The sequence below is a fragment of the Salarias fasciatus genome, chromosome 14 (assembly GCF_902148845.1).
Source record: "Salarias fasciatus chromosome 14, fSalaFa1.1, whole genome shotgun sequence".
Classification (NCBI taxonomy): Eukaryota; Metazoa; Chordata; class Actinopteri; order Blenniiformes; family Blenniidae; genus Salarias; species Salarias fasciatus.
In genome coordinates this window covers 39,315,589-39,386,809 of record NC_043758.1, presented here as the reverse complement: position 1 = coordinate 39,386,809, position 71,221 = coordinate 39,315,589, and the positions used below count along the sequence as shown (strand labels likewise).

Here is a 71,221-nt window from a genome sequence, read left to right as displayed (position 1 = left end):
TGTGTTAAGCCTGGCTTTTCACAGACCATCTCCATGATCTCCGGTAGATGTTAATGAGCTTTCCCCTCTAATGTGGCTCAGTCGTCCAACTGGATAGCTTTCTAAGGACTGTTCAGGCCAGAGGCTCAAACACTGACGCCGACGTGCTTTAATACGCAGCCATCGTGTTTTTTGGTGCTTCCGTAGCGGTACGCAGACCTCGGCGGCTCTTCAGCGCTTGCATCTGGACATGTTCTGAATCATTTCCACGTGCGCAGAAGTAGTTTCAGGACGTCTTCTCTCCCGAGCTCTTCAAAAGCCACGGTGGTGCTGCTGTCTGCGGCAGAGTCTTTGGTTTTATCATCATGTGCCGCTGCAGTCAGGACACATTAGATCTTATTCTCCTGGCACAGCTAATCTTCTCTGGGATCTGTGAAAGGATGAAATGCGGGGGGAAAAATCATCACTGGTGGATTAAAATATCATTTCCCTGGAGATGACATTGCTATGTCATGCAGACGGCCACAGAGCCGTGGCACGGAGTGCCGCCGCCATGCTGCCATGGCGAGGAGTAAGACGAGCTGATCGCTCACCATAACTGACTCCCTGCTCAGCTCCAGCAGGCCAGCCTTCACATCCTCAGTGCTGGACGAGCCGCGGTGATAGCTGTGAAGGCCACCTGACTACCAATATGGCTCTCTTTACACAATATGGACAGTGTGATGACTGATTTCCTGAAGGAAAATCACTGAATGTCTCAGAATGAAGTTCATTCAATCAGCCCTCGTGTGTTTTAGAATTCTCCTCAACATGAGTCCAACTGAACGTGGTTCATCGAGAGTCTCCAAACACAGTAGTTTGATGGTTTTTGATAAGTGTTCACAGCAGATGTGCTCCATATGGTGTGTTTCAGTTCCAGTTTCTGACTTCCGTTATCATCCAGGTTTTAACAGTGATGGCAGAATGAGGTTGATGACTGAGTACAACAGGACAACAGGACTGTGTTGGGTTATATCAGGAAACGGTCACATGACAACACTTTATATGAGCAGCATAAACACCTTGTCCTCTGGTGAAGTGTCTCTTTCTCTCAGGAAACTCTCCAGCATCTGACCGGCAGAGTCCAAACCACACTCCTCCATCCAGCAGCTGACGAGAACCTCTAGAACCTCAGAGTAGAACCTTTAACGAGAACTTCTGAGTAGAACCACTGAGCAGAACCTGCAACTAGAACCTCTCGGAAGAGCCTCTGAGGAGAAGCTCATAAGATGATACAGTTAAAGTAGCTGGAGCTTATCAATAATCAGGACTTTCTGTGCATGCCTGCATGTGGGCTTGTGTGTGTGTGTGCGGCATGCATGCGAGTGAGAGAGAGAGAGCAGTAGAGAGAGGTAGACTGTGACGTGAGAGCACTAATCAGAGGCAGCTGGGTCCAGCAGTGAGATTAAGGTTAGAACACAGAAACAATCAGCTGGGATGAATATTTTATCTCTGTGGGTTATCCCCACCTCTCAGGGGATGGATGGATGGATGGATGGATGGATGGATGGATGGATGGATGAATCATAAAGGTCAGGTTTAAGATAAGGTGTGGGTTTGGGTTAAGGGTCAGGTTTGGGGTCAGGTATAGGTTTGGGGTTTGGGTTAGGGTTAGGGTTAGGGTTACACTAAACTAACCGAACCTCCATTTGTGTCGTGTGTGAAATATGTTTGTTTGTTGTATTTGCATCTACGATTCCGTCTGTGTGTTTGCATGGAAATCAGAGTGTGTTTGCTGGAATCTGTGTGTTTGTGCGAGAGTGTAAGAGGATTAGGGCCTGTTCACAGCCCAGGGTGCAGACTGCAGTCTTTCCCACTAGAGAGCTGATTGGCCGAGCAGGTATTAACTTGCTGCTGTGATGTTATATGAGTCTTTGTTGGATTTTGTGAGGCCAGGTCTCCAGAATCAGCAAAACTTTCCCTCATTTGTTCATTTGTTTACTCAGTGCCACAATCCTCCGTCTCCATCTGTTTAATGGTCAAACCAGGCAAACAGCGACTGTATTTAGGACAAAAAACAGTTCAGATCCAGAGCAGTCTGGTGCAATGGCTCCCTGGCCCAGAAAACTAAAGTGAAACAATAACAGAGATGAACAAAATTTTTATTTTTTTATTTAAAGGTGCCGTAGGCAGGATTACCTTTGCAGGATGGCGATTTGACCCATCCAAGATGGCGATTTGAAACCCGGCGTCGTGCCCACCTCGGGGTGCTGAGCGGGGTGGCAGTGTCACGGCCGCCTGCGCCGGCGGGTTGACTCACCTGTGACCTTTTCACGGCGGCCTGGGGTCAAAGCCTTTTTTTAAGAATTCCAGTAGAAACAGACGGTGTCCTCCGTGGAGTTTTGATGATGTCATGTCCGACGAGGCAGGTCAATATGCGGGCCTGAACTTCCTCATGCGCGTTCACGAGAAGCAGAGCTTTGAAGCGCCGCCCCTCGACCAATCAGGATAGAGCCTCAGGGCCTCTTCTGATTGGTCAAACATACCGGGAGCGGTCGAGATTCCTTTTCAGCTCAGAACAGAGACAGATGGAAACGCTGCGCCCTCACGGTAGAGCAGTTATGCTACACTCCTAAAGGATTATCAATGGATACTCTAACATTTAATCCAAAGAAAACACAGAAAAATTAGCACTGACGAGCAAAATCCTGCCTACAGCACCTTTAACAGGGAAATAGCACAACAAATGTGTTGCACCAACCAGATTTAGCTATTAGCTAATTTCCATCTGTAGTCCCTGGATAAAATAAAGCAGGGCCGTGGTGAACAGCGGCTGTGATGGACTCATCTTCCTGCAGCTTCCTGCTGCTTTCAGTCCAACACAACATGTCTGGAATTACCTGGAATTTTACCTGGAACCAAGAAATGGACAATATAAAATATAGAGGTTTCAGGCCTCAGGAGGGAGTCATGTCCTGTTCGCTCCACCTGCAGCCCTTTGCTCCACCCCCAGCTCTTTGCCCCACCTCCAGCCCTTTGCTCCACCCCCAGCTCTTTGCCCCACCTCCAGCCCTTTGCCCCACCCCCAGCTCGTCAGTTGAATTGTAATGCAGCGGTGGTGCTGCACCTTCAGAAAAAGACAAACACGTCACTACACTCACATGATGTTGGAATATTTCCTCCCCTCACTAAAACAGCTGTCAGCGGTTAGCAGAGGTGGGAGATTGGAGCCTGATCAAGTCATCTCCATGCCATGTTCCTGCCCTCACCATGTACCGCAGACAAGCTGAGGAGCAGGGTTGATTAGATTCACCTGGTGTGATACATGGTCAGAGCAAAAACAATGCATGCAGATGACTTGGTCAGGCTCCAGTCTCCCAGCTCTGGCGGTTAGTATTGGACCAGTCCTGGACCAGTACCAGTCCTAGTCTCTAGTCTAATCCATCTTTAATTTCATGCCTCATATTAATGGAGTTTTCAGATGTGTGCTTTGTGCAGTGTGACATTAGTCTGTTGACTGATCCGTCTCCGTGTCTCGGCTGGCCTCGCTCCAGCTGGGTATTCTCTGCACATCTCGCTGGACTAAAACCTCCCTGTAAATAACCATATTGCTTTACCTTGTGACATCGGCCTCGCAGGACCACGTCCCCAACACTGGAGCGCCGGGGGATTGTGTGGAGGGCGTGAGGTTAAGACGTGCTGAATAGCTGTAGGCGTCACACAATGAGGTGGATTAGGCAGCACTAGAAAGGGCCTTTAGGGCTTTACTGGGGTGTTCAGCGGCTTACAGCGCCTACAATAACTGCAACATGGAGGATCCAGCTGGGCCGGCCGAGGGTGGCGAAAAGGCCAGCTGGGTGGGCAAGTGGCTACCGCCCATCAGCTGATAGCAGCTGGAGGAAAGGCCTGAGCGCCTCTGACATGGAGGTGAAGCCCGGCGCTCCAGCATGCCGCTCTGCCCGCCTGCAGCCGCCGCCAAGGACAGACGAGCCAATGAGGACAGACGAGCCAATGAGGACAGACGAGCCAATGAGGAGCCGGGTTCTGCCAGACACAGCGCCCCACTGAGACCCCTTCAGTCCCCTGATCAGGGAGATGGAACGTCAAAGATGGCTCTTTAACTAATTCTGCTCTCATCATGAACACAGTGGCCGGCAGCAGAGGTGTGGAGTCTCCACAGTAAACCAACATTTCCACCATGTTCCACCAAATAGAACCAGTCTCACCATAGAACCCAATGGAACCACCAATAGACCAAGTTTCAAAAGGGAGATATGGAAGATATGGATCAGGGAGTTCACATAGAGTTTAATAAAAACTGTATTGTAAGTATAAGTTATAATGCCTAGAAACTTTGAGATGTTTTTAAATACATTTTCATTGCTTAGTTGTTTAAACTGTTTTAGTTAGTTTTGTTATTTCATTTTATTTTATTTAGTTTTGTGTATTTTGGTCATTTTTTACTTTTCTTGTAGTTTCAGCCATTTTTCCAATTTTCCCAACTGTCTTTCAGCAAATTTCAACTATTTGAGATTTTTCATCCTGCCTTATTGATTATTTACTTTACTTTACTTTACTTTACTTTACTTTACTTTACTTTACTTTACTTTACTTTACTTTGCAGGAGTGGAACTCAGAGTCTTCTTTTTGAAAACTTTGCCATGTGAACACGCGACTGTCCTGAAGCAGAAACATTTGGACTTTTAACTGAGAGGAGAGACAGTCATGTGTAACGGCAGTCTCTACTCTCCTGTGTTTGATTGTTTATTTCCATATAATTTTGTGGTGAAGCCCCAGAATGCCCAGGATGCATCAGGAGTGCAGCTTGAGTTTCTGCCTGAAAGACGATTGATTAAAGACCAAACAGAAGACGGAGGAAACGAAGTGTTTTTGTAAATTTCATTCCCAGATGTTTTTTTCTTGGGGAATCAGATAGTGCTTCAGGTATTTCCTGAAGTCCTCTTTATTTGTGCCGAGTCATCTATTTCCTGTTACACTCTTCACCTTCATCCAAGCAGGCAGATTAATCCAAACAAACATCTGAAGGAAGCATTTCACACGTTCACCACCAGTGTGAGTGAATGAACTCAGCTGAAGTTGTTGTCAGCTGCTTCAGTGAAGAGAGCGAGCTGTAAATCCGGCGTTATGTGCAGCCGCAGTCTTTGGCTCGTCGGGGATTAGCGGCCGCTCTGCCCCATGCGGCGCTGGGGCCGAGCGCCGGCGGCAGGCGGCCATAACGCCGCAGTGTGGCACATCGCATGTTAGCCAGGATAATAACAGTGCGGTTTGTATTAGGTTTCCTGAGCTAAAGTAAGAAGCTGCCACTTCCTGCAGACCCACCGTGACAGAGACGGCGTCCTCACAGGCGGCACAACATCTGCAGGATGTATCAAACACGCTGTGGTTTCCTCTCGCTGCGCTACCGACGTGAAACCACTCTCTGGCTCATCAGGGTCGCTGTTCATCTGGAGGTCACCGATCTGCAGCTCGTTTCTGACAGACGGCAGTTTGAAGTCGCCCCAAACAGCTGGAGGACTCTGCAGCTCGCCGTCCTCCGGCAGGGGAAGCTGGTCCACAGATCGCAGAAGGACCTCACCCTGAAGCCCACTTCAAGGCACAGAATCCCAAACCACACCCATCAGACCTGCATGTTTCTGCGCCGCCTGAGGGGGACGTTGCAGAAACTGAGGTGAAAAGTAGAAAGATGATCACATTTCCAACTGTTGCCTTGACTGTAGAGTCGCAATCATGATGTGAAGGTTGAGAGGAGGAGCCAGGTGGTGCATGGGAAGGAGAGCCGGGTCTTCCAGTGGTTCTTCCAGCGTCTCCCCGTCACCGTCGACGGGCCTCAGCTCTTCAGATGTGTGGTTCGGGTTTTGGTGTTTCGTCGGTGGTGTGAAGCCCTGACTGAGCAGCAGATCCAGGTTGTGACTGAGCGTGGCGTGTTGGACCGGACCTCGCCTGTGGCAGGTGTGTTTCCCATCAGCTGGTCCCCCCACGGCGAGCGCACCCCGTCCAGGAGCCTCTACCGTCTTTCTTCTCAAAGCCAGGTTGTCGTTTCAGCTCCTTGACGAGCGGCTCGCACAAACAGCCCGTTCCTCTTTGCCTCGGCGCCGGCGTGCAGCTGAAGGCCCGCTGACCGGAGATGTTTGATCCTGTCCGTCCGACAGGAACAGTAACCATGTGTGCCGGCATTACCGGGTCCTGCTCTCAATTTGTCTGTGACAGTCAGGCTGGGTTTGCAGGGCGTGGACCGGGGCGGCGGGGCGGCGGCCGCAGATTAACCCCGGCTCGCGCCTGACGGACGTCACAATACACTACATGCATCACGCTCCTAATGCCGCGCCGCCACCGGCACGCACGCCATCCCGTCCGCCCGTCACAGGACGTGTTTTACAGCGTGCAGCGGCGGTAATGAGTTCCTCCTGGAGGGATCCCGGCCCGTCGCCCGGAGACCGACGGAGGGTTCGGCGTCCCAGAATAACCGGTGTGCTGACAGCGCCGGGCGAGGCAGATATCTGCAGCCTCACGGCGGTCTGACCGGCAACTCATGGTGGACAGACAGGAGGGAAAGTCCACTGTGTGTGTGTGTGTGTGTGTGTGTGTGTGTGTGTGTGTGTGTGTGTGTGTGTGTGAGACTCTGTTTTTGCTGTATATTTACTGATTCTTGTTCTGAATGCTGTGAAGCACATCGTGTCGTGTCGTGTCCTGTCCTGTGTTGTCGTGTCGTGTCGTGTCGTGTCGTGTCGTGTCGTGTCGTGTCGTGTCGTGTCGTGTCGTGTCGTGTCGTGTCATGTCGTGTCGTGTCGTGTCGTGTCGTGTGGATCAGGAGGAGCGGCTGCAGAGCGCTGTGACCTGCTGTGGAGCCACATGGCTCCTCAGCTCCTCTGGAGCGGCTCGACAGCTTTCACTCTCTCACCAGAAGCATTTTGTCATGACTCTGTTCTCACAGCGAGGAGAAACGTGAGAACGTTCCGTGTTGTCCTGACTGTACCGGCCGGACGCCGCCGCTGCTCTGACGCCGCTGTTGTTTTTGTGTGTGTGTGCAGAGCTGCAGAGGGAGGGCAGCATCGAGACCCTCAGCAACAGCTCGGGCTCCACCAGCGGCAGCATCCCGCGCAACTTCGAGGGCTACCGCTCGCCGCTGCCCACCAACGAGAGCCAGCCGCTCAGCCTGTTCCCCACCAACTTCCCCTGAAGACCCACCTGGGCCCCGCACCGCCACGCCCCGCCCCTCCTGGCTCCGCCCCCTTCAGAGGACTGCCATGTGTTTGGTGTTTTCCTGCTTCTCGTAGAGCTGGCTGCAACAAACAGCACTGGGATTTTAATCTGGGGTTACATTTTATTGAGTCCTTTGAAATTTCACCATTTTGTAGCTGAAATCATTCCAGTGAGCTGATTATTGAGCTTCCTCCAGATGTTTCCCTCCAGCGAGTGACTGTAGCTTCTGACCAGCTTCACCCAGCAGACCGTTTCCCCACTCTGTGTGTGTGTGTGTGTGTGTGTGTGTGTGTGTGTGTGTGTGTGTGTGTGTGTGTGTGTGTGTGTGTGTGTGTGTGTGTGTGTGTGTGTGCTCTCACGTCCCCTCTCTAGAAGTTCCAAATGTTTCAGATTGAATCTGGTTGTTTTATTTCCATGTGTTGATCTGGAGTTATAATAATAATGCACTGGTTTGGACACTCAGACGCTTCACACTGCATTCTTCATTCTCTCCATGCTGGGTGGTGGTAAGCTACTGCTGTAGCCACAGCTGCCCTGCGGCAGACTGACGGAAGCGAGGCTGCCAATCGACGCCATCAGCCCCTCCGACCACCACCAACCATTCACTCTCACAACTTTCATACGAGGCAAGGTGGTGAAGCGTCTTGCCCAAGGACACAACGGCAGTTTTACGCCTGCGGGAGCGGGGATCAAACCGCCAACATTCTGGTTATAAGACAACCCACTCTATCATCTGAGCGACTGTCGCCCCGTTGAGTTCTCTCGCTCCGAGGAGTGTGTTGTGTGTCTGAGGTGTGTGTTCTGGATCCAGCTGTGTGTTGGAGGCTCATGTCAGCGTCACACTGCAGTTTAACTACATTAGCGTCTTTTGACCAAAACCGTTAGATGAAGTGTTTTCCCTGCCTGTGCTCAGCTTCCCTCTGAAAACCTGGAGTGTGTGAGGTGTGTGTGAGGTGTGTGTGAGGAGTGTGTGAACAGAGGAGCAGCTGAAGCTCTTCCTGCTGCATGCCACACTGATCCTGACTGTTTCTGATTCAAGACTGCATTTGTAAAAGGTTATTTCTCTTCTCTGCATTCAAAGCATAATAAAGTGGAGGTGGAGCTGTGTGTGTGTGTGTGTGTGTTTGTGTGTGCGTGCGTGCGCACATTTTTCTATCCTTGTGGGAACAAATGTCCCCACAAGGATAGGAAAACCTGGCATGATGTGCCTTGTGGGACCTTTTTCCGGTCCTAATGAGGTGAAACAGTGTTTTCTTGACCATGTTGTTGTTACTGAAAAAAGTAAAAGTGCAAAAACATTTTTTTAGGGTTCGGCTGTTTTATTCTGGGTTAGGGTTAGGGTTAGGGTCAGGGTTAGGAGTTAGACATGAATGGGAGTCAATGGAAGGTCCCCACAAGGATAGAAATACGAACCTGTGTGTGTGTGTGTGTGTGTGTGTGTGTGTGTGTGTGTGTGTGTGTGTGTGTGTGTGTGTGTGTGTGTGTGTGTGTGTGTGTGTGTGTGTGTGTGTGTGTGTCGGCGGTGACCGTCGGCACGCTGCCGCTGCTAATTAGCACCATATTCTTTAAGAGGCAGTAAAATGCTGTTAAAGGCCTTTTTATGGGCGGCTGAGGATCTTTGTTCTGAGCCTGACGTCGGTTTTTCACCTCCGCTCTGTCAGTCAGCCGGAGTTCTGCTGAGTTCTGCTCTCCTCACCCGCCACCAACAGCGACCTCGGAGCCCAGCCGGTGAGGTCAAAGGTTAACAGAGCGGCGGAGGCAGAGCCGTCCAAAAAACAGCCTGAGAAATAAAGTCCAACAGCAGCGAGGAGAGCAGGGCCGGGTGGGAGGAGGACGCTTTATTCAGCTCCGTCTTCAACACTCACACTCACACACACACACACACACACACACACACACACACACACACACACACACACACACACACACTCCTCGTGTTTCGACAGCCTCAGAATTTATTTTCCTGTTAAATTAATCACATGACGCGGTTTGATTCCAGTCGCTGATTTATTCAGCTTCATCATGAGAGCACAGAGCATCAGGCATCAGCCGTTTATCAATCAGCACGTCGGATTATCTCCACTGTCTTTAAAGAATCAAATAATAGCTTTAAAAACAGATTTTGAATTAACTGGTGAAGGATGAAGAAATTACAACAGCCTTGCTGTTTTTTTTAATTACTTTTCTGTTTTTTTCCAGATATTCATTTAATATTTTTAAACCCACAAAATTCTAAAGGACGATTTAATCTGATAGTCAATATTTTATTTTCAGTTTCATGAACTAAAATATATTTTAACATCCTTTTTTCCCTCTCATTACTTAAAACTTATGTTGTATTTGTTCATGGTGGCACAGAAAAAGTGAACCGGTTTGATTCCTGCTCCATCAGACATGATGAACCACGTGGAAATAAAGGCAAAGAATGGATTTATTGAGCTGAAGACGTCCAGATTGTCTCACATCAGACCAAACACAGGACGAGAAGAAGAAGAGTTACCAGCAGACGGGATCCCGCCACACCTCATCTCCCACAATGCACCTGCTGGATCACCTCTGATTGAAAATTGAAAAGAGAAGAGCTCTCCGTCAGTGATGAATGAAGATTCACAGCAGCAGATTCACTCTCGGGTCAAAACTCACTCCGTGTTTCAGCCTCGGCTCCGGGAGTCAGCAGGTTTCACCGAAACTCTGACAGGCTGCCTCAGTATGGAGCTGCTGGAACACACACACACACACACACACACACATTTTGTTTGACTTTTTTCAGAAAGTTATTCTTCTTAAAATGTGCTATTAAAATGTAAAAACAGCTGATTTTTATTAAATTGAATGTAAAACGCGGAGAAGCTTCAGAGGATGAAGATGAGCAGGAGGAGATGCTGCTGCGGGAGGAGGAGGAGGAGGAGGAGGAGGAGGTGGAGCTGGGCCGCGCGGGCCGTGCCGCTCCTCGTGCTGGTACACCGGAACCCCGGCGGGGTGAGACGGAGTGTTCAGGCCCTGAAACGAAATGAGAGTGAAGCAGCAGTGAAGCACGCGCCGGTCCCGGTGCTGCGGGAACAGGTGGTTCCGGTCCCCGCAGCGCGGCGGGCTGTGTCCTGATTACCGGCAGAGGAAGCCGTGAGCGCAGAGCTGCAGATACCTGCGGACCAGGTGTGAAGAGCGCGCACGTGCAGCGCTCGTCATCATCATCATCATCATCATCATCATCTGGGCTCCACCGTGAGCCTTTCTGCAATATTACGGTCAAATAATAAAATGCAGTCAATATTATTACAACGTGGGCGCGCGCGTGCGTGTCAGGCGTAATGAAACAAAACAAAAACGACTTCAGCAAATAAACTCAAATAAAGAGGAAAAATATGAAGTGGTTTTTTTTAATGTCTCGGGTCTAAAGGCAAAGGTATTTTGATTTATTTAATTTATTTTATTTTATTTTATTTTCAAAGTGAATAATTGTTTCTTATGTTTAATAATTTTCTCTGGGAGTTTCCCAGTGATCGCTGTTTTTATGGAGACTTTCATTCATTTAAATCGTTTATTTATTTGCTGCGAAAAGCACGTGCAGCTCTCAGCTCTGTTTTTAACATGTGAAGGATCGAACGGAAAAATGGAAGAATTATTCGTTCCGATCGGCCGTGTGTGCGCGCTCGTGCGGCTCTTTCTTCCATCTCTGCGTGTGTGCGCACACACACACGCAACAATATTTGTAACCTGCATGAAGAAGAAATTCATCGAGACTCAACGAGAAAAAGACAAAAAGCAATAAATATTACCTGAGAGGTGTTACAGATATCTGAACAGTGTGTGTGTGTGTGTGTGTGTGTGTGTGTGTGTGTGTGTGTGTGTGTGTGTGTGTGTGTAACAGTAAAAATTGTTGTGTTTTTTTGTTTAAAATAGTTTTTATATTTTGAATAATCTACTTTTAACCAGTTTTGTCCATATGAAGCAGGACGCAGTGCTGATGAAGGACTGCAGTTTGTTTTTCATTTTTCTAATTTTTATGTGTCGTTTTCTCATTTCTCTAGTTTTTCATTCGATCTGTGTTTTTCTGTTCTTCCCTGCAGGCCGTTTCCTCTGAATGAGATTAACGTTTCAAAGCGATTTTGATGAGGATGAATCAGAAATCTGAAGTGGTTCTCAAAGTGAGGGGCGGGCGTCCGATGGGGGGCGCCAGAGAGCAGCAGGGGGACTCTGAGGGTCAGGGGCCTTTTCCCTGTCTTCAATTACAAATCAAAAATAAATATAAATTCTTTTCTTCAGGACATATTCTTGAAACTGAAGGCTTGTGTTTTGGAGACGAGCTCCAGCTCTGAACTGTGTTCCTGGTTTTAAATGGGATCAGAATGAAAATCTCATACTGTTATCAAACTTTAGAGATTCGGGAATGAAAACTCTAATTCCTTCTCTGAGATTAAACTGGTCGCATTAAACGAGTCAAATTAAACCGTTCTGTCATTTAAATATTTAAACTTTTTCAACACACTGATGGGAGCCTCGTTCTTTTTCCAGCTCTGTAGAAATTAACAGACATATTGGGCAAATTCTTTCTCATCCAAATCACACAGATCGAACCGTTTCTGGCCAGATCGCTCTGTGGAACATAACACCGCGCTGCATTAGCAGAAATGAATGGACAGATAAATAATTAAATGATCTTCCTACACATGCCTGACTCCAGACTGGATGCAGTCATGAAAACTCAGTGTGATGAAACGTTTTGTCAGAATTTATCCTGAATCCATCACAGCAGTTAGTTTTTCATAAAGAGGTCAACAACAACAGCAACAGCAGCACTTTCTACAAGTTTGGCGCTAATAATGAATCATGTATTTAGTGTGTGTGTGTGTGTGTGTGTGTGTGTGTGTGTGTGTGTGTGTGTGTGTGTGTGTGTGTGTGTGTGTGTGTGTGTGTGTGTGTGTGTGTGTGTGTGTGTGTGTGTGTGTGACAGCTCTGTATCTCTCTCCACAGCGCCCTCCCATGGCCGTGCGCGCTCACAGACAGCGCGCTCCAGCTTGTACTTTCTGATTGAGTTTGTCATGAAGTCATGTCCATAAAAATGTTTGTTTTCACTGCGGAGCTGCGGCGCATCAGGTATTAGCCTGATCCCAACAGCCCTCCACTGCTCCCAATCATATGATAGTGCGCGCGCGTGTGTGTGTATGTGTGTGTGCGCGCGCGGGCGAAAGAGTTTTGGAGACACGGTGCTTTTCCAACAAGTGAGAAGTGATATGTTTCATCTAACAGTGAAGTGAGGAGAAGCAGGAGGAAGAGGAGAGGAGGAGGAGGAGGAGGAGGACGAGGAGGAGGAGGGGGAGGAGGAGGAGGAGGAGGAGGAGCAGGAGCAGGAGGAAGAGGAGGAGGAGGAGGAGGAGGAGCAGGAGCAGGAGGAAGAGGAGGAGGAGGAGGAGGAGGAGGAGGAGGAGGAGGAGAGGAGGAGGAGGGGGAGGAGGAGGAGGAGGAGGGGGAGGAGGAGGAGGACCAGGAGGAGGAGGAGGAGGAGGAGGAGGAGGAGGAGGAGGAGGGGGAGGAGGAGGAGGACCAGGAGGAGGAGGAGGAGGAGGGGGAGGAGGAGAGGAGGAGGAGGAGGAGGAGGAGGAGAGGAGGAGGAGGAGGAGGAGGAGGAGGAGGAGAGGAGGAGGAGGAGGGGGAGGAGGAGGACCAGGAGGAGGAGGAGGAGGAGGAGGAGGAGGAGAGGAGGAGGAGCAGCAGCAGCAGCAGACGGAGCAGGGCCGCTGGTCGCCGGGTTTCCATGTGACAGGGGGAAATATGAGGGACTTTGACAGGTCTTAAACGGTCTGGCGCCAAGGCCTCAGTCTAGCCGCTATATATAGCCGGAGAGATGATGCAGGGAGATGGGAGGAGAAGATGGAGAGATGAAAGGAAGAAAGGAACAATGTCGAAGGGGAGAAGAGAGAAAATAATAATCCTCGGTTCTGGGGGAATATGGCGCAAAAAAACTGCCCCCATGTTGTAATTAGAGCGTCTTCAGCCGGGATCGCTGACACGGGCACGGAGGCGCGCTTTACGCACATCTCCACTTCTTCAACTGCGCTGTGTTGTATTGAGCAGACAGATCAAGGGCAAGGAAAGACTTTACTCAACTTCCTACTGTGTGGAAACCGTCCTGCAAGCAATAGCTGACTTTACATATGAGCCCAGCGCGAGAGGTAACGGGCCTCAGTCAAATCTCCACCGATCACAGACGGATAAGAGTCTTTTCTGGGTCGGGTGTTCATTACATTTATCAGTGTCGTAAAGTGAAACAATTCGAGTCCAGAATTAGAGGATTTGCTTCTGTTTCCAAATGTTTTTGAGAGTTGCTTTGTGCGTTTCCGCTCCGTGCGTTGATTGCTCCCCATCTGACACACACATGCCCAAAAAACAATTCTAAGAAGGCTTTTTACTGTCTGCTGTCATTAATCTCAAACTCTGAGGATATGTTAATCCAGCAGCTCGCCGTGCCCTTCTATGGAGCAGTCCTCCCTCCTCTTAATGACTTTTAAATCGCGAGTAATGGAGATTTCTGTGGAGTCGAAGGCACAGAACAAATAAATGGTGACTAATTTGTACAAGCATTGTTGATACAATTATCCAGTTGAGTATTCCGGCAGGAAAACCGTTATCCACCTCCATATGCTGCTAATCTGTCTGAGTTTTCTCCGCGGCGCAGCTCCGTGCGATGAGGAGTGTCAGGATGCCGCAGAGCGTTACCTTTGCGCCAGCCTGCTGTGCACGCGGGGTGACAATCCTTCATCATTTCACCTCCTCGCGCCAGAATGAGTATTTCCTCCCTGTCACAGCAGCCGAGGCTCCGGGCGCATTTCATCTCAGCTGAGCAGGAAAACGATCATTTAGTAAACTACAAATACCAACAGCTCCATTTTAGCTCCAAAAATACAAGCACGTCTCAGAATTGTTCTTTTTTTTAATGCAAAGTATTTTTATCCTATAAAATCTGTCAGAACAACTTCAAATAACTTCAAAAAGGGAGGGGTGCCAAAACTAAAGCCCCTGCTGGGTGGATTAAATGGCAGGGTTCGTCTCCTTGGTCATTTTTACACTTGGTGTGCCGCTGCTGTGCCCCGGGCCGTAAGTTTGACAGCCCGGTGTGTTCCCTGGCCTTGCAGAAGCCAGGGCTGGACTGAGACTCGCTCCGTTCAGCCGGAGCTTCGTCCGTCGGCCCGGCGAGTCTTTACGCGCGGCTGTATCAGTGAACCGAGCAACAAGTGCGTGAGGCTGAAGACGAGCCACCACTCCACGGCCTCCACGCACAGCGCGCGCTGCATAAAGTTTCTGGAATCATATTTGGAGATATGGAGAGATTTAATTTGAAGCGTCTTGCCTGTTTCTCATGGTTTGGTCAATTTACAGCTGCTCTGAACGCGAAGCGCGTGTCTTTATAAGAGCTAATAATAAAGCTTCATGCTCGTATTTATGATTTAAGACATTTTTCCTCCCAGTGGGATTTCTGAGCAGCTCTCTGCTGCTTTTGGTTCATACAGAAGACAGAGGTTGATCACTTTTTGTTTCAGTTCTGTGGCCCACATCACGATAACTTCCTGCCCTCCGAGAGCAGCTGTTTGTAGAAAAGAAAAAAAAAGAAGGAAAGAAGAAGAAAAAAGGTCCAGTCTGACACCAAGTCATGACCGAGGCAGAGCGGAGCGGTGCCGCAGATGAGCTGCAGAGCGGCGCGCACATGCAGGACTTCAGGGGAAATGCAAAGAGACAAGAGGCTGCTCTTATTGTGGCGCATCAGACGACTGGCGCCGAGCGGCTCGCCAGAAAACTCCGAGTCCCGGTTAATCAGGAGCCGCGGAGCGGCGGGGGGCCGCGGTGTCCCACCTCTCACTCAAATACAACCTGCCGGCCTGAACTCAGCCATCTCGTCACCGAAACACAAAAAAAAGAAAAGAAAAGAAAAATAAATTTAAAAAAAAAACAGCGCAGAACTACATTTAGAAATTAAATATAAAGTTTAAAGAGAGAAGTTTATGTCGAAGTGAGAACTCACCGATTCCTTTCTTTCTCTGAGTTTCCCTGAGATTTGACTCATCATGATCATTATTCATCCTGTGCGCTCTGTGCGCTCCAGCCTGCGTAACGCCGCCGCCGCTGCCGCCGCCGCCGCCGTCAGCCGGGTCAGGGAGACGCGCAGAGACGCAGAGACGCGGCTCCCGCCTGGGAAAGCCGGCTCAGTTTGAGGCTGGAGTCGCTCTAAACACGGCTAACATGCAGTGGATAGAGTGAGGCAAATCCAGCCTAAGCGTCAAAAACAGCCCGATGGAATCATGACAGAGTCTGTTATTACAGAGATGGAGCGAGAGAGCAGCAGCGCTTTGAAAATAAATCTCTCCGGAATGCAGAGCACGAGCTGCGAGGCGCTGGCTTTACGGCTGTGAGTTGCTCTGGGAAGACAGTGGTGAATATGCAGGAGTGGAGCTGCTCCTCTGGATAAAGGTGAGTGTTGAGACAGTGAGTCTGTGCACAGGTTCGCTTCTCCGGAGGCGACATTGTAAAAAACGCAAGCCGAGAGAGGTGATGCCTCCACCGGCCAAGAACTGAGGGCTGACCCGGTGTTTGGCTTGGAAATGGGGGTGGGATTTCCCGATCTTTCCTGTCATTGGTTAATATTTTATTCTGTTGACATGTTTTCTTACTGCTAATGCTTCCGACACCTTCTTGTCCCCCCTCCTCTCGCAGAGTCTGGCCGGAGCTGTCAGAACCACGCCTATAGGGGCCCACAATTGGTCCAGAAAGCGTAAAATCAGCAATCAAAGGGGCTTGGTTCATTAGTGCTGGGGATGGAGGCAGGAAGGACATGTGAGATAGTCACAGATCTGCAGTGAGCGAGGCCACATCTCTCCAGTCAGCGTGGGATGAGTGGAGCAGAGGAACGGCTTCTTTCTCCGTGAGGCGCACAGCGACGCAGCCGGGCTCTGCCTCACCGCGGCGCCGCTCCGACTCACGGACTCTTCTGGGATCCAGAGGAAAAAAACACGTCGAGGGCAGCAACTCTGGGCTATTTTCTTCACGCCGACGGCAGGCTGAGCGCCGCGCTCCTTTCCGCCGCTTCACGACAGATCCAGCGGCCGCGACGCGCGGACCGACGCTGGCGCTCGGTCGGGGAGATTTACCACCGAAAACATCCATTATTTCACTTCGTTTTTTGTGGATGCACCGATGAGAGATCCAGTTTTCACAGGGACTGCAATGGCTTATCACCCTTTCCACGCACACCGGCCGACCGACTTCCCCATGTCCGCCTTCCTCGCGGCCGCGCAGCCGTCCTTCTTCCCGGCGCTCAGCCTCCCTCCCGGGGCGCTCACCAAGCCCATCCCGGACCACGGCCTGGCCGGGGCGGCGGAGGCAGGGCTGCACCCGGCCCTCAGCCACCATCAGGCGGCTCATCTCCGCGGCATGAAGAGCCTGGAGCCCGAGGAGGAGGTGGACGACGACCCCAAAGTTACACTGGAAGCCAAGGATCTTTGGGACCAGTTCCATAAACTCGGGACGGAGATGGTTATTACCAAGTCCGGACGGTAAGAGCGGCTCCGGCTCCAGACTCGTTTCAGGGATTCAGCCACAATTCCCGCTTTCACAGAGATTTTCCTTGAAATTAATCATTTAGAGCAGAAAAATATTTATTTCCCTTTTTGAATTGCAGCTTGTTCTTCAGGCCTTTTATTAAATCAGTTTTTAGCCTTTTTCGACAGTGATTACAAAAGTGTGCAAAAAATTCTAAAACTAAACAGGAAAAATATTCAACATAGTAAAAAAAAAATAGTTTATCTCCTGATTTTCAGGAATTGCTTTTTTTAATTCAATTTTCATACGGCCCGAATTTATTTAAACATTTGAAGAGAAATGCAGGTTTTTTTTTTTTATTATTTATTAAATGAGAATATTTGCATTAAACTCGCAGAATGAGCACAGCTGATGATTGGGATATTTCCTCTTCAGCTTTATTCAGGTTTTATCTGCTGAAGCTGTTTTGAGGAGGCAGCGCTTTAAACAGCCTGTCACTTCAAAAAGCAGCAAAGAGGAGCTGCACTCATAAATATACTGGGAAAGACTGGGACAACACACACACACTCTCACACACACGGAAAACACAGATGCGCACGTCGTCTTGAACGTTTGAAGAATATTTTACCACAATTGTAATATTTCCACATGTCGGAGCTCCTACAAAGCCCCTTTTGTCAGATTAGTTTTTGTAGTTGTGTGATGATGTGTTGTGTGTGTTTTCGGTTAAATCGCGGGTGTTGACTCCCAGTGTGTGTGTGTGTGTTTCTCTTCAGGAGGATGTTCCCTCCGTTCAAAGTACGAATAAACGGGCTCGACAAAAAGGCCAAATACATCCTGCTGATGGACATCGTGGCGGCGGACGACTGCCGCTACAAGTTCCACAACTCCCGCTGGATGGTGGCGGGAAAGGCCGACCCCGAGATGCCCAAGAGGATGTACATCCACCCGGACAGCCCCGCCACCGGGGAGCAGTGGATGGCCAAGCCTGTTGCGTTCCACAAGCTCAAGCTGACCAACAACATCTCGGACAAACACGGATTTGTAAGTATAACTGCAGTTCCGAGGCACATCTGACATGTTTTCTGCTGGAACAAAGTAAAGAAAGACTTTTTAGTGTTTTTCAGAGGAAAATAAAATGAGACGAATCAGCTGGAGGAGAGATAGAAAATACAAAGACGTTTATTTAAAGCACAGGGTGAAAAGCTGAAATGCACCGTTTGGAAATGTATAAAGCAGGATTATTAAAATGTGCCACATTTCAGATATAATGTGAAACATCCCATACAAACACAAAGCGCGTGCGTAAAGCTGAGCTCCAGTCTGTTGACACTTTGTCGCCACTTGCCTTCCACCGCCGCCGAGCTTCTGTTTCCCTGTCGCTCTCCAAAATATTCCCAGCCTGCATTTTTCTCCCCTCTCACACTGAAATATAAAAGCCCAGGCCCGTGTGTGCGTGCGTGTGTATCTGCACGCGCGCAGCAGCAGCAGCAGCAGGCCCGGAGCCCCGCACCTTCTCACTGTTTTTACCCTCTATTTCAAACTTAAAGCTTCCATTGAGAATAAAAACACAGGGACATAATGTGTGTGTGTGAGTGTGTGTGTGTGTCGGGGGACGGAGGATTACAGCCAGTCTATCACCTCTCAGACCTGCTCGCGCAGCTCCGTGTGTTGCTACCACACCTTTGACATAAATGCTGCATGATCGTCGAGTAATTTATAGAAAACAATGTAACGCACAGTGGTAATAAATAGTGTAACTGAGCAGGAGTCAGAGCTCCAGCAGCAGATATTAAACGCTTGTCTGGCGGAGATAAATCCAGCAGAAATAATGAGGACTAGTTACAGGTAAAATTTATTTTACAGCAGCTGTGCGTCTTTTAATTTGACCGAAATATTGCATTTTAAGTCTGGATATTTTTTGTTAAAAATGTTCTCTGATTGTAAAGTAATTTATTAAATGTCAGTAGTGAGAGTTGGAGTGTGTGTTGTGTCTGGTCATTTTACTGAGTGGCTAGTGTGTGTGGCCTGCTCATTTTTTAATTACTGACAAGTCTGCTTCCAGTCATTTTAACATTTTTAATCCGGTATGGTTGGTTTTTAATTATTACACAGCTGGATTTAAACTGTCCGTTTGACCTCTGTTGATTTTTGTGCATTTCTACAACACTGCATTTTTTTTAATTAAATTATTTTTAATAAACTGCACAGCTCAGCTCGTTTTGAAATGCACTCCTTGAATAAACGTTGACTCGCCACGCCGGTATATTCACTGGATCGCTGTGTGTTTTCGTGTGTGTTGGTCCAGACCATCCTGAACTCCATGCACAAGTACCAGCCCCGGTTCCACATCGTGCGGGCCAACGACATCCTCAAGCTGCCCTACAGCACCTTCCGGACCTACGTCTTCCCGGAGACCGAGTTCGTGGCCGTGACGGCCTACCAGAACGACAAGGTGAGCCTCGGAAATATGGCTGATGCCTTTTGCATAATAAATGTGTGTACGCGTCCCCTCCCCCACCGCCAACAGCCCCCGAAGACTTAATCTGATTTTGTAGGTCGCCTAATTTCCCTGCAGAGGATCCCATGTCCCGCTTGATTTTTTTAATTGCTTGCTTTGCTTGGATGAGGAGCAGCGGACAGATCTGACTATGAATTCAAATCGAGTGTGTGTGTTTATGTGTGTGTTATCAGCTTGTCACGAGTTATATGGGCTGTAACGTTAACCAGGGGAGGAGAAATTGTGCGTAAAAACGGTGCGGAGGCTGCAGCGTTTCGGTATCAGACATGGCCGAAACCACCTCTGGTTTGCTTTTAAAGCCGGTGGCTTTTTATTTCCTTTTCATAGCGTGAAGGTCTCTTTATTCACGCGGGGTCTCTTTATTCTGCCCTCTCGTGCCGCGCTGGGTTTGAATCTTGTAAAAGAGTCACCACCGATTAGAGGTCATTTATTATCAGGTCGCAGTGGACACATGTTGGAAGCAGCTCCGACTGCCTGAAGGGCGCATGGAGGGCCCGAGGAGGGCCGCGAGGGTTGTGTGTCGGCTTCTGGAGGGTCCCGGTGTCGGCTCCTGGAGGGTCCTGGTACACCGGGGCCTCCAGCCGTGCGCACTGTCCTCCTTCCACTTTGGACAGATCGTGATCCAAACCACACTGTTAATTATTGATGCTTATAGTCATCTGTTCAACTATTACTCTGCCTGCTGTGTTTCTCTGGGGCTTGGGGCCTGGTGCCCCCCCCCACCCCCCATAGAGGAACATTTCGTGGCAGAACTTCCCTCCAGGGGCCGATGAGAATAACGCCCCATCATTTGATTAATAATGTAAATGCGGGGCCTGATGGTGGCCCTCCTCAACGCGCTGCGTGCGTAAATCCAGCTCCGGCGGGCAGGTGGAGGCAGCAGTCAGGGACAGTGTGGGGGTTTGTGTGTTCTGTTGTGTTCCCACACCTCTAAATTGTGTGTGTGTGTATTTTTTTCCGGACAGATCACACAACTGAAGATAGACAACAATCCTTTTGCGAAAGGATTCAGAGACACGGGGAACGGCCGGCGAGAGAAGAGGTGCGTGTGTGATATTATTATTATTATTATTATTATTATTATTATTATTATTATTATTATTATTATTATTATTATTATTATTATTTATTGTCGTATTAGTAGTAATATTATTATTATTAGGTCGTGACTTTAGTTCTGATGATGATGATGATGATGATGATGATGACCCCCCCCCCCCCCTGCAGGAAGCAGCTCACCATGCCCTCCCTGCGGATGTATGAGGACCAGTGTAAAGCGGACCGGGACGGCGCGGACTCGGACGCCTCGTCCAGTGAGGCGGCGGCCGGCCGGGACGCGGTGCACTCCCCGCTGGGCGCGGGTTCGAGTCCGCTGAGGTTCAGCAGGCCCGGCAGAGGTAACGCAGTGCGCTCTGCTTTATGTGAGGAGGAGGCAGACATGTGATCATCTTCTGATTTAAAATCAGAATTAAATCAGCGGCTCTAATATGGATTTTTCTGCGTCATGACGGAAATTATTTAAATTTTTTTAAAGACAACTTGTGAAGATGTTTCCGGGATGAAATGATTCCCCAGCTGTCGAACCTGCTCAGGCTTTTCCTGCGCTCCCGTTTTCCTTTTGCTTCACTAAATTATTTATATGTTTTTTCCAATTTAATTTATTTGTTCTAAGAAAAATCTTTAAGCCTTGATTGGTTGATTCATTAAATCAGCCTCATTTTAAACTTCATGTTTTCTTTATCAGGTGTGGAAATTAAAATCAGCTGTTTCAAAGGAAAAACAGTGAAACTTGGTCTTTTTTATTTGTTGTTTTTGTTGCTGTTCATAACTTTATGGAGTGACAATTAGTTTGTTTTTTTAAAGAGACTCGATTTCCAATTTTAGTCTGCACAGAGGTGTGTTGTGTTGTGTTGCATTGTGTTGCATTGCGTTGTAATGAGCTGCAGTGTCTCACAGCGTCCGTCCCTCTGCGTCCTCAGATGAGAAGACGTGCACTGACAGCGAGCAGGAGCTGGATCACCCTGACGACCGCTGCACGGCGTCCAACAGCCCGGGCCCGGAGCCGGTGTCGCCCTACAGCTCGCGGTGCGAGGAGCACCTGAGGGACCGGCCCGGCGCCGAGAAGAAGGACGAGTCCATATTCAGTATAAGGAACCTAGAGAAGGACAAGGGGGAGAGCCGGCACAGGAAGGACACGGCAGACACGTTGACAAAAGACTCGGAGGCCGGCGGCATCAGCGCCAGCAAGGACGTGTTCTCGCCGCTGGTGGTCCAGACGGAGAGCCCCTCCCACTTCAGCCCCAGCCACCTGCAGAGCCTGGCTCTGTCCGGCCTGCACAGCCAGCAGTTCTTCAACCCGCTGAACGCCGGCTCGCCGCTGCTCTTCCACCCCGGCCAGTTCGCCATGGCGCCCGGGGCCTTCTCCGCCATGGGCATGGGCCACCTGCTGGCCTCCGTGTCCGGAGCCGGCGCGCTGGAGAACGGCGGTCTGAGCGGCCAGGGCTCGGGGGGAGCCACCCCCAGCCCCTTCCCCTTCCACCTGTCCCAGCACATGCTCGCCTCTCAGGTAAGGGACTGCCGTGTTGCTCTGCGCCCGGCGTGATTTCAGGACTGTGGTGTTCTGCTGTGAACCTTTTGTTGATTAGTCCTGAATGTGAGGTTTGAAGCTCCGCTGTCAGACGTGTGCTCTGGAAGTACTAGAGATGTGACCGGACTTTGTTGTTCCTCCCTCAGGGCATCCCCATGCCTCCGTTTGGAGGACTCTTCCCGTACCCGTACACCTACATGGCGGCGGCGGCGGCGGCGGCCTCGGCGTCGGCCCTCCCGGCCACCAGCGCCTCCAGCCCGCTGTCCAGGAACCCCTTCCTGGGCTCGTCCCGCCCCCGGCTGCGCTTCAACCCGTACCAGCTGCCCGTGTCGCTGCCCCAGAGCTCCAGCCTGCTGGCCACGGGCCTGCAGGCCGGCCCCGCCCCCGGCTCCGAGTCCTCCAAGCCGGGCAGCAGGGAGACCAGCCCCGCGCCCGAGCACCACGCCAACCACAAGACCGGGGGCTCGGGGAGGGCCTCGTCCCCCAAGGGCTCCCTGAAGGACTCTGTCAACGAGCTGCAGAGCATCCAGAGACTGGTGAGCGGCCTGGAGGGCCAGAGGGAGCCCTCCCCCAGCGCAGACTCCCCCAAGTGACACACACTCTGGTCAGGATGGGCCTGGAGGCCTGGCTCCAGCACCCACAGGACTACAAGTGCAAACGTCCTGTACGGCAGACCTGGGACCAGGGTTTGACCGCCGGGGGCCGAGGAGGGCCGGTTACTAACACTTCAGAACAAAGCTGCGGGTAGACAGAACTATACGTCTATGTTATTATATTTAACCTTTGGAAATTCACAAGTATTGAAGGTTCGTCCACAGCTGGAGCGGCTGGAAGGCCTGCGGGACGATTCTGCACCGTCAGACACAAAAACCCCTCCTTTGATCCGAGTCCCAGTGTTATCACGTCCAGGCTGACCCAGGCGGCGGACGCCTCTGTATCGACTCAGAATATATCTATTCATGAAAGACAAGCAGGAGAACTCACCCTCAAAACAACCACCAGATCGGAAAAGCCCACCGCTGACGTGACGGGAAGCCAGCTCAGTCAGACTGCAGGAGTGAGGATGGGATGTGGTGTTTCCTCAGAGGTCAGTGGTTCTCAAAGTGTGGGGCGGGGGCCCCTTGGGGGCCACCAGGGGGCTTCAGGGGGTCGGCCCAGGCACGCGGTCTGCAAACCATTCATGATTGTAATAAAGCACACATTTTAATGAGGTGAGTGTAATGAGCTAATTAGAAGATTAAAATGAGATTTACTCCAAAAGACCAGGCCGACGTTTCACACTATAGAGAGAACACCGCTTCTTATGGCAGATCACAACACAACACACACACACACACTTTGAGAGCCACGATCCCAGGTGGACCACGCAAGGCCAGTTTTGCCCCGGTAGTCGGTCGGACCAGGACCCTGCAGAACCCCCCAGGACCCCCCAGGACCCGCTGCAGCGCTCTGCGGAGCGTCTGGAGTCTGATCACCGGGCTGATCATTTCAAAAGGGACGCTAGAGACAAACACCGCTTATCATTTCATGCCAGAAGAAATCTTTCTGAACTATTTATGTAATTAAAAAGAATTCTGTAAATAAAGCTAAGATCCAAGAATATGCAATTGGTATTAATTTATTCAAGGCTGTATATTAGCGTGTACATATTTCGATTTTCTTATTCTTTCCTCCTGCTCTTCTTCTGCCCATTTTACATGAACATATACTGTAAATGAAGCTCTGAGCGCTTCTCGGTTTTTTTAGGAGACGTGTGTGCCATGTTTTCATCTGCAGCCACCAACACAACCCAGATCAGAGAGACAGAGAGGGAGAGAGAGACAGAGAGAGAGAGAGAGAGAGGGAGAGAGAGATCCACTTGGATAAACACCTCAGGTTATTTCACTCCAGCCAGGAGACATTCAAAGGAAGTCCTCCCTTTTCATTCATATCTATTCATAAATATATTTAATATGGAAGTATCTTGTTTATGCTGGTTGTCCGGGTATTTTCTCTTTTCTTTTGGTTTACTTTTTTTTTTGTTTGCCTCTTTTTATTTCTCTTTTTTGATTGTCTCACAGTTTCAATAAAAAAATCGTTGTGCTGAAAGCTTGAATTATTATTATTATTATTATTATTATTATTATTATTATTATTATTACTACTATTATGCAATCAAAAACAGCTGGGAAAATTAATGGAACATTTTGAAAATGAACTCATCGGCTTTACACACACGCGCGGACGGAGCCGTGCACGAGGCAGGAGCGCCCTCTGTCGGCCGGGTGTGGAGCAGGAAAAGCGCCTCGTGCGGTTTTCATTATTTGAAAAGAAAATAACCCTGGTTTCAGTTTGCGTGTTATTAGAAATGTATTTAAATCTCATGGTGATGTTTGTGGCCGTGTGTGTGTGTGTGTGTGTGTGTGTGTGTGTGTGTGTGTGTGTGTGTGTGTGTGTGTGTGTGTGTGTGTGTGTGTGAAGGTTATTTTGAGCGGCACATTTCCTCCAGTATTGTGTGGTCTGGGAGTATTATTAGAAGCAGAGTATTTATAGGAAGTTGCACACATCCTCTGCAGCCTGACCCGGACTGTAACCATCCATCAGCTGAACACACTCATCATTATTTCACTTCATGCGTTCCGTTCACGTTAAACTGACTCATAATTAAGCATTTCAAAAAGTCACCTGGTGGACACTTTTTCAAAAAGCTCCGTTAAAATGTGTTTATTTATATATTAATTTTTGGCACTTTAACATCAGCCAAAAACCCTGAAAATGTTCTTTTGTGTGACGACAAAAAAAACTCAAATAAAACGGTGTATTTACAGCAGCTGATTTTTAGCCTACACACACACACACACACACACACACACACACACACACACACACACACACACACACACACACACACAGCTACTCTTAAGAATATGAAGAAATATTCTGCACTTTATTTTGATTGATTTTTTAAAAATTGTAACTCTATAGAATTTGTGATAAAAATGATGTGTTATATATTGATATTATGTTGTTTTTTTACACATTTAACACATCACTCATTTTTACACATCTAACTCCAAACAGGGCTGCGTTAGAAGAATGATCCTGAACGCCACTGAGCTGCATCCACAATGCAACGAGCACCAGACCCTGGACCGAGCCTCATTCACTCTCACTCACCAGGCTTTGGTCCCACAGAGGCAGCAATCAGCTGTTCTCAGAGGAACCAACTATCTACCAAACGCTACCAAGGAATTTCGCTCTGGGATCCAGAACATGTTTCTATTCTATTCTATTCTATTCTGTTCACATTATCAGGTTATTATCCATGAACAGAATTTAGGACTATATGTGGTCAGAAAAAATTAACATTTAATTTCAGAAGCATGAGGAAAGAGTAAAGGCATTTCTTTTATTATTATTGTTGTTGTTGTTGTTGTTGTGACTGACAGAGATTTTGTGTGACTGCAGCTGATGTTGTGAAGGTGGGGATGTACTGACCCGTGTTATTGTGTCCAGGTTGTCTGGACATGGTTCTCCTTCACAGTCCTGCTGGTTGAACTGTGAAGTGTGTGTGTGTGTGTGTGTGTGTGTGTGTGTGTGTGTGTGTGTGTGTGTCTTGGTTTAAAGGGTTAAGCAGGGGGGAGTTTAGGGCAGCAGACAGCCTTTTGTCCGGGACCCGGCGCCTGTCGCCTGCCTGCCGGCCACAGCCTCCACGCCGCCTCGCTTCCTAATTAGAGAGCCCCCTTTCCTCCTCCTCCTCCTCCTCCTCCCCCGCCCCCTCCTCCCCTTCTTCGTCATTTTCTTTTCTTTCTGCAGCGACAATCACAAAACTCTCCTTCTATTAGGGAAGCCATTGTTGCCACTCTGTTATTTTCAATTAAAGGCAGAGAGAGACTCGACCTCGCACCCTGGGAGAAAAAAGTATTTGTCTAAATCAATCAGTCAATGGGTGATCAATAGGCTCCTGTGGAGGCGCCGTGGATCAGCACTAATGGCCGCTGACGGCCCGGGGTAAAAAGGCCAAGATTATTCACAACTTAGCTGAACGATCAGACGCAGCGCCATGTTTTCATTGCAGCTTTTGTGGGAGAACCGGGAGGACGGAGTGGAGGGTGGAGGCCCAACGCTGAACACTGAACACACTGAACACTGAACACTGAACACACTGAACACTGAACACACTGAACACACTGAACACTGAACACACTGAACACTGAACACACTGAACACACTGAACACACTGAACACACTGAACACTGAACACACTGAACACACTGAACACTGAACACACTGAACACACTGAACACTGAACACACTGAACACACTGAACACACTGAACACACTGAACACTGAACACACTGAACACACTGAACACTGAACACACTGAACACACTGAACACTGAACACTGAACACTGAACACACTGAACACACTGAACACTGAACACACTGAACACACTGAACACTGAACACACTGAACACACTGAACACTGAACACTGAACACACTGAACACACTGAACACTGAACACACTGAACACACTGAACACACTGAACACTGAACACACTGAACACACTGAACACTGAACACACTGAACACACTGAACACTGAACACTGAACACACTGAACACACTGAACACTGAACTCACTGAACACACTGAACACTGAACACTGAACACACTGAACACTGAACACTGAACACACTGAACACTGAACACACTGAACACACTGAACACTGAACACACTGAACACTGAACACACTGAACACACTGAACACACTGAACACACTGAACACTGAACACACTGAACACACTGAACACTGAACACACTGAACACACTGAACACTGAACACACTGAACACACTGAACACACTGAACACACTGAACACTGAACACACTGAACACACTGAACACTGAACACACTGAACACACTGAACACTGAACACTGAACACTGAACACACTGAACACACTGAACACTGAACACACTGAACACACTGAACACTGAACACACTGAACACACTGAACACTGAACACTGAACACACTGAACACACTGAACACTGAACACACTGAACACACTGAACACACTGAACACTGAACACACTGAACACACTGAACACTGAACACACTGAACACACTGAACACTGAACACTGAACACACTGAACACACTGAACACTGAACTCACTGAACACACTGAACACTGAACACTGAACACACTGAACACTGAACACACTGAACACTGAACACACTGAACACACTGAACACTGAACACACTGAACATTGAACGCACTGAACACACTGAACACTGAACACACTGAACACTGAACACTGAACACACTGAACACACTGAACACTGAACACACTGAACACTGAACACACTGAACACTGAACACACTGAACACTGAACGCACTGAACACACTGAACACTGAACACTGAACACAGTGAACACTGAACACACTGAACACACTGAACACTGAACACACTGAACACTGGACACTGAACACTGAACGCACTGAACACACTGAACACACTGAACACTGAACACACTGAACACTGAACACTGAACACACTGAACACACTGAACACACTGAACGCACTGAACAGTGAACGCACTGAACACACTGAACACTGAACACACTGAACACACTGAACACACTGAACATTGAACGCACTGAACGCACTGAACACACTGAACACACTGAACACACTGAACACTGAACACACTGAACACTGAACACACTGAACACGGAACACCAAACACTGAATGCACTGAACACACTGAACACTGAAAACACTGAAAACACTGGACACAATGAACACACTGAACACTGAACACATTGAACACATTGAACACACTGAACACACTGAACACACTGAACACTTAAAACACTGAACACTTAAAACACTGAACTCTAGACATTGAACACACTGGACACTGAACACACTGAACACAATGAACACTGAACACACTGAACACTGAACACTTCCTCCTATGTGCATGACTAGAGGAGCCTGCTGGGATCTGGTCACACATCAGTCAGCATGCCCCACATTACACAAATATTCTGCTGCCTCTGGGTGGAAGGTTACTTATGTAACTGCTTATTAGGAAACCTGCAGTTTATTCAAAGGCCCATCTTTCAGATTTCAGGAAACCCCAATAGATCAATACGATATTTGTGTTCACAGTCAGCACAGTAATATTTATTGCTTTTTGTTTCTTGTAGGATATTTTTACAGTTGCTGTTGAAATTAGTCTCTGAATCTCTTTTCATATTTCTTTCTCATTTCAGGAGGTCTTGACCGACTCTGTTATCTCTGGGTTCTGCCAGGGTGTGCTTCAACAGTGTGAACAGTGTGTGTGTGTCGGGCTAGAGACAGATGAATCTGTCAAAAACAAATAAAGAGGAGAGCAGGGAGAAAATGACGCCACTAATGGGCACGGTCAGAGCTGAATGCATGTTCTACAGTGAGGTTTGAAGCTGCAGCGGAGACGCACTGGTTTCCACTGAGACGCAGTGGAAACCAAGGGAGTTCCTCCTCAGAGTCACAGAAGGTACAGAACAGAACCAAGAAAGTGTGTTGTGACACTCTTTCATCTCTAAAATGTGATCATCATGAATACATGAACTCATCATGCTCTAAATCCCAACACCTCCTGCTTTGGAGCAGCTTCATGTTTCTGTCACTGGACTTCCAGACGGCCTGACTGGGACGATGGTGCCTCCACCTCCTGGAAAACCCCAAAATCCTTTTTTAATGGCCAGCAGAGGGATTAAACGTTAGCAGTTGAATAGCAGAGACAGAAGAAGTCCTGCTCTGGTGGACCGGACCTCTTCTTTGCTTTACTTCCCAGTGTTATGTTTTTAATGACAGGCGCTGTCGATAGTCCCTTGGAGCTAATCCCACTGACTTCATGTGATTTATGGAGCTGGCTCAGATTATGATAAAGTGATATAATGAGGCAGAGTGCTGTGGAGCCTCCCTCTGCAATCTGAAGACCGGCTCCGTGCCGCTGCTTCACATCTTCAAAGTATTAGTCTGCACCAACTGTTAAATAAACTCCTCAAATCAAATTCAGACAGAGGAAACAACTCTGCAACACTGGCCTCAAGTAATCTGCTCAAATCTGACCAGATGCCTTCTGTTTGTGCCAGAGGAGGAGAGCAGCTCTCTCTCTCTCTCTCTCTCTCTCTCTCTCTCTCTCTCTCTCTCTCTCTCTCTCTCTCCCTCTTTCCTGATTGGCTGCTGGGCTCAGGTGCAGTCATCCCACTGGTCCACAGCAGAGCAGGAAGCTCCAATCAGAAGCCTTCATCTGAATGCAGGAGGAGACAGAACACACACACGCACACACACACGCACACACACGCACACGCTCAAACACACACACACACACACACACACACACACACACACACACACACACACACACACACACACACACACACACCTAGAAACTGCAGAAACATGACAGGGGCCACCAGAGTTACAAAACCCCAATATGTGGATGTTGAAATAATGGTTATCCATAACCAAGTCAGAGGTTAGCTCTGAAAAAACGTGTGTGTGTGTGTGTGTGTGTGTGTGTGTGTGTGTGTGTGTGTGTGTGTGTGTGTGTGTGTGTGTGTGTGTGTGGAGGTTGGAGCTGCTGTATGCTGGCCCGTCGCCCCCTCCTGGACACAGAGAGAGGGATCAGGTGGTCCAGGAGCAGTTTTTATGCAGATCCACTGCAGTGTTTTGTTTGTGACACACACGCGCGTGCGCTCACACACACACACACACACACACACACACACACACACACACACACACACACACACACACACACCCTGCTGATCCGCTGAGGGGATTGATTCTCTGCATTCCACCAGGACAGGAGGGACACACAGTGGGACTTGAACCGGGTCACCTCACGGCTGGCTTCCCTCACCTCTTGGCCACCACACCCCCTACAGCTCAGACTGTTCTGTTTATCTGAACATTTATCGTTTCTGTAATTTTCAACAGTTCAGCAAATAGAGACCAGTAGTGTCCCTGAGCAGCGACGTGCCACCATGACCCTGAAGCCTGGAGGCAGCAGAGAGCGTCCGGGCCCAGTGGGTGTGCTGTGGTTTGCACTTTTGCCTCACAGTCAGGAAAACCCTGGTTTGACTCTAGGTTCATGAGTTTGTGCGTGTGTGTGTGTGTGTGTGTGTGTGTGTGTGTGTGTGTGTGTGTGTGTGTGTGCTCAGACAGACGCTCTTTCATTCTGTGGGATTTAATTCAAGCGGCTCCTGAAGAGGTTTTACTTTTTCTGATTTTTCTAAATTTTACACACCAAAAAGAAAGAAGACGGAAAAGAACTCCTCCATCTTCAGGTTTTCAGACTGGAGTCGGCCTGCCTCTGAGCCGGGGGGCCACTAGGTGTCACTCTTCCTTGCTGTAGAGCAGCTGGTCCTGCAGGTCCAGGCCTCCGTCCCCTGGATGTGCTGGTTCGTCCTCTCACCGGACTCAACTGTGTGTCAACCTGCGGTCCCTCGCGGCCACGTGACCATTACACACCCGGGAGCTGTCCAGGGACGTTGGACACTGAATCAAATGAAGAGTGTGAGATTCTGCAGAGCAACGTTCACCCATGTGGTCGAGACAAAACGATGCACTGAACTGAAAGACTGAAAAGAAGAGGGAATAAAACCGAACACTGTTCAGGCTGTTTGTATTCAGAGGGATTTTTAGTGGTGAGAAACCAGTTTTTAACCGGGATGGACTGGATTCTGCTGAGACTGATCAGGGTGTCTGGATCCATGAGTCCAGCTGTTTGTCTATGAACACCTGAGCGGATCCCATAAATCTGGCGCACCACAAAGCTGGCCTTCTTTCTTCTTCGCTTCCTCAAAGATGCTGAAATGAACGTGGAAGTGTATGAGAGGGCACAGGGAGGGTTTAGCACGAACACATCGGATTAGATCGCTTCATTTACACATTTAAATAATCTACAAATGGATTTCAGAAGGACCTGGCCTGATGTTGTAGCAGAAACAATTACTGCAATCTATGAAGTGATTTACTGTCTCATAAAAAGTATATGCAAAAGGGAATAAATAGAACAGAATGTAAATATTCTATTGATCTCAGGAAGAGATTTATCCAATATTTTAAACCAGTGTTGGACACATCGGGTTTACATTACATTTTATTTTCTTGTTCGTTTCAACGGAATGAGACGAACTGCAACGTGACCCAACAAAGTGACCATAACTTGTTGTTTTCTTCAGCTTTCATGAAGTGAAGTGGAGAGAAGAGAGAGAAATGCTTCGAGGTCAGTGGAATGAAAGAAGGTATGATGGAGGTTTTCACCCTGGTGCAGGAGGGCATCAACCTCCAGAGCCTCCAGATCGCCATGAAAAAATCACTGAAAAAGGCTGAGGGCTTAAAGCCAGCTGTAAAAACACCATATTTAATCATTTTCTGAATATGTAGATATAAAGTTTAGGTAACACTTTATTTGATAACACATTATAAGTACATTTATAAAGCATCATAATGCCATTATAACACATGTAGCTATAGTTATAAACATTCATAGATGATCACAATGTCAGGACCGAACCCTAACCCTGGACAGGTGTCCACATAGAGACAACCAGTCACACCTTCGGGGAATTTAGAGTCACCAGTTAAAGGTTGTATAGAGGATTTTCCACGGAGGGAGAAATCCAGTGACAGTTAGTCCTTTTTGAAATGCTGCCATGCGTGACCCACACCCCTCCTCCCCTGCTCTCTCCGGAGGACCGCCTCCTCCTTACACAGAAAGTAGCATGTAGCAACTTAGCATCATAGCGCTAACACATAGCTACCAACGTGTCCTTTTGAACAACACAAAACACAGCGAATATGAGTAAAATCCTGCACTTGCGCCAAACCCTGTCCCTGAGCCGTCCCTGGTCTCGGTGGATCAGAGGAGGACGGGGAGGTTTGTGTGGAGCTGCAGGACTGGAGCAGACGCTGGAGCTCACAGCTGATCTATGTGGCTGCAGCCTGCAGGCGTAAACAAACCCCCCCTCCTCCTCTCACTCTCCGGACTGTTTCATACAAGTCTTGTTTTAAGATTAAACATACATTTTCGCCAACTGGCAGCACGTTGCAGCTATGATTAAGAAAAATTGTCTCAAGTCTGCAGGTGAAAAGGTGCTGACAGCAGCAGCAGAGCCTAGCATGGGGGGAGCGGGGTGGAGCGCATGGGGGAGTGTTGTGCCGACAACAGGAGGGGGGGTACGTAAAGTGCGTAGGAGCATGACAGTTACGCTAAAAATGTAGAGAGGTTGATTGACACGTTAGAAAACCAATAGATAACGAGGCTACCTCGTTATTGATTGGCTAAAGTAATGTTGATTTTACAACCTCCAGAGTTGATTAATTTTTATTTTATTTTTTTTTATCATGATAAAAACAAGGCTGCTACAGCTTAGTAACGCCATTTTTTTAGCTTTAATTCATTTTTGTTAGTAATAAAGATCTTCTATACAATCTTTAACCTGACATCTGTGGTTTTGGACCGTGGGAGGAAGCCGGAGAACCTGGACAGAACCCATGAACGCATGGAGAGAACATGCAAACCCCACACAGAAAGGCCCCGAGCCCCGCTGGGATTTGAACCTTCTTGTTACGAGGAAAGAGTGCTGATCCCTGCACCACCTGAAAATCCGGATTCCAAATACAATTGTGAAAATTGCTTTAAAAACGGTCAAATCCACCCATAGGGACAGAAACTATGTGGGACGTGTGAAAAAGGGTAAAATTTATGTGCTTGTCTGACCAGATGCTAAACACCACAATGGAAGAAGTTTCTTCAGCAACAAAACAACAAAAATGTGCTCTATATAAAGACTTGCCAAACACTTTAAACATATGGACAGATCAACAGAGCCAATGCAGCCAGACCAGAGACTCAGTGCAAACAGAGCTGGAGACAAGCAGAGGAAACTGCAAACCTTGAGATGAACACTTCCAGTTCAGAGTAGGATTGAGATTTAAAAAAAACTAGTGGAGTTATTGCTGTAATGACTCTACGTCTCTATAGTGACTCTACATCTCCTGCTTATAATGCAGATGGTGCATTTGGTGCTGATGGTGCAGTTGGTGCTGATGGTGCAGTTGGTGCTGATGGTGTTGATGGTGCAGTTGGTGCGGATGGTGCAGTTGGTGCTGATGGTGCAGATGGTGTTGATGGTGCTGATGGTGCAGTTGGTGCTGATGGTGTTGATGGTGCTGATGGTGCTGATGGTGCAGTTGGTGCTGATGGTGCTGATGGTGCTGATGGTGTTGATGGTGCTGATGGTGCTGATGGTGCAGTTGGTGCTGATGGTGCAGTTGGTGCTGATGGTGTTGATGGTGCTGATGGTGCAGTTGGTGCTGATGGTGCTGATGGTGCTGATGGTGTTGATGGTGCTGATGGTGCTGATGGTGCAGTTGGTGCTGATGGTGCTGATGGTGCTGATGGTGCAGTTGGTGCTGATGGTGTTGATGGTGCTGATGGTGCAGTTGGTGCTGATGGTGCAGTTGGTGCTGGGCTGCAGCTGGTCGCTCTGCTCTGCTCTGCAGTGAACTTCAAAGCGGTTGTTCCTCAAAGGAGCTCAGAAGCTGTTTACAGAGACGAGAAGAGAGACGTCAGTTTTACGAGCGCGCTCAATCCTCCTGCTGAAAGTGCAAATAAAATCAACGTTACTTTCCAGAGTGTTTGGAAACACAACATGATCCTGTTGGGAACTGAAAATGCGTTGGCTGTGCTGTGAGAGCTGTTTGCACGCCGCCCCCGCTGGCTGACAGCATCCATTACAGCCCCATTTGTAAAAACCCGGAGCTTGCAGACCCTCAGTGTGGAGCCCATGTGTCAAGGGGAGCCGTCCTCCTGTGACCTGCTGCTTCAGAGACAAATTACAAACTGAAAAATGTCCAACGGAAACGTAAATCAGAGCAAAGCCAAACACTGAGGGGCAGCTAATGAAGCGGCGGTGGAGGGCCGCACAGGCCCATCTCCACCCAGCCTCCTCCAGACAGAACACAGCCACGCACCGTCCACACCGCCACGCCCAGGAGAGCCCTGCAGGACCCGTCCCGGAGGTCCAGTCCTCTGTGTGCGTCTGTCCCTGCAGAAATCATTTGTGTGATGCCATGAGGAGGCCTGGCCTCCGCTCAGCGGGCCGGCGCAGAGATGAACACATGAGATTAGCAAAGACTAACAGTCTCTGTCATGATGAACGGAGGCCGAGACGCTGAGACTAAACCCGCCGGCTCTTCTAAAAACATACAATCCCCCGACTCTTGTCCCGGCTCAGATGCATGTGAAAGACACCCACGCCTGCTCAGATAAACTGTGAGCCGCCGGGCAGGCGTGCAGTGTACTCAGCCCCGAGTTTGACGGATGCGTCTTCTCCTCTGGAAACAAAGACTCGACACACCGTTCCTCACTGATGTTTAGGACCGGCCAACAAGTGTAAACAGGCCGATGAGGGAGTGGAGAGACCTCCGGCCCTGTGTGCTGCTCAAAGGCTGCAGTCAGAGCAGCCTCACACCTGGCTGCACATGCAGGGCTGGCCTCATACAAGCTCTCTATTATGGCTTATTATCATGGGATGTTTCACATCCATCATCCATCCATCCATCCATCCATCATCCATTCATCCATACATCTGTCCATCCATCCATCCATTCATCCATCCATTCATCCATCCAGTGTGAGCTGGCAATATTAGCACATACTGGTCCACACAATAATATTAATACTAATAATTGACATTTTTATTTATTTTTTATTTCCAATGTTCAACATCATGATGGACATGTGTGTGTCTGTGTAACACTGATGGTCTGTCGATCACTGCAGTATTTCACTGCAAATCAGTCACCGCTCTTCTCACATCAGCTCCTTGGAAATTCCCAAAATAAACTCTGGAACTGGGAGATTTTCTTTCCCATCAGCTGTCCATAAGGATCATGGGAGAAAACGGGAATAAATGATCCTTCAATCTCTGAGTCGGAACTGAAAGTCTCTCTCGTGTCTTTTCTGACCTTAGTTTCTAACTCTGTATAACCGAATATTGGCTTCGGTGAAGAGGCTGTTATTATTGTTAAAATGGAGGTGAATGTTGTTATTGCTGCATGATGACAGCATGAAGCCTGACGGGGATCTCTGGGAACGGGGGCTCTGTGGGGAGGGAGATCGGGCTCCTCTCTCCATGAGAACGAAGGCCGTTACTGGAGAAAAAACTGCTTTGATATCCGTTTTAGGGGACTGCTAACAAGTCAGTCACAGCCAGTAAAGTCAGAGATATGGTGAAGTCTGGCAGGGCCAGCAGCACGAAACAGCTGAGCGGACCAGACAAAAGCTGCACTTTAATTTAACGAGCAAACAGCGACACTGAGGAGGAGGAGGAGGAGGAGGAGGAGGAGGAGGAACCACCTTCATCACTTGTCAGTCCTGAAAACAGATCAAACCTGTTGATTTATCTGAATGAATGAATTCTCATTTAAAATATTACAAACAAACCAAAATTAATTCTTTACTGTGGAGTATTTGAGTATTTTAACATTTTTTTCTTCCGTGTCTTTTAACATCAAGAAACAAATAACAAATGAATGTTTATATTTACTAGAACACCATTAAAATCAGGAAAATGTCAGACTGACGTCTGAAGGGTGGAAAGGTTTATACACACTGATGTGCTTTTAGATTGTGAGATTCTTGTGTGTGTGTGTGTGTGTGTGTGTGTGTGTGTGTGTGTGTGTGTGTGTAATGCCATGAAGTCCAGAAGCATCCTTCGACACTGTGAGCGCACGGCGAAGCGGTTTCTGGCTGGATTTGGGGAAGCGGAAGGCGAGGAGGCTCCGTCATGGGAGGTCAGTTCCCCCTGAACCTCCGGCGCTCGGCACCAGGCCCTGTGAAGTCCGCAGGATCACCGGGTCCCATGGCTGCCCGGGTCACATGTCCCGGATCAGAGGAACCGGAGGAGCGTGAGTGTAAGTCAGACTATGGGTCTGACCAGCTCCTGAACCGAGCAGCACATGACGCCCACATACCGCCTCTAAAGTCCCGCTCAGACCAGCAGTTGACCCTGACACTAATATCATCAAGCTGCGCTCCGAATTAAACGGTCACAGTGCAAACATGGCGCCCACTTCAAAGCGCCCGGAGGCTGACCTCTGGAGCACCAGAGGCCCGACGCCGCTCCGGGCAGAGAGGTGTCCAGAGGAGCAGCAGCCCTGCAGCCCTGCAGCCCTGCAGCTCTGAAAACTACATACAGCTCAATAACTTCTTTGTTCTGAATTTACACAAAAAAAACCCCAAAAAAAACACAATGACAGAAACATGAAACCATGAAATTTCTACTTTTCTCTAATGGAAATAGAAATAACGGAGGAAGCTACAATGAGCAGAAAATGAACAAAAAGTTAATAAAGACTCTCTCTCTCTCACACACACACACTCACACACACACACACACACACTCTCACACACACACACAGTGAGCAGTGGCAGTATGAAGCAGATTTAAACCACAGACACACTAAACTTCCTCTGAAACATTTTGATTCCTTCTTATGGAAGACCAGGAAAAATAAAATAAAAATGTGAAGAGTGAAAAAGTCACACAGCTGTCAGGTTTACAGTTTTTTATGATTGCATAAACACTAAAAACAAAAGAATCACATAGCTATCAATACCTTACACTCAAGGAGCAAAACACGGGACCAGATTTTCACCACTTTAAACACAAAGGCAGCCTCACACTTTTTGCAGAACAACACACACAGTCATTTACAGAACACTAAACACACTTGTATACATCAGACACAGACGTTCATCAAGATGTCTCTCATAGAGCTCAAACCTGGTTTGAGCTCTATGAAAATGCAGCAGGGGAGTTCACCTGCTTTCCACCAAAACAGAAGCAGCCAGAGGAAGACGAGTGAGGATGAGAGGGGGAATCCGGGCACCTGATAGTGCCGATATGCACCAGAAGTGCTGATATGCACCGTATCGGCACTTTTCATACCTCTTCTTCTGTCATTTTACAATAGATTACATGTTTGTTTGTTTTTTCCACATAGGATTGAGGGCCGAGAACGACAAGGAGGAAGTGGAACTATATTCACACCAGAGCAAGAGACAGTAATCAGAAACATGGTTTTGGCCAATAATACCATCAGGCTCAGAGAACTTCAAGCCAAAATTATGACAGTTTTTACCCATTGCTTGAACACTATGGACTCATGCTTAAACCAAAGTAACATAACTTGAAGTTGTTGTGACTACACCTTAAACAAAGTTTAAGGTGTAGTCACAACGCTAAACAAAAGCGCTGCTTTGCACTTTAGTTGCAATTCTGTAACACACTTGCTCCGTTTTGCAACACACTTGCTCCTGCACACTACACACTATTTCATACGTAAGACACTTAGTTCAAAAACGAAATCTCAAGGTACCATTGGGAAAACACATCTATTCAAAATACAACACACACTGGTTAATTGAAAATACTCAGGCACACACCTGAAAACACTTACAAAACTGAACACCAATCAGCCAGATACAAAAAGGCGTCAGTTACATAAGCAATTTTGAGAACTTTGCAAGCATGGAGGCAGAGGAATGGGAAGACAGAGAGAGAGAGCAGGACGTGGTCCAAGAGGCCAAGCAAGGACCATTATTTCAGATGATATAAGAGCAACGTTGGTGGACCAGGTCCTAGACCATGGTCTGACTGTGAGGGAAGCTGGCAGAGAGTCCAGCCTGATCGGAGCCGTTTCACAGTTTCATCCATAATCAGGACATTCCGACTGGACAACAGGTATGTCTTCAACTCTCTACTATCTCTACTATCTAGAGTATTTACAGTACTGTACCATATCACGTATGACATGTGCTGTACTGAAGGGTGGCTAACGCTCTTTTTCAAACTAAAGTGGTTGCTTTGTGAAACATGCCATGATAGTGTGTTGAGATGTTTCAGTACTGTGTATGGTAAATACAGCTAAGTGCAGTATATACAGTACTGTAAAAACGAAGCAAACAGTAACTATTTGTGGTTGCATTTTTCTACAAAATAGCTAGAAGACCTCCTGGGGGGGCGCCAGCGCCTGTCCACCCAACAGCAGGACCTGTCCATAGTGAACCCAGTCAGAGCAAACAACACAATCCGTCTGCACCAGCTACAGCAACACATACCTGCAGATATTCAACAACATAGATCGAGTAAGCGTTACCACGATCAGACGCATCTGGGTAAAGCACAACATGACCATGAAGCGACTGTACAGGCTCCCATTTGAGAGGAACAGTGTCAGGGTGAAAGAACTTCCACATGAATATGTACAGCTGACTGTTACAGGACAGAATGGGTGCAGTCCAGTAACAGCTGGATATGTCCCACTGGGTCAGTACCACATGGACACATTCAGAAAGCTCCACAGGAACCTGTGTGGTGGGGGGGGGGGGTTCTGTGTGTGCAGCATGGAGGTGAGGCCGATCCAGGGATCCAGGGATGGATTCGGCACACAAGGGGATATTTTCCCTGATGCTTAGCAAGAGAAGACAACACTTGTGATGTTGATGAGATCCTGTGGCCAGACCCCAACAGACGGCAGGATCTGTGAGCCCACTTACACTTTTCTGTGTTTACAGTATATTATTGTTTGTTTTATTTTTGTGTTATTTTTGCTTTAACTAAATTTACTGTACTGTAAAATACACGACTGTAATGTAATGATTTTGGATTGAGTATTTCATGTTTTGGTTGTTGTGAAAACGTGCCTTCTGTGATACTGAATAAAATGAGTGAAAACAAAAGACTGCAGTGTTTTATATAAAGTAGACTAGTGTGTTGCTGCTGATCGGACAGTGTATTCATATGATGCAAGTGGTTATCATTTTGTCATCAGAGTAACATTTTGACAAAGGACTGTCAGGTTTTGATTGCAGAGTTTCAATCTGACATAGATGTGAATGGTTCATTTCCCAGTGTTGTGTCTTTTTTGCTTGTGTGTAGAGTTTTGACACAATGAGCCAAGTTTTGCAAAATGTGTTCAAGCAACAGGAAAAAACTGTAGTGAGCACACCATTTTCAATAATGTCCATCAGGTCTCCCTTGAAAGCAATAGCATGCATCCTGAAAAACAGAAACAACAGTATGGAGTACCTTTTGAGAGGAATTCAGAGAGGATCAAACAGCTGTGGCATGAGTGTGTGGAGGTGTGTATTGTTCACTTTAACATTGTGAAGTTATATACTGCACACGTAATAATTTTTACATGTAACTGTACTGCATACTAGACCTATGCTGAACTACACAGTCTTGTCTTCCACTGGATTTCAGAGTGTTACAGATGGATGCTGAGGAAATCCCACATGAATTTATTTACATGGACGAGGCAGAGTTCAACCTCAGTAAAGTCAGAAGGAGAGGCAGAAACATCATTGGCCACAGGCTATGGTTAATGTCCCAGGGCGACGTGGGGGGGGACATCACTCTCTGTGCAGCCATTTCCCTGAGTGGGGTCCTCCACCGTCACGCCAACATGACCCTTACAACACAGATCAAATGATCAGATGTTTGGACAGACTGCACAGCCTCCTCCCAGTAAATAACCAGATGCAGCAGATCCACTGCATGGTCCTCTGGGACAGTGTGTCCTTCCACCACTCTGCTCTGGTCCAGAACTGGTTTCAGCACCACCCACTGTTACAGTCCTGGACCTTCCTCCATTGCTCCCCATTTCTAAACCCCATTCAAGAGTCTTTCTGGGCACGGCGGTGGAGAGTTTCTGATCTCCTGCCTCAGACTCAGACGCCTCATCCAGGCCAGGGAAGAGGCTTGTGACCAAACTGACGCTGCAGCTGTGCGAGGATGGATCCGTCATTCAAGACGGTTCTTCCCTCGTTGTCTTTCCAACGAAGATATTTCCTGAGATGTAGATGAAACTCTCTGGCCAGATCCAGCTAGGCCAAGAGATGTTTAGTATTTCATTTATTTTATTCAGATTTCTTTTTGTTTTCTTTATTTTTTATTTTATTTGTATTGTATGTATTTTTATTTGTCTCTTTAGTGGGTTTACAGTGTGGGGATGTGCTTTCTTGTGATTGTCTGTGTTGACTAAATGTGATTATATAAAAAAAATTAAATCATATTTTCAAAAGTCTGCAGCATTGATCTTGTGATGTGTTTGAATTTACTGTGTTGTTTATTTGCACTCTTACAGTAATCTCTTCCCTGAGAGGTCCAGAGGGAGAACTGCCAACAGTGTTTTAAGTTAAACACTGCAGTGTGTGACTGGTTCAAACAGAACTCAGCCTGATGAAATGTGTGTGTTTCATATGGGAGCATAGTATGGTTTTTATAAATGTGTATATAGTTTTTACGATGGTGTTTCATTTTGCACTGGATGTGAAGTGTTTTCCACATTGTGTGTGTGGTTGTGCTAACTGTGTGTAGTGTTTTGAAATTCCGAGCCCTGCTTTCAAAATGGTGTTTAAGCAATTGTAAAAAACTGTGATCCAGATGTTTCATTGAAATGACCCTTCAATTACTGCAATTAATTTCAGATTGGTTGAGATTAAAGACATAGTTAACAGTTAAAGCTCTTTCTGTTTGTTTTTACTACAGCAGCCATAATTCTCCTGAACGGTGGTTGAAGAAGTCTCTTTGTTCAGATGTGGCCCTGCGACGCTCACAGTAAGGTTTGGTGGCTTGCTGGTGCTGGCTCATGGGCCGGGGAGGAGTTGTGCTCGTACCTCAGGCTTTTCCTTATTTTAATTTACTGAATATGTTTAAAACCAGGTCTAGACTAATACTTAGTTGAATTTCAAGACAGCAGTGGTTCAGAGAACCACTCACTTTTTCAAATGCTTACTTGCACAAGCACCAAAATCTGAAAGACGCCTCTAACACTCTTTTCTGACTCCAAAAGGGGAAATCAGTGATTTCCATCTGGACGCTCTGGTCCCAGAATCCTCCCAGCCGCCCGACGTGTCAGACCCGTGTTTGTGACTCCATCTCAAGGCTTCAGCGGAGTCCAAACCGCGGCTCCTCCATTAATTGGCCACAGAGGATTAGGAGCTGGATCTGATGGGGCCGCTCGGCCTAATCCCTCCAGAGAACCAAGCCGTGTTCAGAGCGGCGTCACACCAAGCTTTCACAAATAAAACCTGGAAAATAGCAGCGGCTCCTTAAAGAGGAAACGGTTTCCTCTGAACGCCGGCATGCAGTGGACCGACTCACCCTGCAGGAACACACAGCTTTCAGCGCCTCAGCGTCCATCCAGCCTCCACCGGAGCCAGACAGGAAGCCCTCCGCAGCTCGCCTCCAGCAGACCGGCTCTGCCCGAGTGCTCCGAGCCTCCGACACAGAGACACCCTCTGACCTTTAACCTGTGCTTCTTTGGTCAGCTGTCATATTTACAAACTTTGTTGTCTTCAGGCGAAGCATTTATGAAAAAAAAACTGATGAAATGAAGACTATCTACATTCCTGAGAGAAACTCTTTTCAGCATTGCTCCACAATAAATAGAAAGTGGAATATCAAAAAAGACAGGATAGAAATTAAAAAAGGAACGTTGCATATTGGAGTGTACCAGGCTTTTAGGTCACAACATCCAGGACAGATGAAACCAGACTGTAAAGGCGTGTAAAGAACACTTCACACACCTCAACTGTTTTGCTTCTTCTGTTTTTTCTCTCCATTTTTAACCTTTGGTTTTTTTTTTTTCCTTTATAGAAATTCTGGTAATTTTAGAATTATTTCCCTTTTCATTTATTGTGGCTTTTTCATCCAAGAAAAAAAAAAGTGTTTCAGTAAAATTTAGTGAAAACTTCATGCTTCAAGCTCACATGTGGCTCCAGAGCCACAGGTTGAACACCCCTGTACTAAATGATTCCTGATTTGTGATTTGCTACTGAAACAGGTCGGTTGTTGCTGTATTTTGAATAAATCTAATTTATTTATGATTTTTAATTCATCACTTCACAGAAGACGACTGACAGTTTCTATTTTTAAACCCTCAACAAGTTATATTGAATGTTTTTATTTGAGTGATGACTTTATTCCTGTGGTCGGGCAGAGCAGTGGAGTCTTTACTGTACAGAGGGATTCACGTCCATTTCAACCATTTTTATGCAGAAATGTTAAAATCTGTGTTGTTTTCGAGGCTCTTAGTGCGGTCGAGCTTGATGGAGCCAGATGTTCTAAACCAAGAGGAGAGCTGTCCTGAGCGTGGTGCTCTGTCAGGCTGTGCTCCATACAGGATGTTCGGAGGAGCGGGAGTCGACCCCCCGGCCCCACAGGGGGGCGGAGGAAGACCTCACAGCAGCTCCCACTCCAGCATTGGCCAGGAGCAGTGAACATGACCAATGAGAGACGAGAGGGAGCCAGGCAGGGTGAGGGGGCGGGGCCAGGCACGACTGACACAGGACCCGGCCAATCACGGCACGGCCTCGGCCGCCGCCATCTTAACTGTACAGGAAGCTCAGAGGGGCAGGGCAAACGTGCTGGCTGGCATTAGCCAGAGCCCCGAGTCCCCCGAGTCCCCTGGAGCCCCCCGAGTCCCCTGGAGCCCCCCGACCCTCCTTCACCCCCCGAGCCCCCTGAGCCCTCCGAGCACCCCAAGTTCTCCTGGACTCCCTGAGCCCTCCAACACCTGAGTCCACCTCCATAAGAAACCATGCTGCAGTAAAGAGAGAGTGGGTCCAGAGTCCAGCGTCCTGGGTCCAGAGTCCAGAGTCCAGGGTCCAGGGTCCAGGGTCCAGGGTCCAGGGTCCAGGGTCCAGGGTCCAGGGTCCTGGGTCCAGAGTCCAGAGTCCAGGGTCCAGGGTCCAGGGTTCAGGGTTCAGGGTCCAGGGTCCAGGGTCCAGCGTCCTGGGTCCAGGTTTCAGGGTCCTGGGTCCTGGGTCCAGAGTCCAGGGTCCAGGGTCCAGGGTGAACGTGAGCCTGAAGACCAGCTGCGGCTCCATCAGCTCCACGTCTCGGTGAAAACACTTCCAGTCTGAAAATAGTACCCGAGCCCCAAGCGCCACGCTGACCTGCTTTACACACACACACACACACACACACACACACACACACACACACACACACACACACACACACACACACACACACACACACACACACACACACACACACACACACACACAGACTTTACACTAAGAATTCCTTCAAACACATCTGCTGAAGCAGCCTACCACTGTTCTCGCTGCTGTATTAAAACTGAAGGACGTTCAGAGACACTCGGAGACACTCGGAGACACTCGGAGACACTCGGAGACCAGATTCTTTCAGCGGAGCAGACACTAGAGCAGAACATGGAGTGAAATTCTGACGGAACCTCGACGTGATTTATGTTTCTGGAAGGTTTAAAGTGGAGCTTCAGGCAGGAGGCCTTCATACTGAGAGAGAACCAGCTCTCTCTCTCTCTCTCTCTCACACACACACACACACACACACACACACACACACACACACACACACACACACACACACACACACACACCATTCAGTCTGGTCAAAACGAAGGGACGAGCCACAGGAACGAAAATACTGAAGCTCCCTGATCCAAAAAAAGTGCATAAAATCTTGTTTCATTTAGTTTCTAATCCAGCAGCCTGTAGTGTTACAGCAACGTTTAGAAAACAGAATGCCCAATTTAAAAAAAAAACAACAAAACTTTAAACACACTTTTAGGAGCCTGGCCTCCTCTATAATACATGTTCAACAGATCTCTACAGTCTCATATTAATTTCACATAACTTGTGTTTATTTTTAAATAAAATTAACAAATGTAATAAATGTTTCTGCTGATTTTAAAAGTTTATCCAACTTTAGAATTGACCGGCTCTCTCAGGAGAAACAAGGAGGCCTCGTTTAGGACGGCCTCCACTTTTAGAAAAACTGGGTGTGTTTGCTCCGCAGCGAAAATCTGAGATGGGACACTTTTGGAAATCCCTGGACACACTTCAGCCCGGAGTCGCTTCAGAAACACGTTATCGAGAATTATTCAGCCAAAGACGTTCATCACATGTGGTTCATGGTCACTGTGCACTTTTATTTTAATTCATATTTATTTAAGTGACATGATTGATCTCATGTCTTATCACCCAGGCTGTGTGTGTGTGTGTGTGTGTGTGTGTGTGTGTGTGTGTGTGTGTGTGTGTGTGTGTGTGTGTGTGTGTCATATTTCTGCAGCTGAAGCCTCCTCCTGCGGGGCCACGTGACAGTGGGAGTGTGTGGAGGTTCGATTCCCGTGCAGCCAGCCGGGGCTGAATTGTAATAAAATGTGAGTTTTGGTGATTGCAGCAGATGCTGGAGGTGCAGCAGGAACCTGGAGTCTGGAGTCTGGAGCCGAGCCGGTCCAGAGCGGAGCCGCCTGGACGACGGAGCAGAGGTCACAGCCTGAGCCCAGCACCCCTGAAGGTAGGCAGCGCTCAGGATTCTAACCAGGTTTTACTTTTTCTGTGTGGTGGAGGTGAATTCACACTGGAGCGCTGCAACTCTAAATCCTGCCATTCGTATTTATGAAAATACACAGAAAAATACTTAAAATTTTATCAAATTGAGTTCAAAAACTCTTCTGATTCAACTCTTTCTGATTTTTAAAACTCAGTCAAACGTTCTGACAGTGATTCCCAGAGAAGGACAGGATCTAAAACACTGCTCACTCTGATCAGAGGAAAGTCCATCCACGGCGCAGGCTGTGCGCTCTGGAGGCTTCAACGCCAGAGAGAGAGACGCGGGATGAGCTGTTTACACAGGCGACACCGTGTAACACACACACACTCACACACACTCACAGATGCACTCACACACGCACACTCACGCAGTGACAACCGGTGGCCCGTTCATTGGCAGATATGGAAGTCAGACTGATTTATTGAGGCGCTGCAGACTCACGCTTCATTTACTGTGAAACCACAAGAGTATGTTTCACCTGCACACGCGCGCGCGCGAACAATTTCCATTGTCCTTTCCTTTTTTTTCCACCATATATTTAAACATTAATTTTAACGGCTCTTTTAAAGACAAATTAGATTTTTTCGATAATTCGTGTAAAAAACACGCGCGCACACACACACACACACACACATACACACACACACACACACACACACACACACACATATATATATATATATATATATATATATATATATATATACACACATATATATTTATTTGTTTATTTACACTCAGTATTTGAGTGTGAAAAGTTTCAGGCTGTGTGTAAAGCAGGTCTGTGCGTCCCGGTGAGCCGCAGGCGCATTAAACCTCCGAGGCCTTCACACAGAAAAATCTCTGCTGAGAATCAAGCTCTGAATTAATTTCATTTCCAGAGGATCTGATCCAAACGTCCATTTTTAAAAATTCTGAATTGTCCTGATCCGCTTCCCTGTGATTTAAAATGTACTACCAAAATAAATTTTAAGAAATATATATTTCTGGAACCCTAGCCCTAGATATGTTACATGATTTTACAGCTCATACAATCGCGGGAACCTTTTTAAAGCGGTAGGAGCAGAAGGTTTGAGTGAGTGGTGCCACTGGATGATAATGGAGTTATTAATGCCTGGATGGCCGCTCGGCTGTGCTCCTGTTCAGGGATATATTAAATGGTTTGACTCTACTCGTGTCTTCTGCTCCCCTCTGAAGAGCTGCGCGCTGTTTGCGGGTCGGTTCTGGAGGTTCTGGAGGTTCTGGAGGTGTGAGCGGCCTGGCGCGCAGGAGACGGTTCACCCTGTTTTCACATGACGCACGAGGCCTAATTACCCCAAAACTCACCACAAGTCCCCTGAAATGCTGAATCCACGCTGCGGGCCACGGGGGGACCTGGGACGTGAAGCTGGGGGGTGGGGGGGGTTCGCTCTGGGGGGTGTGGAGCAGATACCGGGCTCACCGGAGACACCGGCCGCTCACCGCTGCGTCTTCAGCCGCCACATCCTCAGACATCCTCAGGGTCAGTGTGTGTGTGTGTGTGTGTGTGTGTGTGTGTGTGTGTGTGTGTGTGTGTGTGTGTGTGTGTGTGTGTGTGTCTGAGGGTCCCCCCTCAGAGGCGCACTGCACAGGCGCAGAGCGCATTGCGCGCAGGACCAGCGCACAGCTGAAAGGCACTAAGGCAGCCGGGCGCACCGAGCGGAGCGGCACTTCCCAGCGGACTGTCGCCGCCGCTGCAGCCGCCGGAGCGCCGCTCGGGAGCGGACATCTTCCCTCACATCCAGCCCGCGCGGAGCGCAGCGGGCACCCGCTGGTGGCGGGCCGAGGAGCGGGCGCGGCGCGCGGGGATGGATTCACGCAGATGATAGTTGACCGCATGAGGTAGAGTGATGATCCGGCCGGCAGCAGGGTTTCCAACCTGCGGTCCGGTCTGTGGAGGGGAGCCGGGAGGGACCGTCTCTGGAAACCTTTCTACCTGCGCAGAAATAAATCAGCTTGATCTTTAAATAATAATTATTTAGTAATTATTATTTATTATTATTAATTTAATAACTAATTTAAAACATCAAAAACAAATTGTTTTGTGTGACTGCTACTTTGATACATATAATTTCTATATCTGACATATATTCAACCTCAGAATCAGATTTAAACTCATCCAAATGAAACTCAGCTGTTTTTTAAATATGTGGTATTATATCTATGATGGGTTTATATATATTTACATATAATCATATTTATGATTATGTTTAATCCTGATTTTACCCCTGTAATATTCTCTTAAAAGCCTTGTTTATTTTAATTTTTTTTTGTCATTTTAAATGACTTTCTTGTAACTGAGTAGAACAGAGCAGAGTGGAAGAGCCTCTCCTTTAGCAGTGTGTTAGATGTTATCCAGAGCTGCTGTGCGGAGGTGACAGGAGTTGGTCTGGTTGTGTTGTTGTGATGTGCAGAGTGAGTGAACTGGCAGAGGAACTCTCCATGAAGGGGAACCTGATGTTTTCCCTGCTTGCTGTGTCTGACGGAGATGCTGGAAGCGGCGGCGAGCCGTGGATCTGCCCTGATGTGTTCTCAGCAGCTTTATTTACGTCCTGCCGCTGCCCGGGCCTTCAGCCTCACACACCCTGACACAAAATGGCGGCGGCGCCTTCCTCACATGGTTAACAAGGCTCAGGTTTTCTCCAAGGAATACAGATCTGCAAGAAATGTTCAGGATAAATGAGAAAAGACCTGGAGGTTTGCTGATGATCATCATCACCCTCATGTTAAATATCATGTGGTCAAAGCGAAATAATCATGTTTTATTGGAGGAGTTTTGGAGGAAACATCTTCATTTCAGATGAATAAATCCAGTAGACTAAAGTGTTTAACTTGTGTGGAAGTGTCCTCTCGTGGTTCTGTCTGAAGTCCTCTCCTGAACGGAGCAGGATCGTAGAGAGAACTTCTATTTTCTGCGGCGTGTGACTTGTTTCTGTCGTGCTGATTAATCCCGGTAATCCACGGCTGCAGATCACGATCACACCGAGACGAGCAGGATTAATAATAATCTGAGAGATTACAGCTTTTCCTCACTTTATTTTAAATCTGTGGGGTTTTTAATTACACTATGGTTTCTTCTGACATGTAAGAGGTGTGTGTGTGTGTGTGTGTGTGTGTGTGTGTGTGTGTGTGTGTGACTCTCTCTACCTGCATGTCGAGTGAAAACACACTCCGTGCCAAACATCATGTTTACTGTGTGCTGCAGTTTTCCACATGATGTTTATTCCTCTCTGTTTGAAGCTCTCTGTGATGAAATGTTTGTCTGTTCAAACAGCAGGCTTAAAGCCGGAACCCAACACTTTAAATACAACCAGTGGGAGTGTGTGCCAGGGCGCGCTATTTATTTACTTCTTCACGGTGTTGACGTGTGTGTGTGTGTGTGTGTGTGTGTGTGTGTGTGTGTGTGTGTGTGTGTGTGTGTGTGTGTGTGTGACAGAGCTGAGCGCCTCCCTGCCTCACCTCTTATCTTTATTAGCTCTCAGTTCCTCGGCGGTGCGTTCAGGAGCCGAGCCGGACTCCAGGCCTCGAGTCCGGCTCGGCTCCTGAACGCTCCGAGCGGAGCAGCTTCTCCTCACACCACGGCTGTGTGTGTGTGTGTGTGTGTGTGTGTGTGTGTGTGTGTGTGTGCAGAGGGTTTTAGCATTTCTCTTTAACAGTATTGAAGTTGAACCGAAGAAAGCTTGTAAACGCAGCTGGTCTTCAGTGAAGCATTAGCCGGCGTCCTCAGCTGAAGCTGCCGGTAAACATGAGGTGTCGTTCACTGACCGTCCTCCACCGCAGTGAAACAAACCAGCTGCAGGCCGCAGGCCGGCGCAGAACAAACCCGTCCTGTGAAAAAGATCAGTCAAAACAAGAGATTCAGTCCAACAGCTTGATTCTGACAATCAGCTGCAAAAAAATCTGCTGTTAAAAAATGTGAGGGTTTAATTTATCTTCTTAATTTACAAAAAATCCATTTTGGAATGAAGATAATTCTAAAAAAGTGGGCATGGAATTTGTGAATTTTGCGACTAGTGTCTTATAAAAAAATAGAGAAAATATCTTTAATAAAAGAAGAAAATTCACTTTATTGGCTATATTTACCAGTTTAAATTCCGTTTATGGGCTCATTTGGGTTTTTGTAAGAATAGATGGAATAAATTAAGCAGTTTGTTAGTTTTCATGCGTCCGGCTTTCCAGATCTGTTAAAATGAGCCGAATCAGAAAGAATGAAGAGTTGTGATGTTTTCAGTCTTTTTGAAACGACGAGTCTGTAAAAAGGATGAATGTGGAGGAGGAGTGCTCCACCCGGGCGGAGGTCTGGGTGGTGGTCCAGGGTCCTCTGTTCTTCAGAGGTGAAACGGGGAGAATGAAGGTTCTCCCGGGAACCAGCTTCACAGGAACGTCCGACACACGTTCTCCAGTTTCAGGACCCTCTGGAGAGTTCTAACGTTCCGTGGATCAGACTGTGCCGGACGGGGCCTGAAATGGCACTGGAATAAACCACTGTGAGGAACGACGGGGGTCTCTAACCGACAGTCTCTCCGGGATTTAAGATTCAATATTTAAAATTTAAAAAGGAAGGAAGATACACATTTTTTCATTTTTCAGGTACAAGAATTGGTGAGAAAAATATCAGCAAAGCTGGAGGAGGTGATAGTTCTGCTCTGCAGAGATGCTTCAGGAGTGTCTTTGCTCCACAGAGATGCTTGAGGAGAAGGCCTCCGCTGTGAGCGACGAGCGTCTGAGCCGGCTGCAGAGCGGCGAGGAGGCCGGCCTGCTGTCCGACCAGGCCCGGCTGGCCCTGTCCACGGCGCCCGGCGGCCCCGGCTCCACGGAGCCAGACCAGGTACGCCGGAACCACCTCCTTCAGTTTCATACATTCAATCAATACATCAATTTGCAGTCACTTTATGTAACACAAAACGACTAAAAGCTTTAATTCATCTGCAGCGTTTCTCCCAAATAAATAAAATGTGTTTCTGAAAAGCATCTAAACAACGCAGAATTTACTTGAAAGCTTCTACTTCACGTTGAAGTTCCTCAGTTTTCTTCCACTAAAGTAAATTCTTACACTCTACTGGTGATAATTTCGAGCTCCTCAGTTCATTTGAGGAAGAAGATTCCAGCCTTCGGCCACTGGAATTCTACTGACACAATGTGAATAAAACACATCTGACTTTCCTCAGACAGTTTATTTAACTGAAGGCAGAACACTCAGGCTTCGATACACAACCGTTCTACATGCAGACCTCTCAAAAGCAGAAAATATTACAACAACAAAGTGTCGAGGAACATTAATTATCCCAAACCGACAGCGAGCTGAAGACCTGTCGTTTCCGTATGAAGAGACAGCAGGAATACTGCAGCACAGCTCTTTAGTCAGAACTATGGAATGAAGTACCAAGTGCTTGTCTTTTTCTGAGACGTTGGGACCAATTTGACATTTACTAGAATGAGTCTCCGATGTCCCTCTACAGTGAATGCAGCACGAGATGCTGGCTGATTCATCTTCCATGTAAAGTCCGGTCCTCCTCTCGCCACCCCATCAGTATTTTCCTCGACCCGCCTCTGGTTAAAATATAATTACTGAATCGTTGCATCAGGATTTTTACATGACAATAAAAGCAACATCAAAAAAGCAATGCATTGCTGAGGACTGACTCAACAGCAAATCACGTTTAAACAAAACACTGAAAACAATGAGAACAACGTATCAGCTGAAGTGTGAGCCGTATTTAGAATATTGTCTTCATTGTTCCAAAGGCCTTTTCTAAGGGGAAATCATTGTTTTATAAGACCAAACAACCAAAACAGTGATTTTATCTGCCAGGACACAGGAGCTGCTGCTATGCTGCGACCTCAGTTTGTTATTGAGTGACTTTGGTGAATCCAAACTGAGCCTCCAACACACTGCAGCCAATAACACAAGGTAAACTCCCCAAAGAAGACAGCAGCAGGCCGGTGACTCCCGTCTTTCTGGAGAGAGAAGAATCTGGTGGATTTCAGTCAGAAAATCTGTATGACAGCAAGTTGTTGAGTGGACGGTATTCTAAATGCAGTGTACTCTTTGAACTATGCTTCGTTTGGTTTTTTACATGTTCAAACGACGTTTTGCAGCTTTGTCATGTGGCTTAGCTTCCTCCCACACGGGGAGATCCAAGGGCCTGGAGCAGCAAATGAAAAAAAATAGCCAGAGTATACAGGATAAGGTAAGCAATAAATAACACCATGACATACAAGCAGCAAGTCAATCACAAAAAACATATTGCACATGGAGAAAGTGAAGCTATCGACTGGTGATCCTGTGGAAGTCACTGGAAAACAACAGCACAACGCAAGACTTTATCAGACGACTAGATACTAAACTCAACAACTTGGGTTCTGCTCATGATCACTGACCGTCACAGCAGGGAGTCTTGTCAACATCTTAAAGTGTCTAGCCACGCTTTTACTCACTTGGGCCTCACCGAGGAGTTCAGGCCATCTGTTACCGAACTCAAACACAGAGTTGAATTCACCATGGATCGGTCCTGGACCCTGCACCCTCTGAATCGATCCTGAACGGTGAACCCTCTGGATTGGTCCTGAACCCTGCACCCTCTGAATTGGTCCTGAACGGTGAACCCTCTGGATCGGTCCTGAACCCTGCACCCTCTGGATCGGTCCTGAACCCTGCACCCTCTGGATCGGTCCTGAACCCTGCACCCTCTGGATCGGTCCTGAACCCTGCACCCTCTGGATCGGTCCTGAACCCTTCACCCTGTGGATCGGTCCTGAACCCTTCACCCTCTGGATCGGTCCTGAACCCTGCACCCTCTGGATCGGTCCTGAACCCTGCACCCTCTGGATCGGTCCTGAACACTGCACCCTCTGGATCGGTCCTGAACCCTGCACCCTATGGATCGGTCCTGAACCCTGCACCCTCTGGATCGGTCCTGAACCCTGCACTCTCTGGAGCGGTCCTGAACCCTGCACCCTCTGGATCGGTCCTGAACCCTTCACCCTCTGGATCGGTCCTGAACCCTGCACCCTCTGGATCGGTCCTGAACCCTGCACCCTCTGGATCGGTCCTGAACCCTGCACCCTCTGGATTGGTCTTGCCACAGCCTTCATGCCAGCTCTGCTCAGTCTGGGCTGTATTTGCCCATTTTGAAGCTCAAGCTGTTCTTCCAACCATCAGACCCCCTTCAGAACCCTTCTATATCAGCAGGGCTGTTTGCTCACTGGGACCTCTGAAGCCTTGTCAGTCTGTTTCCCACTAGGATATGCTTTATGTTTGTATTTCTACAGCCATTACATCTGGTGAGCTGTATTTCTGATCCTTGCTCAACCTGTTTTTATTGTTTTTTACAAAGGCTGTGTTGCCCTCTCTCAGCACATACACATGAGAATACTGGAACAACAAATATCTGTGACTATTGCCAAAGACATTCTGGGGAATCTGTTACCAGACAGAAACTCTGTCATCTGAACTCAGACGTAGCTGAAAGAGTCCAACCTTAACTGGATGCTAGCTCCTCTGTGTTAGCTGTATTGAACAGGACCTGGTCAGACTCCAGGTATTGACTGTGGAGGTGAAAGCCATTGGACAAGTTCAACTTAATCTCAGGACGAGAAGGCAAAACGAGTCACCCCTCAAACCTCATTGTCCAGAGACGCGCCAGAGGACCAGAACACTAGGAGGAGGGTGGTGGTCAGTGTGATGATGGTAACCTGGGAAAGACTCCCTGAAGCCTTCTATTTTCCATGTACTGAATGGTCTCAGTGGATGTATAAAACACAGCAAGCTCAACTAAATCTGTCAAGTCCATTAGCATGTCCTGGCGCTCTGGAGCCAGTAAGAAGCTGCAGAAGTCTCAGCAGAGTGTGGTTCTGGTTCCTGTTCCTGCCAGTTGTTCTTTGACTGGCGAAGTTCTGAGGAAAGTTGTGAAAGCAGTCTGCCACCACTCAACAAGATACTCCTCTGGCTTCTCAAAGGAAACTTCTCCTCAAAGTAGGGACAGGATGGACTATCTCACTCTGTCTGACAGCAGAGGCTGTCTCGTCGGTCTTCGTTTTATGCAGAGAGAACATCTGAGTTAAACCTGCAGGCCCTGAATGGAAGGACCTTTCTTTTCCTCTTCGATGAAGACTCTCAACAAATGGCTGATTAAAATCACACAGGGGGCGAAGAAAAGCCCAGTCAGCCGTCCAATCACGACTCTCTCCACCGCACACTCTTTCCTCTGAGCGACAAATAGGACAACTGAGAGTAGAGACGAGGTGAAGGTGAAGAATTGCGGCCACGATGGACTCTGTAATGTCTCAATAACTGGATTTTCATGGCAGTGGAAAAATCACAGTTCATGTTTCCGCATGATTCAAAGCCATTAAAATACCTGAAACTACTTTCACACCTTAGCGTGATATTCTTTTTTTCCTTTCCTTTTTCTAATTGTATTATACATTTTTTTTCTATTTATTTTGTCACTTGATGATTCTTATTTCACAAATCTTTTTATTTATTTATTTTTTCCATCTCTGGGTTTATTAAACTTTTTTTTTTTTTAGTGTTATTGCTTGCTGGTTCTAACTGGCCGTTTGCTCCCACCCCTGTTGTTAGTTTTCATATTAATATCCCAGTACACGCATACAGCACTTAGTATCTGGCAGTTGATTTGGTTTGAATGCCACGATTTCCCATATTTCTTTAAAAAAAAAAAAGAAGAAGAAGAAATGTTCTACTTTGGTCGTACTGCACAGATCAATTGCCCTTTTCTTTTTTGGTATTGCTTTTTTTCCCCCTGCAATAAAAATATTCCTGAGAACAAAACAACTGCTGCCAGATTAAACCTGTTTGTTAAAGCCGAGGTTGTGATCTTATTTCTCTTTACTGATGAAATTCTCTCTTTGAGTGTAGGAGAGCAGAGAGCAGCATGAAGTCCACTGCAGGCTGAATAATCCTGATATATAAGGCCATAGTCACTTCACCTTAAATACAGTTTAACCCACTCGTTGCTTTATTGGGCACCTGTGGAATCAGTTACCTTGACCATAGTTAATTAATCAATAATAATTAATCATCAGTCAAGCAGGAAATGTAATTGTTACCCAGCAATACTGAAACTTAAAGCTCACATTGTTTACATTTTGGGGAGTCTTATTTGGGTACATATATGGGAACAAAGGGGGGTTTTCAAATGAAATGAAGCAATAAATAAAAATCTTAAACCATAATTTGCATCCCGTGGTGAACATTTAAGTAATGATACTAAATGAGATTAAAGGAATTTAGCCAGGCAAACAAACAGGATTTTAACACCAAAACTTAAAATGCTCAACAAATTCTGAGACATTATTTCAGAGGACTGAGTTATTTAACTTGAACTGTAATTAAGATGTGATGTTAGCTTTGACAGTGTGCAGGATTGATGGTGTTCACTGTGATCTTCTTCAGTCGTTTTGACAAAAGCCGCATGAAGACCATCATATAATATCAAGATAGCTCAGACTTTACACAGTGGAATGATCCTCTGCTTCGTAATGATTCCTCGGATTAAAGTCACTGGAGCGGAGTTTTTAATGGCGGCTTCTCTTCCTTCAGAACATCGAGAACATCAAGGTGGTTCTTCATGAGAGGGAACTGTGGAAGAAGTTCCACGAGGCCGGCACCGAGATGATCATCACCAAGGCAGGAAGGTCAGTGTGTGTGTGTGTGTGTGTGTGTGTGTGTGTGTGTGTGTGTGTGTGTGTGTGTGTGTGTGTGTGTGTGTGTGTGTGCGTGCGTGCGTGCGTGCGTGCGTGTGTGTGAGAGAGAGAGAGAGAGAGCTGGTTAGCTTGCGCGCTCGCCTCTGGAAACTGTTTCATGTGAAGTAACTGACTTCAGAGGATCTTTTCTAAGAAATGTGACAACAGGATTACCACTTTAGCAACAGACCATCGGTATAGCTCAGGTTCTGTGGTGGTGGAGAACAGTCCAGCGCTCGGTGAATTCTGCTGCAGTGTGACAGGAAGAGGTCAGAGATGCTTCTCAGGATCGTCTGATATTTTCCGCAAAATTTTCAAATCTTAAATTTAGTCCTTTTTTTTTTTTTAAACCAAATTCAATTCTGGACCTCCGTTGCAGCTCGTCGTCTCTCCTCAGTGTACGGACGACCTTTGACTCCCAATTCACAACGTCATCGCAGCAAAATTTCACACATAGTCATGACAAATAATTAACAACCACAACCCCACGTGTTTCCACTTTGTTTTAGCGCTAATAAGGTAAAAGTGCACAAGGATTTTAGAGCACAGGCAGAGTTCAAATTAAATAATAAATACATTTCCAATCTTCAACATCCAGTGCAAAATGCAGAGAACAGTGTGACTGGATTGTGAACTCCTCTGTCTTCGTCTCAGCCTGTCGTCTCCCTCGCTGAGCGCTAACGCTAGCTCTGCAGCCACAGCAGTGCCAGAAACAGCCGTTACTGCTGGTCACAATTATAAGAGTTCTTAATACAAATATATATATATAAAACAGGCCATCCCGCACTGGAACCTCCAGCCGGTCGGTTTTGGATCATTGAAACCCCGTTTTAGAACAAATGGTCATATGATTAGGACCAGGCTAACTGCCCCGGGACGCTAGCCACAGACACTTTGAGCAGCTAAATGTTGGAATCCCGCTCGGTGACACTCTCTCTATCATGGAGCAGTTTGAAGCTGGCCTCCACGCCGCCTGGAGCTTCACCTTCCGTCAGATGATGAGAGACGCAGACTCGCTCTGAAGAACCAGCAGCAGGATTTAAAGACTCCAGTTTATGAATCACAAATAGTGAAGAAGTGGCTCGAAAACGTCGTTCCTGAGAGAAAACAGCTTCACTGGAGTCTCACCAAGATGTCAACAGAAACCTGGAAAATCTTGCGTACGTTGTTAGTCACATAATAAATTAAAAGCCGCTCATTTTCTTCAGCGCAGAAAAGCACTCGGTTTGTGGAAACATGCGGAGAAAGTGATCCGGGTGATAGAACGAGCACTGTGCCTTCCTGCGACCATCTGTTTAGACAGCTAACACTAACATATAGCCGTTATAGGTTTGTCTCTCAGGAAGAGCAGAGAGTTCCTGCCGCACTTTCTACATAATTGAAAACACAAATGACTGCTGGGCTTGTTGGATTTAATGCGACCTGAGGATTAGATAGTGAGGCCTCTGGACATTAACCAGAGGATGAGTACACTCTCAGACCGACCTCCGCCTCTCATTCCTCTTCAGATGGGGTTTTTTTTCTCCAGTCAAAAATGTAAAAGGTCACCACATTTTTCCCTTAATGCTTCATAGCCATAAGAGATGGGCTTTCCCTTGTCCAACTGATGAAGTGGGCTCTGAATCCTTAAAGCCCTTTGAAGGGCCGAGCAGCTGTGCTGGGAAAGCGCCGGCATTCACCTGCAGTCGGTCAGCGGCGCCCACTGAAGGTCGCTGACTTCTTCCTGCGCCGGCATGAAAACAGTATCAGCTCCAGACTGAATAACTGAAGCGTGTGATGAATAGGGCATGCTCAGAGTGTCGCTGTGGCTGCAGATCTGTGCCGTGGAAGGCTTTGTGTGGCGTCCCCGTGAGGAACAGGACGGCGCTGTGTTGACTGTCAGAAGACTTCATGGTAATGTAAACCAGCGTGGGATTATTCCTGAGTCCTTCACTCCTGAAAAACAATCTAGGCTAAATCTGATCCAGCACAAAGGCAGACACTTTTTCATCTCATAATTCACAAACCGACGGAGGTGGACAGACTAGAAAACAAAGGAAGACGGTACAGCAGCGGGACCATGCTGTGAACGGGGAGGTTCTGCTGAAGCCTCCGGCCTCAGGCCTGTCTCCACCGGCTCTGCAGATATCAGCTGTCACACACAGACAGTTGTTACAGATGTGAATAAGTTGTCACTGAAAAGGCACAGCGAGAGGACCACTGCGATCAGATCAAAAAGAACCCAGACACGTTTTCCAGTAGACGAGATTCAAGACCGACTGGAGCGACCACAGTTACTACAGTATTCACCAACCATCATTATTTTTCATATTCACGATTATCGTGAATTAATCATTTTATCCACAAACTTGCATAAAATATCGTCCAGGGGCGGCGGCAGGCAGCACATGTGGCAAAATATCTCTGCTCACACGAGCAACACTGTGGCCCAGCATGGAAAAAAGAAATCCTGATTTGAGTCCAGAACTACTGTCCCTGCTCACCTGTTCGCTGGAGAGAATCAGTGGGCGGACTTGTCCTTCACCGGACCAATAAGGTGAAGTAAAGTGAAGACCTGTCCACCAACTGACCACCAACCAACCAACCAACCAACCAACCACCCAACCACCCAACCAACCAACCACCCAACCACCCAACCACCCAACCAACCAACTACCCAACCACCCAACCAACCAACCACCCAACCACCCAACCACCCAACCACCCAACCAACCAACCACCCAACCACCCAACCAACCAATTACCCAACCAACCAACCATCCAACCACCCAACCACCCAACCAACCAACTACCCAACCACCCAACCACCCAACCACCCAACCACCCAACCACCCAACCACCCAACCAACCAACCACCCAACCAACCAACCAACCAACCAACCAACCAAAGCATTCACTGACTGACCAACCAAACAACCAGTCCATCCTAATGCTGTTTTAATCATGTTTATTCAGAATAGAAAACTGGACCAGTGAACTACTGCGTCACGCCGTTGGGGCCTTGAATACTGGAGAACCACAAACCCTCCCACCCTCAAGGTGTCCTCAGTGTCTTCATCTGCACACATGACGATTGACTCTAAATACAAAATACAATGAACATGGGCCTCCAAACTTCTCCTCATAAAAATATCAATAGAGAGTCATTCATTCATTCATTCATTCATTGGTTTTCTGAACTGCTTGTCCTGTTAAGAGTCATGGGGTGCTGGAGCCAATCCCAGCTGCTCATGGGTGACGGCAGGCACTTTAATTATTTAATGAGGATCCACTGGCGGACCGGTCTGGTACCAGCTCCAGCTCCTAGTGTGTCCGAAAGTTACAGAATGAGGACGTAGAATCTGGGACTGCTCTGTCCTTCCAGTCGTTTCCTGGCAGACGTCTAGCCTGCCTGTGATGCTTCCATAACTAGAATCTGCACAAACGTGATTTGGTTGGCAGCAAACGATGTTGAAGCTCACACGGCCGTGCTCACGGTTCAGCCAGAGCCCCTCGTCTTCCTGTCCGGCAAAACATTCTCAGATACTGTCGTCGCTCTGTTCCTCTCCTGCCTCCTACACGCTGCCCAGAGTGCTGGCGGCTGCCCTGCTCACCTGTCAGGTGTGTGTACGAGCTGCCGGCGGGCTTTGCCCTCCTTCACCCCTTCACTCCCTCTTCTCCCCGGTAGCAGAGGAGCAGGTGACACATGGACACGCTGACGGGAAGCACTGCTGCTTCACGTGCTGTTTGTGCATGCAGTACTTTGATAGAATAGAGTAAAATAGAATAGAAATACTTCATTAATCCCTGGGTGAGATTCTTCTAGCATAGCTCCCCACAGAAAAGAACACATGTATTTTAAAATATTTAACAGGTTCTTGTGTCAGTATCCGGTGTTGGCAGGTGGCTTCTTGTAGCTGTACTTGTTCTTTAAAAAAACATAGAGAACAGTTCTGCAGCTGATTTCAGTCTAAATCCCAGAACAGAATCACATCAGGGTGTGCACAGAGGATCTTCTACTGGTTTTAAAGGTGGAAATTCTGCAGGTGAAAGACGCCATGTTCCCTCTTGTCATTACTGTAATTAAAGAAGAGGTTCAGCACTGGTGACGTCTGACGCGCAGGTCAAAACCAAACGGCTGATACGTCTGGTGTCACACTCCACTCCTGCTGCTCTGACAGATGAGCTGTTCTGTGAGGAACAGTTCCTTCTGGAGCTGTTCTCCAAGTTGTTGTTGTTGTTGATGTCTGAAGCTGGCACGACGCTGATCCAGTCAGACGGTTTGATCTCTGCTCTGAGGCAGGATTTCAGTTTAAGTCGGATTCTCCACATGAGAACCTGAACAAAACCAGCATCAATGAGGAGGAGAGGAAGAAAGAGGTGTCCTAACACGAGCCAGACTGTAAAAACTAATGCTGAACGAGAGGAGACAGAAGGCGGAGTGCTGCCTGACGTCCTCAGGGTGGTGGTGAGTGTCGGTCCTGTTCTCTGCTCAGCCTGGAGGTCAAAGGTGACAGGAGCTGCAGAGCTGCAGCAGACCACACGTTTACATGACTCATTTATAATATCAACATTTTTCTCTTTTGTAGAAAGAAAAGCTTTGTTCAGTACTTTTTCAGTTAAATTCCCCCATAGCGATGAGTGATCCTCATGGAGCTCCAGCAGCAGGCTGCAGGCCGACCCTCAGAGTCAGGATGAAGATACTGATAATCAGCACCAGAGTTCTAATGACTCCTCCAGCAGAGACACAAGGAAGAAGCTGTTATCTCGTTTTGACGCCTCATTCTATATGGTGGCTAAAACCTGGGATTTTCCCTCTCCGGAGCTCTACATGGTCGACTTGGCTGATGGATGGTGGTAATGAGAAGAGGTCCGGCCCGGGGCCCGGGGCCCGGGGCCCGGGGCCCAGCCCCGGCCCTCCGCCTGCTATGGAGAGTGTCACCATGCGGCGGTAATCCCGCTCTTCAAAGCAGACCTGCCCTCGCTCTCCCTCTCTGTGCTCGGCCCGTCAGAGCGCCGCGGCATTGATAAGAGGAATCCGGCGCCCCGCAGTAGTCCTGCGTCTCCAGGGCCGCGGCGCTTCATCATCGTCCCCCCCCCCCGTCCTTTTGATGTCTCCGTGGCACTGGAGATTCCCAGAGAGGGGAATGGATCACTGTGGGGCCTAAACATGTGGGACTGTTAAGAGAAACAGCTGGCTCCACACACACACACACACACACACACACACACACACACACACCCTGACACTGATATCATACACACACTCCTCCTTCCATTTCTCATGCTGGCCCTGAAGCGACTCATTTCGTCACACTGCTGAGTGTATATGTGAGCCTTCATGTAGCCGGCCGCTGAGAGCATGTTGTCCGTCTGAGTGTTTTAGTTCCTGACAGCGCCGGGTGTGAGCGCCGGGTGTAACTGCCGGGCAAACCGCCGGGCGTAACCGCATTGAAGTAGTTGAACTATGTGATTCTGAGACACATTTATCTGTCCAGCACTGAGAGGACAGCAGATATTAATGATCCTCCAGGTGGGACAGGGAGACAGGATCAACCTTTAATTCAGCCACATTCCGCTCCTTCTGTCCACAGCATAAACATAACCTCGACTGCGTTCTGTCCAGCAGAGCTGCTCCACAGCTTCCAGTGCAGACATTCAATCCTCACATGATATCAGTGACAGCCAGTCAAGGTTCTGCTGATTATGAGACGTTTCTCGAATGTTTCCTGCTGCTTTCTGATGTTGCGTTGTGGATTTGAGCCGTTGATCCGTGCACGGTGACGGTTCCAGGCTGCAGCCTCTGTTGAACGTGGCTCCACTCCGTCTTCCTGCAGGACGAAGATGCTTTTGGACAGCTGGACACGTTGGGCGGAGTGTTTCCACCGACGCTCATCGTCACCGCCTCACAGAGACGTCTGTCTTCAGGCTCTGCTTTATTGTTTTCACTGAAAACACTGGGGACCATTTTGCTGGTCGAGTTGACTTCATATTTAAAGTATTTCTCTTAGCTGACAATCAGAATGCATTTCAGCTGTATTGCTGTGACGATTCTCTGAAACCAGAAGACTTCCTGAAGTCCCGTTTGTCCAGCCTTAAATGAAGCTGTGACCCAGTGTGTCACAGCGTCCAGGACGAGCTGTTCAGCTTCACTGAGGTCTCGGCTCAGAGCTCCGTCCCCTCCTCTCCGCTCGGCCTCGTCCTGTCCACACGATGATCCTGCAGCCGGTCATGTTCTCCTGGTTTCAGGAGAGCAGAGAATCAAACAGGTTGTTTACCAGAGTCCATCAGAGCCAGGTGCAGTGTGGTGGGGTGTGTGTGTGTGTGTGTGTGTGTGTGTGTGTGTGTGTGTGTGTGTGTGTGTGTGTGTGAGGAGGTCTGCTTTGAATGTTCCTCTCAGATTAAGCTGTCTTTCAGTGTGAGGATGATAGCGGCTCTGATCTGTCGTCCTGATTGGGTCTGAATCCTGGGAGAGATTTGAACCCCCCCCCCCTCCTGCCCCCCCGTCGGGGGTATTTACAGTAACATGATCGGCGGCAGCAGCTTTCTGAAGCCGGTTCGGGGGTCAGAGGAAAGCACGCCAGGCAGCCCCCCTCTGTGATCCCGTGTTTGAGCCCGTTGCCCCGGGCAGCCCCGGGCAGCCCCCGCACGCCGTCTGGACTGTGGACTCTCAGGCTGCTGTCTAAACTATTGTGTGATCCGGCTGCCATTAAAAACCACTTAGGGCTTTATTGGGGCGCTCGGCGGAGGAAAACACTCCGCTCTCTGGGAAGGGTCGGCAGAGGTAGCGGGCTGCGTGTTTTACGGCCCGGGACGCCAGATTAGCTCGCCCTGTCCCGCAGCCCTGGCTGAGACACTCTCTGTGGCGCCTCTGCGGGGACGCCGTTTATTAGCAGCGTCAAGTCTGTCCCGGGCTGGACGCGGTGAGACGAGGGGAGTCCAGCTGCTGGTTCAACACTGGAGGGACGTTTATGAGCCAGAGCAGAGAGCGTCCCAGAGGGACACACACTGACAGCAGGGAGGCTCAGGATGTGTTTCTTTACTTCTCTCATCAAAATGACACTATTTACACACACACACACACACACACACAGACAGACACACACACACACACACACACACACACACACACGCACAGTCTCGTATTTCTATCCTTGTGGGGACCGTCCATTGACTCCCATTCATGTCTAGCCCCTAACCCTGACCCTTACCCTAACCCTAACCCACACTAAAACAAAGCCTAACCCTAAAGAAATGTTTTTGCACTTTTACTTTTTTCAGTAACAACAACATGGTCAAGAAAACACTGTTTCTCCTACTTAGGACCGGAAAAAGGTCCCCACAAGGCACGTCGTTCCACGTTTTGCTATCCTTGTGGAGACATTTGGCCCCAACAAGGATAGAAATACGAGAACACACACACACACACACACACACACACACACACACACACACACACAGTGTAATTTCTGCCTCTCGTCAGTCTGAGTGAACTGTTCCGGGTGGGGAGCTCAGATTCACATGAGGACTGAATAAAGTGATCAGATTGCCGTGCAGGTTTCTGTAATCCGGTTCAATCCCATAATGCCTCTGGTTAATCCTCGCTGGCTCTGTGGGGGGCGACTGCTCTCTTTGTGGAGAGTCTTCCTCTTTCTCTTCTCATTTCGTGCAGTTTGTGTGTTTAGAACAGAGCATTGATCAGACGGACCGATCACAGTGTCTGATCCGCCTCCTCTGGGTGTGTTGGACTGGGTGTGTTGGACTGGGTGTGTTGGACTGGGAGTGTTGGACTCGGTGTGTTGGACTCGGTGTGTTGGACTGGGTGTGTTGGACTGGGTGTGTTGGACTGGGTGTGTTGGACTGGGAGTGTTGGACTCGGTGTGTTGGACTCGGTGTGTTGGACTGGGAGTGTTGGACTCGGTGTGTTGGACTGGGTGTGTTGGACTCGGAGTGTTGGACTCGGTGTGTTGGACTGGGTGTGTTGGACTGGGAGTGTTGGACTCGGTGTGTTGGACTGGGTGTGTTGGACTGGGTGTGTTGGACTGGGTGTGTTGGACTGGGTGTGTTGGACTGGGTGTGTTGGACTCAGAGTGTTGGACTCGGTGTGTTGGACTCGGTGTGTTGGACTCGGTGTGTTGGACTGGGTGTGTTGGACTGGGTGTGTTGGACTGGGTGTGTTGGACTCGGTGTGTTGGACTCAGAGTGTTGGACTGGGTGTGTTGGACTGGGTGTGTTGGACTGGGAGTGTTGGACTCGGTGTGTTGGACTGGGTGTGTCAGACTGGGTGTGTTGGACTGGGTGTGTCAGACTGGGTGTGTTGGACTCAGAGTGTTGGACTCGGTGTGTTGGACTGGGTGTGTTGGACTCAGAGTGTTGGACTCGGTGTGTTGGACTGGGTGTGTTGGACTGGGTGTGTTGGACTGGGTGTCTTGGACTTAGTCTCACAGTTTTCTTTCCTCAACAGGAGGATGTTTCCCAGCTACAAGGTCAAAGTTTCTGGAATGAACCCCAAAACCAAGTACATCCTCCTGATCGACGTCGTGCCGGCCGACGACCACCGCTACAAGTTCTGTGACAACAAGTGGTGAGTGAGAGAGAGCAGGTTTTCAATCCAGGACATGTGAGAAAAACGGAGGTATTACAATCTGAGGGGCACACAAACCATCAAGACCCAGACGTTTACAGAGTCCACATCCTGTCAGAGACACTCCTTCAGTTTATGAAGAGACACAAACACCCCTTCATATCTGACCTCCCTCAAAACTCTCATTTCCTCAACCCACCAAAGATCTATCAAAAAAACAACACAGGGGCAGCATCATGCCGCCCTGAAGCCAGACTCTCGTCTGGTCAGGAACATCACATCCATCACATTCACGGTGTATCAGTGGGATTCGAACATGGAGCCTCTGCAGAGGAGCTTGCAGTGGGCGGTGGATGTGCTGGTGGCCTGGCTGTCTGTCCAGATGGCCGCCGCCCTCCCGGCATGGCGTGAGACGAGCTCGCCCACTAAGAGTGAGCGCCGTGCAGTGGAGGGCTCTGCTGTTCCTCACCCACACCTGGACCAGCCCTGACGTTTCAGCCGCCAGCGGCGCCGCGCACGCCAACACACACGCTCACTCTTACAGTCTGTGCTTTCTTCCCCGGCTTCCCCTCATCTCCGTCTGCTCGTCAGGATGGTGGCGGGCAAGGCGGAGCCGGCGATGCCGGGCCGGCTCTACGTTCACCCCGACTCCCCCGCTGCCGGAGCCCACTGGGCCAGGCAGCTGGTGTCCTTTCAGAAGCTCAAGCTGACCAACAACCACCTGGACCCCTTTGGACACGTGAGTCTGTCTGTCTGTCTGTCTGTGTGTGTGCGTGTGTGAGGATGATTTGGAAATGCTGTATTTGTCTATTTAAATATTCCTGTACAGCAGAGGATCGTTCTAACGGACTGGTCTCTCCTGGTTAAAGATTCAAATCTTCTAAATAAAGTGAAGAAACGTTGAATCCAGTAGCGTCTGACTCATACGTCTCCATCAGAGCAAAAAAAAAAAATTTTTAATATTGTAGTGAAAATTCAAAGTTAGCAAGTAGCTTTAAACCCAGAGTAACGCAGGAAACCTTGAGTCTTTCTTCAGAATTCTACTGATTTTATTTAGAAACAGCTTCTCCTAAAACGTAGTCGGATAAATAAAGCGGAGAAGTGGAAACTGTTATGCTTCCTATTTCCTTTGGTTTCTCTCATCATTATTCAGCTGGAGTACGTGGCTGTTTTCTTCAGGTGTTTTCAGAATGTGATCTGAGCCGTTGTTCCTCTTCAGTTCATAGCATCTTCTTCAGAAGTCATTCCATTTCTGCGATCTGAGATGAAAAAGTCTGTTTGCTTCCAGCGGGCCTCCCAGCTCAGCCTCGGTCTCAAACGAGCTGTTTTATGGCTTCTTTCCTTTTGAAATGCTCCACCTTCCTCCTGATTGGTCACGTTCCACGTGTGAGTGGAGATGTGTGACAGCATGATATACTTTGCATGCTGGGAAAATTCCTCCAACATCCTGGTCTTCTGCGGGAGTGGGCTGCTTCCTCCCAGCGTCACACACTTCATCAGGAACCTGCCGAGCCGGAGGTCTGCTCCACCCGTCCGCTCACATCCTGACCGACCGACGGAGGCTCGGTGGACTCCAGGTGGAGGAGGGGAGGGAGAGAGAGGGGAGATTGAAGGGGAGGGCGAGTGAGAGCGAGGTGAAGAGTGTGACTGTGGCAGTGCTCCCCAGGGGGATTGTGGGAGAGCTTGTCTGAAGCCATCCCGTCAGCGGCCGGGCTCATTAGGTTCATAACCTCCCAGAGCAGCGGCGGGGCCGGCTGTCACTCCCACTCACCTCCTGGCTGCTGATAAGGGCGAGTAATGAGGACAGGGCGAGCGAGGGGCCAGCAGGGCCCAGCTGACACCCAGACCCGGGGGGGGGGGGGGGGGGGGGGGGGGGGGGGGGGTAATTATACTCATCACTGTGGAACCACCACAACACTGCCTTCAGTTCCCCAGGTGGAACTTTCTGAAAACGCTCCGTCTTCATGTAGACTGCAGACACGCTGTGGTCCACTTTTACTGGTCCTGGTCCTGGTCCTGGTCCTGGGGGAGTGGTCAGCCCCTCTGCCGCACAGTGAGAAGATCTGTGTTTAAACCCTGTCTGCCTTTCTGTGTGACGTTTGCATGTTCTTCCTCTGTGGGCGGGGCTTCCTTTAGGCTCTGCCATCTCCTTCATGAACATTTGAGGTCAATTGTTGATCCTAAGCTGAGTATCAGTCTGTCAGTGTGTTTGTCCTGTGATGGACTGGAGACCTGTCAGGTGTCCCTGTCTTCACCTGTCGTCTCCTGTCCAGGTGTCCTCACCCAGAGTTAGCTGGGATTGACTCTGAAGGCCTGTTCATGCTTTGCAGGTCTGCATGGTCCACCTTGGGACGCATGACGTAACAAAGTTGTGCGACAGTCCACTGGGAGACGAGGTCAGACCGCGTTCCTACCACTGCTACCACCATGTGTCCTTTTGTCTTCAACTTGGTGACGATTAGCTTCGGGCGCCATTCTGGTCATGACAGCTCGTATGTGCAGCTTGTTTGTGGACGGACACCAATGTGCTGGTGTTCAACGCGTGAACCCAAAATGTATGGATGGAACAGTGCAGGAAAAGGACGGATAAATGGACGTTGGGCTTGATCTGTCTTCCTTCTGGTTCTGGTTTGGCCTGCAATAAGACTTCCATCCCTTCCTCTTCATTTCAGTGTTCGTCGCCGGAGCTCATCATCAGTCCATCACAGGACAGAGTCAACGTCAAACCCATCGCCCGTTCGCTTTAAATGTACGTTTAGCCATCGAGCCCAAATCAGCCCAGTCAGAGAGAGAGAAAACATGCAAACTCTTGTCCACAGAAAGGCCTGGCCTGGTTACCACACTACTGTCCAGCCAGGATTAATTAGTGCAAAAATTACATTTTCTTTCCTGGAAATGGTTTCATTAGAATGGAGAGATATTGACTTCAGACGTGCTGGAATTCACAAAACCTATTAAAAAAAAAAATCTAATGTTTAATTTATATGAAGTTTCCATGGGATCACAGCTGAGTAGTGTTCATGTTAAGGCATTTTATTGTAGTTGTACTTACATATTGAATTGAATTGAATAACTGTGTTTACATGATAAATCCTCCACATTTCAATCATACATGGGCACAACAAGCCAGAATGCCAAGTCCGTCACCTGTCCGGTCCTCACAGGAGTTAAAATCCACAAAAAATAGCTGTTAAACTTCTGTTTTTCAGAAAGGTTTTAAGTCAGATTTGAGTTTTACAGCACCAGATACACCACGGTCATTACAAGGCTCTTTTACAGAGGAAAACCAAACACTGAACGTGAGGAGGAGTAGAAGAGACGGGAGAGGAAAACCCCTCCTTCAACAAGAAGAAACCATCTGCACCAGAGTTTTTGCCACTCTGGTTTATGACTGACTATAGAACAGAGAGCAGAGAGGCAGACTGTATGGAGGGATTCAGACCCTGGCTCGAGTCGGGTTCTCCAGTGTTTGTCATGGTCTCTGATCTATGGTTCCGTCTTGTAGACCATCACATAGTTCCAACATGCATCTGGAGACTTTACTAGCAGTGAGATGAAAGCGAAGCCTCCACTGATCTGAGGCCGGCGATGGTCTCCTCAGAGTCTCCAGTCTCCTCAGAGTCTCCAGTCTCCTCAGAGTCTCCAGTCTCAGAATCTTCAGTCTCCTCAGAGTCTCCAGTCTCAGAGTCTCCAGTCTCAGAGTCTTCAGTCTCCTAAGAGTCTCCAGTCTCAGAGTCTCCAGTCTCAGAGTCTCCAGTCTCACCCTCGGACAGCTGCCAGACAGCGGAGCAGACAAAGGTCAGCGCAGCGCCTCCAGTGAAGCAGCCAGTAGCTCCTCGGTGTCTCCAGCCTGCCTCGGCAACAGGAGCGCCGCTCGGCCCGATCCCGGCTCCCCCTGCCCTCTCCAACCTTTCCTCCGTTTGGGAGTCCCCCGGAGGAGCAGGCTCGTCGGCAGAGTGTCCGCTGAACCAGGAGGGGAGGCGAGGTGCACAGCTTGACGCTGATCGTCCCTGACAGAGCTGGACTACCGGTGACCCCGCCCCGCTGCCGCTAACGCTCGGCTGGGCACAACAGAGGGCCGCGGTGAGCAGAGTGATACCAGCAGACACCCGGCGACCTAAAGACCGCCGCAACAACACATGCCACCTGCTACACCGACGTGCAGCGCATCCGCAGCGAGGAGAGCAGAAACGCTGCTCATGGAACTAATTGAGCTCAACATGGAGCTGAGCTGGCGAGACGCTCAAACGGCTGGCCTTAGTCACTCATTCATCTTACTGAGCCATGAACACTGAAGCAGAATGCTGCTGTGAACCTACTGAAGTCTAACGGACATGAATCAGATACACGACAGATTCACACACTGGGTGAACACACTGATCAGGTAGCTGCAGGTACCAGGTACCATCAGAGGTCTCGCTTTGGAGACACTTCGGGGACATTTTATAGTAAGAAAAGAAAATATCTGAGTGGATGGCCACTCACTGTTGGAGTTCTTTCAGTGCTTTGATCAGACAGAGCACTCCAACGGGCGAACCCGCTGGTGTTTCCCTCCAGAGAGTCATGCCTCCCAGTCCTGGTTCTCCTGTTCCTGGTCTTGGTCCCAGTCCAGATACTCCTGGTCCTGGTCTTGGTCCCAATCCTGGTTCTCCTGTTCCTGGTCTTGGTCCCAGTCCAGATTCTCCTGGTCCTGGTAGTTTCAGAGTTGACAGTCACACTTCCTCACCAGCTCAGTGAAGATAAACCCATTTCCGCTTTCATGGATGTGAATCACTGTAAATACAACCTGAACTGCTAGATGAAGCCATGAAGGTCATTAGGACTGGTGTATGAAGATGACAATTACCCAGCAGCCCTGTGCAAACAGTCCTGGTGTTTTACCTGAAGGGAGTTAAGCTACCAGAGAAATATGGCAAATCCAAACACAGAAGGTATGAACCGATGTTGGGGATCTGCTCTGAGAGGCGGGATCCAGCTGCGGTCAGCTGGGAGGAGGCGCTGTCATAGACCGACCTCCCACTGCACTGGAGACACAGCTGCAACTAATACCGTAATTGTGGGTGTATGCAAGTGTGCCACTTTCCAAGCATTGGCAATAATGGTGCCTATTGTCGCTGCTTGCTCATTAGCTTAAGCATGAGATTAAGAATAGGTTATGGGTAAGATTAAGTTATTCCCAATATGACTTTTACTAGCTGCAGCTGTTCTTTCCACTGGGTGGAAGCGGTCCCTGAAGACGGAGTTGCCGTGCCTGTGTTTGCAATGCGTGCAGCAGATCTGCCGGAGCTTTTTGGCAGGTATCGCCACTTTTAATGCTACAGTTTTGAGATGGCGAGCTGACGTATATCCTGACTCATTAGATCATTTGGTAGAAGCTCATGAAGCAGAGACCAGTCCGAGTCACATCCTCTGCTGCTGGATGGAAACAACGTGAGCTGGTTACTTGACTATCAAACATCCTCTGAGAAATCTTTCAGCTCAGCTGCAGCTAACGGAAGAAACCAAAGGATGATCAGACCCGACTGGTTCATGCCTTTCCCAGGTAAATTTAATCTTTAAACTAATGTTGTCTCTTCATCATTTTAGATCATCCTGAACTCGATGCACAAATACCAGCCCAGGCTCCACATAGTGAAAGCTGATGAGAACAACGCCTTCGGATCCAAGAACACAGCCTACTGCACTCATGTCTTTCATGAGACGGCGTTCATCTCCGTCACCTCCTATCAAAACCACAAGGTACGTCATCCTTGCCATGTACAGGAATCACAATCATTTCCTCCTTTGGCCTGGCCAGTGGTGAGCCAGAGAGTGTGTCCTCAGTTCAGTTGTGTCTAATGTCCATTCCTAGATTACTCAGCTGAAAATAGAAAACAATCCATTTGCCAAAGGGTTCCGTGGCAGTGAAGAGGGAGAGCTGCGTGTTTCAAGACTACAAGGGTATGTTTAAATGGAAAAACACTCATAAAATGAATCCCTTCATCTTTCAGCACCGCTGCTGTAGACCAGGACAACAGTTCCTCAACGAGTCTTTCAGAAGGTGTAATTCACAAACTGGGTCTTCTGCTCATCAACAGGAAAGAATATCCGGTCATTTCCAAGAACATGGTCCGTCAGAGGCTCATCTCCTCACACAGTCATCTCACAGGGAAGCTTGGAGCCGGCGTCCTGGCAGGCCACCCTCAGGTCCTGTCCTCTTACCAGTACGAGACCGGAGTCCCTCTGTCCGGCTCCAACTCCCAGGATCCCATCTCCGGCCACTTCCCTCCGAGCCGAGAGCCCGGCCTTCTGTACCACTGCTTCAAACACAGAGGTTGGTTCTGTCTGCGGCTCGGCAGCACATTACCCAGCATGCACTCGTTCTTCTACAGCATTCCCGTCAAATGTGTCACTTTTCAGACAACGCCCGACACCTGGAGCTGGGATGTAAGCGACCATACCTGGAGACGTCGTCAGCGGTCCCAGAGGAGCATTACTTCCGGTCGCCCCCCTCCTATGAGTCCCCCTTACTGTCCCACCCGTACTGCGCCGAGGCCATCAGCTCCAGAGAGGCCTGCATGTTCAGCAGTATGGAAACGGAGTCTGGATCCGGGTCAGCGGACACGGACGACCCCAACAACTCCCCCTCTATCAATTGCAACATGTGGGCCAGCGTGCAGCCGTACCCTCGTTACGGGGTCGAGGGGGTCCCGTACCAGCCCTTCGCCGCTCACTTCTCCAGCGCCGCCTCGGTCACCTCCGTAGTGCCACATCCCGCCCCGGCGATGGTGTCACGAGCGCAGCCCGACCTGGGCGTCTACAGCTCGGCCACGGCCCAGAGGGGTCTGCCCGTCATCCAGCCCTCGTCCTCCTCTTCACCCTGCTCCTCTGCCGGTCCCGGGTCCAGAGAGAGACCAGGCCATCCTCCTCTGTACCACAAGAAGCCCGGCTCGCCACCGCGGCCTCACAGAGAGTTTACCACCTATTCAGCACCGGGAACCGTACCCATCAGGGACCCGTCCTACCAGTACCAGGTGGGCCTCGGCACCACAGGGAGTCACTGGACTGACAGCTAACCAGGACCGGTCCAGAAAGCAGCTCCACTCCACACGAACATCTGATTTCATTCAAGGTTTCCAAAATCCCTCCGAGATCTGCTGCGACCGGCAGTGGAGACCAACCGCCGTCCCACTGCGCCAGCCTGAAGCCATAACACATCCGTGACGAGTCACCGGATCGCCGCTACACAGTGTGGTGGAGGAATCAGGGATCAGAGACATCGGGCTGGCTCTTTCACACATTCAGACTCCCACTCCGGACTGAAGCAGCACATGAGGCTGGTCGCAGCGCGCATCGGCCTTAAGGTTCGAGTGTTTCAGTCTGACGGTAGTCATGTAGCGGGTACCCGGCGTCAGCTCAGTCAGTCAGAAGAACAAAGAAGATCAGATAAGGGAATATTCAGCAGCGGCTGCGCTCGCTTTATGGTGCGTGAAGTTTTTATCAATCGCATGAAAAACCCAAAACCACAATGATTGAGCTCATCCTGTTCAACACTCACCCTCCACGTGGTCCAGGGGTCCGGGGAACAGGGATAATCCTTCCAGGTCACTGTCCTTCAGACTCTAATGGAACAAAGTTCCTCACGACAGGCGAGCAGAGACAGGAAGTGAACTGACCAGAGGCTGACGGGTGGATCAATGGCTTCCAGGGAGTTGTCCTTTTCAGTATTGAATGAGACTGATCGGCTGACCGCGGCTCACCGGAGTCATTCAGCCGACATCACTTCCTGTTTGCGGCCGAGCGGAGCTCCATGCAGGGCGTGAACGGCAGGGTGGGACGGCGGTGGCTGCAGGGAGGAGCACGGCCCGCAGTCCAGACTCAACATCAGATTGTGTCAGGGTTTCGGAGCAGGAGGAGGATTTCTCTGCAGTTTGCATGTTCTCCCTGTGTGTGTGTGTGTGTCACCTGTCCAGGTGAGCCTGCCTTGTCCCCGATGAATGGGTGTTGTAGTGACTACAGCGTCCTCACATCAGATCAGATGGACAAACATCAGACTGAGTGCCTCATAGGAAGTCCTGAAGCGTGTGTGAAAGTGGTTTATGACCCCCTCTTGCTTTCAGACGGCCTCTCTGACTCCATGATGAGTCTCACAGTCACCATGAAGGGAGTGACTCCAGCCTGGGACTGCTGAGGAGGATCATTCCAGTGTGGCTTTTCACCTTTTCATGGGATTTATAAGGAGTTCAGACAAGATCGAGCTATTTTAGTCAAGATCGTGTTCACTCATGTGCCAAATAAGATTTACAGCATTTTGATTTACAGGGTAAAAGTGCAACCTGAGATTTATCGCAGTAGATTATAACCCAAATTTGGACAGCGAAGACAATCTTTCCCCAAAGTACAGGTGTCAGGGATCTTGTTCCTCAAACTGCCTGTGCGTTCAGACTGGTGTGTTGCTGTTGAGGAGGGAAGAAGTCGTGCTGTCTGAGGCCTGCTTACACTCAACCGTTCCCAAAAGGGAACACTGTGTGTGTGTGTGTGTGTGGTTTCATTAAAACAGCCCAGCTCCGGGCCGAGCATGCTAACTCCATCGTTTTGAGTGTTCCTGCTGTTTCCGTGTAAACGGACATAGTTTTCAAAATGTTGACGTGGAAAACTGAAACTTTTCTGAAAGGAAAACACAAAGC

General features: G+C 48.5%; 3 protein-coding genes across 5 annotated transcripts in view; all 3 read left to right on the top strand.

Annotated features, from left to right (window-relative positions):
- The window catches only part of bcas3 (BCAS3 microtubule associated cell migration factor), a 282,337-nt gene extending 273,986 nt beyond the window's left edge, over nucleotides 1–8,351 (top strand). The window contains exon 25 of one of the 2 annotated variants that reach the window (XM_030108062.1): nucleotides 7,008–8,351. In XM_030108062.1, the coding sequence (XP_029963922.1) occupies nucleotides 7,008–7,156 (149 nt within the window). In that variant the 3' untranslated portion in view covers nucleotides 7,157–8,351. The remainder of the gene's footprint in view (nucleotides 1–7,007) is intronic. The other variant, XM_030108064.1, reaches the window with a different exon arrangement.
- Nucleotides 8,352–15,889: 7,538 nt separating this feature from the next.
- tbx2b (T-box transcription factor 2b) lies at nucleotides 15,890–23,903 on the top strand. Of its 2 annotated transcripts, none has more exons than XM_030108065.1 (7): nucleotides 15,890–16,721; nucleotides 17,484–17,751; nucleotides 19,010–19,162; nucleotides 20,194–20,270; nucleotides 20,456–20,625; nucleotides 21,208–21,794; nucleotides 21,962–23,903. In XM_030108065.1, the coding sequence occupies exons 1-7, from the start codon at nucleotides 16,363–16,365 to the stop codon at nucleotides 22,406–22,408; spliced, it is 2,061 nt and encodes a 686-aa protein (XP_029963925.1). In that variant the 5' UTR covers nucleotides 15,890–16,362; the 3' UTR covers nucleotides 22,409–23,903. The 2 variants fall into 2 exon arrangements, with proteins under 2 accessions (XP_029963925.1, XP_029963926.1); XM_030108066.1 differs by having other exon boundaries at nucleotides 15,894–16,721; nucleotides 19,016–19,162.
- A 25,065-nt stretch (nucleotides 23,904–48,968) lies between these two features.
- On the top strand, nucleotides 48,969–69,610 carry tbx4 (T-box transcription factor 4). The gene is made up of 8 exons (XM_030108904.1): nucleotides 48,969–49,112; nucleotides 53,850–53,944; nucleotides 62,436–62,555; nucleotides 63,147–63,294; nucleotides 68,142–68,294; nucleotides 68,407–68,495; nucleotides 68,633–68,868; nucleotides 68,955–69,610. Exons 1-8 carry the CDS (start codon nucleotides 48,969–48,971, stop codon nucleotides 69,608–69,610), a joined length of 1,641 nt encoding a protein of 546 aa, XP_029964764.1.
- Nucleotides 69,611–71,221: the final 1,611 nt, after the last annotated feature.

What these genes read in the sequence shown, in the direction of transcription:
- tbx4 (XM_030108904.1), top strand. Translation starts at nt 48,969, where the DNA reads ATGCTTGAGGAGAAGGCCTCCGCTGTGAGCGACGAGCGTCTGAGCCGG. An exon ending in GCTCCACGGAGCCAGACCAG is followed by an intron (nt 49,113 to 53,849) that starts GTACGCCGGAAC and finishes CTCTTCCTTCAG; the next exon opens with AACATCGAGAACATCAAGGT. An exon ending in CCTCCTATCAAAACCACAAG is followed by an intron (nt 68,295 to 68,406) that starts GTACGTCATCCT and finishes GTCCATTCCTAG; the next exon opens with ATTACTCAGCTGAAAATAGA.
- tbx2b (XM_030108065.1), top strand. Translation starts at nt 16,363, where the DNA reads ATGAGAGATCCAGTTTTCACAGGGACTGCAATGGCTTATCACCCTTTC. An exon ending in AACGGCCGGCGAGAGAAGAG is followed by an intron (nt 20,271 to 20,455) that starts GTGCGTGTGTGA and finishes CCCCCCCTGCAG; the next exon opens with GAAGCAGCTCACCATGCCCT. An exon ending in GTTCAGCAGGCCCGGCAGAG is followed by an intron (nt 20,626 to 21,207) that starts GTAACGCAGTGC and finishes CTGCGTCCTCAG; the next exon opens with ATGAGAAGACGTGCACTGAC.